Here is a 69,200-nt window from a genome sequence, read left to right as displayed (position 1 = left end):
ATGATGTTGATGTTGACAGTGTGCTCTGTGGCGAGCAGTGAGGTAGACACAAATGAAACAGTAGGAGGCGCTCACTGCTCGGCTAGCAACACACAGCACGCCCCATACCGCTGCTTTAAAGGTTACAGAAACTACTTCCTACAAAAAGTGCTGTGAACACAATTGGACAAACTTCCTGTTTTATCGGAAGTGAAGTCAAACTGATTTAGAAGGGGATTACAGATTAATTGACTGCATCTCCTTACTTTGAATAGTAGGCTGGTGCTATTGGATGTCAATCAGAATGACATCCAACCAAGGGGAACACAATCCCCTTTTAGTCAGAACATCAACCCAGGCGATAGTGATGTCAACCTCACAACTGCAAGCTACAACCTCTCAACAACTCTCCTCAAACATAACCGAAACTAAACGTGAGCACTTTGATGACTATTTTTGACAATCTTTTCCCGATTCGGGAGGGTGACCATACGTGGACCAGCCCTTTCCACAATGATATGTGACGGGCTTGTTGTTGCAAACTAGGGGCTTGTGTAAGGACGTTAGAGCAACAAGTCTTAGAAGGCAGACAAACGGTGTAATATCACCCAGCAAATGACCAATATTATTCTTCTTCTTCTTCTTCATGACGGTAACATCTATGGCACAGGTGTTGTTATGTACCTCCTGGTGGACAGGAGAATTACTCCGGTCAGCCTCCTCCAATCTATTATTGTCCACAACAACTCTACTTCTAAATGACACAGTGAGTTAAGTACTGGTATGAACGGTCCACTGTTTCAGTAACACACTGTGTTGTGGAACAGTGTTTGAAATGACCTTTCATTAAGACCAGCTGTGTAAAACAGGTGGCTGTCCAGTGAAGAGTCCTGAGTCCTTGTGGAGTTGGCTGTTGGTTGCTTTGTCCCGAGTTCAACAGTCCCACATTGTGCCAAAACATATCCAGCCTTGAGGGTAGACTGGGAGCTGGGTATCCTGAACCACAGGGTGTGTGACACATTAATGGCTGACACTAAAGGGCTGACTCAAACCGTACCGCGTTGGCTGGGATTTTCTGTTCACATTGTTCTGTTTAGCATGGTTCAGCATCATGGCGTAACCAGGCCAGGCTATACGGTTAGGCATGGTTTGGTCCTACGGTGTGAATCAGGCTTTACTGCTACGTACAGCTGGGCTGGTCACAGAACACAGCCACACTACAAACCGCCTCACTTCACTTTTCCAAGGAAGTGGGGTTAATTCACAGACTTGAGAACAATTGACTTATGTTAGAATCCGTATGGTTGGATTGATGCATTCAACATGCACTTATACCCGTACACACCAATGTCTTTGTTACGTTTTACAAAACATGGAACTGCCAACTTGTACTTGTGGCTCTCTGGAAACATTCTCTTTCTCTTTCCATCTTCACTACCTTGGTTTTCCTTTCATTTACGCTCAGGCTTGAAACGGACACCTTTATCTGTGGACTAGGGTCCTTCCATAAGCTGGCGTCGCAGAGATATGATGTATGTAGAATGTTGAGTGAACCATGTTATGTGGGTATAGGAGGGGAGGTGAGAGGAGAAGAGGACAGGTGAAAGGAGCATCTCAACACAAGAAACATTTTCCTGAAGAGCCAAATACCCCTCCCCCTCTACTCTCTCTCTCTCCATCTTTCTTTAAAGGTCTTACATTTCCATTTTCCATGACGGTATGTCCATACTTTATTTTCCATACGGTATGTCCATACTTTATTTTCCATACGGTATGTCCATACTTTATTTTCCATACGGTATGTCCATACTTTATTTTCCATACGGTATGTCCATACTTTATTTTCCATGACGGTATGTCCATACTTTATTTTCCATACAGTATGTCCATACTTTATTTTACTTTATTTTCCATACGGTATGTCCATACTTTATTTTCCATGACGGTATGTCCATCGTTTTGAGAATAATTACAGTTATGGTAGTTTTTGTTAGTCATTTGTTTGTTCTGTTGTCATTGATGTTCAGACGAGACATTTTGTGATGTTGAAGTTTTTTGTTTTATATTTCTTGTGATGGCTGCTCTGTAAGTCAGCTTTCTCCCTGGGCTGGCCTGGGATATGGAGGAGCTGTAGGGATGATGGTCCTTCCTGTCCTGAACAGGGTTGTGTTCATTAGGACAAGCAACAGAAAACATAAAAACATGTTTTGCAATGGAAAAGTAGTGTTTCTGAGCATAGATTGTCCCTTAGTTTTTCATTCCGTTTGGTGCCTAATGAATACGACCCAGGTGAGTGGGGTCAGGGGATGGCCAATTTATTATAATAATCCTTACTGACAATCACCGTTATAAGAAGAGGCCCTGTACAGATCCTCACTCTGTGGAGAGAGAGAGTCCATCTATTGGCAGGGTTTACCTCCAGACCCACACACTCTCCTCATCTCTGACCCACACTCTCTCCGAGTCCATCTATTGAGTTTTACCTCCAGACCCACTCTCTCTGAGTCCATCTATTGACAGGGTTTACCTCCAGACCCACACATGATGTTTATGGTGCTGTCAAAGTGACCATGTGGTCCAGTAGATGGAGTGGTTGTGGTGGTATCAGGCCCATAGCACACAGACTGGACACATTTATCAGTGTCCAATTTACACAGCACCATCCAGAGGAGAGGATGGGTTCTGAACTTCTGAATGCAAACATAGGGCATCTGTTCGGGATTGGGTTTAACAGACCTAGGGCTAGGCTCGAAGGGTTTAACAGACCTAGGGCTAGGCTAGACGAAGGGTTTAACAGACCTAGGGCTAGGCTAGGCGAAGGGTTTAACAGACCTAGGGCTAGGCCAGAGAAGAGTTTAACAGACCTAGGGCTAGGCTAGACCGAAGAAGGTTTAACAGACCTAGGGCTAGGCTGAGACGAAGGGTTTAACAGACCTAGGGCTAGGCTAGACGAAGGGTTTAACAGACCTAGGGCTAGGCTAGACGAAGGTTTAACAGACCTAGGGCTAGGCTAGACGAAGGGTTTAACAGACCTAGGGCTAGGAGAGACGAAGGGTTTAACAGACCTAGGGCTAGGCTAGACGAAGGGTTTAACAGACCTAGGGCTAGGCTAGACGAAGGTTTAACAGACCTAGGGCTAGGCTAGACGAAGGGTTTAACAGACCTAGGGCTAGGAAGGGTTTAGGGCTAGGCTGAAGCGAAGTTTAACAGACCTAGGGCTAGGCGAAGGGTTTAACAGACCTAGGGCTAGGCTAGACGAAGGGTTTAACAGACCTAGGGCTAGGTGAGACGAAGGGTTTAACAGACCTAGGGCTAGGCTAGACGAAGGGTTTTTAACAGACCTAGGGCTATGACAAAGAGTTTAACAGACCTAGGGCTAGGCTAGACGAAGGGTTTAACAGACCTAGGGCTAGGCTAGACGAAGGGTTTAACAGACCTAGGGCTAGGCTAGACAAAGGGTTTAACAGACCTAGGACTAGGCTAGACGAAGGTTTAACAGACCTAGGGCTAGGCGAGACGAAGGGTTTAACAGACCTAGGGCTAGGTGAGACGAAGGTTTTAACAGACCTAGGGCTAGGCTAGACTAAGGGATTAACAGACCTAGGGCTAGGCTAGACTAAGGGTTTACCAGACCTAGGGCTAGGCTAGACTAAGGGTTTAACAGACCTAGGGCTAGGCTAGACGAAGGGTTTAACAGACCTAGCTAGGGCTAGGCTAGATGAAGGGTTTACCAGACCTAGGGCTAGGCGAGACGAAGGGTTTAACACCTAGGGCTAGGCTAGACTAAGGGTTTAACAGACCTAGGTTTAGAGGAAGGGATCCCCATGACAACATCAACTGAATTACAATATGAACATCTAAAATGGTGGGTAGCCTGGAGAGGAGGGGGGGGTGTGAATGGAGAAATGAATGAACAGGGTAGAGAGAGCCCATCCCACCCTCACCAGGGCCTCTCGTCCCTGAAGTCAGTGCCCACACCGTTTCTCTCTCTCTCCTCTCCCTGCCTGATGCTGCCAGCCAGCAGGAAAACTAGGTCACTGAACTCTGTCTGCTCTCTGTTTTTTTGTATATAAATTAAAGCCAAAAGGCTGAACTCTCCCACTCCCTCTCTAGCCAGTCAGCGGTCGCCACAAAGCTGTTCACCAGAGGGATAGAGTAAAACACACACACACACACAACAAACACACACACACACACACACAAACACAGGCACACAAACACACACAGGCACACACACACACACACACACACACACACACACACACACACACACACACACACACACACACACACACACACACACACACACACACACACACACACACACACAAACAAACAGGCAGGCGCACACACAAACAGGCAGGCACACACACAAACAGGCACGCATGCAGACAGACAGGGTAAAACACTAAAACATGCATGCGCGCACTCACACACACACAGTAAACAAACCCAGATATCCAGTATAATCCTCTCTGGCTAAATATGTTTGGGGTTTGTAAGGAGAGGGTTAAAATAAGTCATGTTGTGCAGGAGGCTGCAGTGCAGGAGGCTGCAGTGCTGTCTCTGACAAGACAAGGGAGGATTTGTGCTGTGCAGATTCACTGCACATTTCTATTTCTGCCTCGGCCACTCTTAATCACTGTGGTCACACACACATGGAGACTGCTCCACACATGGACACACTCTCTAGCCTCCTCTTTGGTGGCCAGTATTTCTATCTCCCTCCAGGCAGGCATGGTAGAAGAAAACCACCTCCATGTCGGTGGACCAACCTCCAGTGTGATTTCAGAGTCAGATGATGTCACCGGTAACAGGTGTTAATAAGTAGGCTAGGTTTCCCTGGCAACAGTGGAATCCTCAGACATGACTGTTCTCTCCAGTCCAATCCCTCTGTCCTTTCATCCCTTCATCTCTCTCTCCTCCTCTGTCTCTCTTGCTCATTGAAGCCAGAGAGAGAGAGAGGAGTGTTCTGGTAAGCGTGGTCCCAGATCTGTTTGTTGAGTCTGGCAAATTCATGACAATGACAATAGGAGTTGGCAAGACAGCACAAACGGATCTGGGATCAGGCTAGGGTTCTAGGCTGCTGGGTGGAGAAAGCTGAAATTGACACGGATCCTATTCCAGGTTCTACATATTTCAATATAAAATAAGCTGTTTGAATCATTAACCCTTTGGGCACGTTCTGTCATGTAATGTTCTGCACTTTGACCTTCCCCAGGAGTCTTTATATTATAGGGGATGTGCCAATTGCCAACAGTTGAAAATGTCAAATGTATAAGTCAATTGGTTCTCAGTGGGTTGATATGGTTCTGTAATTTGCTGGTTTTGAGGATCAATAGCAATAACTTTTATGTTGGATTTATGTTTTCTTTTTTAGAATGAACCCCTATCTGTCATAGTTGAAAAGAAGCGGTACTTTTTACCCGAAAGGGTTAAAAACCAGAAGCTAATTGACGCCAATGAATAATTAAGCTATAACGAGAGTCACAGTATGTGCTTAACACAGGAACATTTGGGGCACTAAATTGTGATAGCTAGCAATATTAGTGCCACTTACAAGGGATGCCATTCATTGACTGAAGTGCCACAGCAGTGCGCAAAGGGTTAATTCAAGACTAAGGCCACGAGAGGCCTGTATCCAAGTTATTTTTTGCACATTTTTTGAGATATTTTAAATGTCAGTATTTTAAAACATATTCCAAGTGCCTTTTATTATAAGTGGAAATATAGAAGATATAAAAGTATATGAAAAATGAAATATATATATATGAATATATATTTTTTCCTGGGATCGTGTTCTCGAGGTTCTTGAACATGCTTCATTTTAGAGTTGTAAAAGTCTCCCATTGGTACAACATAGCTTGTGTGCTTCTGTTTTAGAGGAATTTTATTACGATAATGTCAATGGAAAGAAAATGTTTAATAAAGTCGCATTTGATACAATTTATTTGTCATTTTTCAGTTACTACATCCGGAGTGCTGCATCACACACACCACACCATATATTGTTTTTAAATCACATCTCAACTATATTTTAAGTGTTAAAAATGATTCCATGACAACTCAAGTTTATAACTGGCTTTTTAAAAGTGACCAGCTGTTGCCTCTGATGACATGCCCTCCAATGCTGAAGAGATGCTCCACAACTGAAAAGGATGCTTGAACATGTAGGTACGAGGCAGCAATTCTGCTCAGTGTTAGACAGGAACTGCTGTGTCTTCCGGAATTACAGAGAATCAGCCATTGGGATCAGCAGCAGATGTCAGATGTGGGTTGATGAGGTACTACAATTTCTGGTCTTGTGGCAAGTGCACCCTCTATCCATCACTATGGGTACTCCAAAATCTCTGTTGATTGGCTAAAGGGCAAAGATGGTGGATAAATTAAGATAGTTCACTCAAGCCGTTTACCATTTTACATGGTAATTTCCAGTCAAATTAAGTGGGTGTGTCTCCCATAGAAACCAATGCAAGAGCAACTGGGTCTGGTCAACAGGTCTGGTCAACAAGCGTTTCCCAAACTCGGTCCTGCCCCCCATAGCACTACACAGCTGATTCAAATAATCAACACATCATCAAGCTTGTATTATTTGAATAAGCTGTGTCGTGCTATGGAGAAAAAAAAACATGCAGCTCTTGGGGTCCTGGGGACAGATTTTGGTTAACACTCTTATAGTTCATTGACTTTCATTAAACCATCAAATAAAATACAAAAACCCTGAGTGGGGTGTCTGGCTTCCTCTTCCATCTCTCCTATTGGGTACAGCGTCTTCTGTTTGTTGAGTTCTGCTCAGGCACTTGTCAATTGATTTCTTTAGGCTTTTGTCAAGCTTGCCGCTGTACTCAGTGGTGGATCAATGTAAGCCAATGCTTACACCATTATGGAGAAAGTTTGGAGAATTGGGACAAACCGTCAGATGGTTGGAGAGTCCTCTGATTCATGGAATGATGCAGTTGGCTTTGACAATGTCAGATCCTTGAACACATCAGTGGCAACATTGACCTGCGTTAGGATGATCACAACATCAGCAAGGACTCACTTATTAGGGATTATTTCCCAGACAAGCGAGGGTCAAAACTAGGCTTGAATGGCGAAAACCCGGATACCGATATTTACCACCCAAAACCACTCAATTTTCAAGGGATAATTATTTATTAGTTATATGAACAGCATGACGTGAAATGGAACTGTTAAATTATATGTGATGTCTAAACATGGCTTTTCTCTGGCCTTCTCTCTGGCCTTCTCTCTGGCCTTTTCTCTGGGCTTCACTCTGGCCTTTTCTCTGGCCTTCACTCTGGCCTTTTCTCTGGCCTTCTCTACGGCCTTCTCTCAGGCCTTCTCTACGGCCTTCTCTCTGGCCTTTTCTCTGGCCTTTTCTCTGGCTTTTTCTCTGGCCTTTTCTCTGGCCTTCTCTCTGGCCTTCTCTCTGGCCTTTTTCTCTCTCTCTGGCCTTTCTCTGGCCTTCTCTCTGGCCTTTTCTCTGGCCTTCTCTCTGGCCTTTTCTCTGGTCTTCTCTCTGGCCTTTTCTCTGGCCTTTTCTCTGGCCTTTTCTCTCTTCTCTACGGCCTTCTCTCTCTTCTACGGCTTTTCTCTGGCCTCTCGGCCTTCTTCTCTCTGGCCTTCTCTCTGGCCTTCTCTTTTCTCTGGCCTTCTCTTTTCTCTGGCTCTCTTTCTCTGGCCTTTCTCTGGCCTTTCTACGGCCTTCTCTCTGGCCTTCTCTTTCTCTGGCCTTCTCTCTGGCCTTCTCTATGCCTTTCTCTTCTACGGCCTTTTCTCTGGCCTTTCTACGGCCTTCTCTCTGGATCAGTCATTCTTCTCTGGCCTTTTCTCTGGACCTATCATCCTGTAGACCTTCTCTGTAGACCTATCTCATGTAGACCAATCATCATCTGGCCTTCATCCTCTCTGTAGACCTTTTCTCTGTAGCCTATCATTAGACCTTCATCTCTAGACCTTTTCTCTCTGGCCTTCTCTCTGGCCTTTTCTCTGTAGACCTTCTCTCTGGACCTATCTCATCTCTCTGTAGACCTTCTCTCTGGCCTTTCTCTGGCCTTCTCTCTGGCCTTTTCTCTGGCCTTCTCTGGCCTTTCTATGTAGACCTATCTCTATTGACCTTCATCATTTCTGGCCTTCTCTCTGGAGCCTTCCTGGCCTTCTCTCTGGCCTTCATGTAGACCTTCCTACATGACCATCTTTTCTCTGGCCTTCTCTACGGCCTTCTCTCTGGCCTATCTCTATGGCCTTCTATTCTCTGGCCTCTCATTCTATGGCCTTCATCTATGTGACCTATCATCCTGGATGTAGACCAATATCTCCTAGCCTTCTCTACATGTAGACCTTTTGTATGTAGCCATTCTCTATCATAATGGCTATCTTCTCTGGCCTTCTGTATGTAGACCTATCATCCAGCCTATCATCATGTAGACCTATCATCATGGACCCTTCTATCTCATGGCCTTCATGTATGTAGACCTCATCTGGCCTATCACCTGTAGACCTATTCTAGACCTCTGGCCTTTATCTCTGGCCTTCATCTAGACTATTATAATTCTCTCCTGGACCTTCCTGTAGACTCACGGCCTTTTCTCATGTATGTAGCCTCATCTCTCACTGTAGACCTTCATCTCTACATGGATCAGTCATCAATGTCTTCATCCTGTAGACCTATCAGGCAGACCCCACCTCATGTATGTAGACTATGTAGACCTATCATCATGTAGACCTATCATCCTGTAGACCTATCATCATGTAGACCTACAATGTGACCTATCATGTAGACCTATCATCCAGGTAGACCTATCATCCTGTAGACCTATCATCCTGTAGACCTATCATCCTGTAGACCTATCATCATGTAGACCAATCATCATCCTGTAGACCAATCATCATCCTGTAGACCTATTATCATGTAGACCTATCATCATGTAGACCAATCATCATGTAGACCTATCATCCTGTAGACCTATCATCCTGTAGACCTATCATCATGTAGACCAATCATCATCCTGTAGACCTATCATCATGTAGACCTATCATCATGTAGACCAATCATCATCCTGTAGACCTATCATCCTGTAGACCTATCATCATGTAGACCTATCATCCTGTAGACCTATCATGTATGTAGACCTATCATCATGTAGACCTATCATGTATGTAGACCTATCATCCTGTAGACCTATCATCATGTAGACCTATCATGTATGTAGACCTATCATCATGTAGACCTATCATGTATGTAGACCTATCATCCTGTAGACCTATCATCCTGTAGACCTATCATCATGTAGACCTATCATCATGTAGACCTATCATGTATGTAGACCTATCATCATGTAGACCTATCATGTATGTAGACCTATCATCCTGTAGACCTATCATCCTGTAGACCTATCATCATGTAGACCTATCATGTATGTAGACCTATCATCCTGTAGACCTATCATCCTGTAGACCTATCATCATGTAGACCTATCATGTATGTAGACCTATCATCCTGTAGACCTATCATCATGTAGACCTATCATGTATGTAGACCTATCATCCTGTAGACCTATCATCCTGTAGACCTATCATCCTGTAGACCTATCATCCTGTAGACCTATCATCCTGTAGACCTATCATGTATGTAGACCTATCATCCTGTAGACCTATCATCCTGTAGACCTATCACCTATCATGTATGTAGACCTATCATCATCTATCTGACCTATCATCCTGTAGACCTATCATCCTGTAGACCTATCATCATGTAGACCTATCATCCTGTAGACCCATCATGTATGTAGACCCATCATGGTCACTTGTTTTCTGGTGACAGGTAGGAGGACTACATTGCTGCAGCATAGCCTATGATACAGGCTAATATACGGACCGGGGTCACCTTATTTGTTTTGTTGTAAAGATATATCTTTTAATTGTAGCTGCAGAGTTTTAAAACAGCCTATCACTTGAACATCGTTGCTTTATATCAGTGCACACGCAAGCACTCTCTTGCAGTCTCTCAATTCCATTCAAATTGCATCCAAAATAGATAATATAGGTGGTGATATAGATGTCCTAGCCTACCTTTTTCAGGTAGTACATTCAATGCAGTATATGTGTTATATTTAAGTAATGAATGATGGGTGATGCATAATAACTTCAAATGTATAGCCTCTGTCTCTTGCGCTAAACGCACGCACCTGTGTTCCGCTGGCCTCTCTACTTAAAAAAAAAAACACTGCTTAGCACTTGGAGTCTCATGTAGGAAAAGCTAGACTAGAATAGCTTGCTGGACTTTTTGTTGTTGTTGCATTTCTTATACCAATAAACTATTCAAAGAGGGATGCAAGCTCTTGTTTGCTGAATGTTAAATACAGCAGCCAATAGAACTCACGGGGAGTTAGCAAGAAGAGCGAACGTGTGATGGTGGAAGTCTATAGCAGATATTTATTCAGACCCATAACCAGTCAATCTTCGTGAAGAGAATTAAAAGCCGTCTGCATCTAATTCTAGACCACTATTATGCAAACATGTCATTAGAATGATAAAGATACGGACAACTTAACGTATTTCAATTACTGTTGAAAGCAAGGAAGGAAGCAACAATAGAGAGAAAGAAGTAGGAAATAACATTCTGGGATTATTATTTTTTTTAAATTCAAATTCGCTAGCCTACACATGTCACTGTGTAGGCAGCATGTGCTGCACCAGAATTGGATGTTCTCTCCCAACTTTATCACGAATTTACGAACACACCCGAAGTCGTAAAATGTCCAGCAAAGTAATCTCTTATTCTAGCAAGATGTTGCATAGCAACAGCATCAACTTCCGGGAGACAGCGTTAGTCTAAGCGCTAGTACGCTCAACTGAAAGAATACCATTTGATTACACTTACAGTATACTAGAATGAACTCATTCTCATTAAGTATGTAGTATACATGTTGTTACTATGGGTACTTGAACACTGCTCTTATTTGTATGCGGCTTTAGTAACTCAATGATTAAAAAATATATTACATTGTTTGCAAACTGCTATGTAAACAGGTGGTGATCAAAACAGATGGGGAACCCTGAATGACAGGTCAACACAGACGATCATATACGTATTGGATAATGGCACAGGATGGCTCTACTCCTAGTAACAAAAACTGCTAAATTCTTCCATTATGGAGGCTTACACTGCTGTGACCAACCACACAGTGGCAGCATTGTGAAATAGATGTTACCCAGGTCTAATTCACAGGTTGTGTTCATTAGAGCACAATGCGGAAAATGAAAATAAGTGTTTCTTATTGGCCAATTCCAGGTATAGAACCTCCGTGATTCAGTCCGGTTTCTTCCGTTTGGCGCATAATTAACACGACCCTGATCTCGTAAAGAGTCAGACACACAGAGACACGGGTTGAGAAAAGGATAAGGCTTTTATTGAGGGTATAATTTACAGTGGGTGGGGTAGGGAGGGGGACGGTTCATGTTTCTGGAGTCTGTTGCTTCTGCTCTGGTGGGGGTTTGGGTTGACTGTCCTGTGTCTGAATAGAGAGCTCCTCATCTAGACGCTCCTTCGCTCTCACCACCTTCAAATACACAGAGGGACGGACATGGACACACACACAAGCAGACAGGACACACACACACACACACACACACACACAGGACACACACACACACAAGCAGACAGGACAAACACACACAAGCAGACAGGACACACACAAGCAGACAGGACACACACAATTAATTGATCCAAATCCTTAGCAGTGCACCTCAATACATGGCAAGTCATATTTGTCTACTGTTCTGTTATCATAATGATACATTGACATTGTAAATATTCATTTAGGTACCACTGGATCTGGCATGTGGTGTGTCCTAATTAGAGGTCGACTGATTAATCGGAATGGCCGATTCAAAGTTTTGTTTTTTTACACCTTTATTGAATCTTTATTTAACTAGGCAAGACAGTTAAGAACACATTCTTATTTTCATAAGCATTCATTCAAACAGCACTTTCGTGCATTTTGCCAGCAGCTCTTCGTTGTGCGTCAAGCATTGCACTGTTTATGACTTCAAGCCTATCAACTCTTGAGATTAGCCTGGTTAGCAGGGTGCGCGCTAATAGCGTTTCAAACGTCACTTGGGGTAGTTCTTCCCCTTGCTCTGCATGGATAACGCTGCTTTGAGGGTGGCTGTTGTCGTTGTGTTCCTGGTTCGAGCCCAAGTAGGGGCGAGGAGAGGGACGGAAGCTATACTGTTACACTGGCAATACTAAAGGGCCTATAAGAACATCCAATAGTCAAAGGTATAAGAAATACAAATGGTATAGAGAGAAATAGTCCTATACTTCCTATAATAACTACAATCTAAAACTTCTTACCTGGGAATATTGAAGACTCATGTTAAAAGGAACCACCAGCTTTCATATGTTCTCATGTTCTGAGCAAGGAACTTAAACGTTAGCTTTCTTACGTGGCAAATATTGCACTTTTACGTTCTTCTCCAACACTTTGTTTTTGCATTATTTAAACCACGTTTCATTATTTATTTGAGGCTAAATTGATTTTATTGATGTATTATATTAAGTTCAAATAAGTGTTCATTCAGTATTGTTGTAATTGTCACTATCACAAATATTAATCTGTATCGTCTTTTTTTGGTCCTCCAATAATCGATATCGGAGTTGAAAAATCATAATCGGCCGACCTCTAGTCCTAATATAAGGCATGATCATGATAGTGACTACAGGTCTAAGAATGTGCGCTATCATCAAGACAGCTCTGTGCAAGGCTCTGTACAAGCACCAAAGAGGTATGAAACCCAAGAGACTCAACTTGCCATTACGCCTTATGAATACCTCAAGGAGGTGGTCTGAGTCTCCATGGATACAAGGAAGCAATTGCTTGTTGAGTCACATGGTTTCAAGCCTCTCTGGCACTAATAATCACTGACTCGCACAGAGATGGCTCGATTCTGGAAATTGAACAATGAACCTCACCTTGGACTGTAGATAGAAAGATCCGCCCACCTCCTTGTCGTTGACTTTAAAAAGGTGCTCATAGTTCTGTTGACAAAGTACAACAGGTCAGTCATGAACAGGTTGGCCCCACCAATGGCCTAATATGGAAATACATTTACAACCACATACACACACTTGTCTGTCTTGTATGTAGGCCACATGAAGGAACTTCCTGTTTTCTAAATTTGTATTTGTATGACCCTGTCCAGAAAACCCTCTAGCCTGCACCCTACCCCATAGACACTTGTGTAAATATGACTGGACAGGGATTAACGACATGCAACATCTCCTCCTAACCTGTTAGGGGACAAGATGGACGACATGCCACATCTCCTCCTAACCTGTTAGGGGACAAGATGGACGACATGCCACATCTCCTCCTAACCTGTTAGGGGACAAGATGGACGACATGCCACATCTCCTCCTAACCTGTTAGGGGACAAGATGGACGACATGCCACATCTCCTCCTAACCTGTTAGGGGACTAGATGGACGACATGCAACATCTCCTCCTAACCTGTTAGGGGACAAGATGGACGACATGCCACATCTCCTCCTAACCTGTTAGGGGACAAGATGGACGACATGCCACATCTCCTCCTAACCTGTTAGGGGACAAGATGGACGACATGCCACATCTCCTCCTAACCTGTTAGGGGACAAGATGGACGACATGCAACATCTCCTCCTAACCTGTTAGGGGACTAGATGGACGACATGCAACATCTCCTCCTAACCTGTTAGGGGACAAGATGGAGGTACCGGTACATTGTTAATAATCATCCAATCATCCGTGTCGTGTGAAGTTCCTAGGGGAAGGGGCGAGGCAGGGACAGGGCCTGTGTTCTCTGGGTGTTGTCTTCAATGTACTTTAAAGTGTGAGTACCTTCTGGAGCGCCTCAGGGGTGAGCGTGGCGATATTGAGGATCTGCTGGGCCTCCTGTAAGGTCATCCCAGTGAGACTAGAGGCTGCTGCTGACTGCTGTCCGGCACGCCCCCTGGCCTCCGCTGCAGCTTGACTGGCTGCAGACAGAGACAGATGAGACCGGGTTGGTCACTTTCTCAGGTAAGGAACGTTTATGTAACAGTTTGTTTCTCTCTCAGAGACAGGTAGAGAGACAGAAAGACAGATTTAATTGCCCTAAATGAGACACGTTTTCACAGTCCATTTTACATTGAAATACCATACAAAAGCATCGTTGAGTGAGGAACATACCTGCATATTCTTGCCGCAATGCACGCGCAAACGCCCGTCCTACTACCTGCGCCCCCATGACAATGATCTGCGCAAGATATTTTGCCTACACAAAGACAAGAGAGATTGTTAGTTCCACTTTATGTCAACAGAAAGCAACAGTCTGGTTTGGCTCAAGAAGGCCTAGTCTCGCGACAGCGACAGATTACAGCTCATAATGAATGAAGGGCGACCGCAATATAAACCAAAACCACTTCTCCCCCTCAGAGAGCATTAGACCTGATTAGTTTCAGGAACATTGTGTTGACAGGCAACATTGTGAACCAGCCATAGTCATACTGTTACAGAAGTATTAGATCAGACAGAGCGGGCAAAGGTAGAGCAGGTCTGAAGCACAGTGACTGTGCTGTATGTGCAGTGCTGATTGAGAGCATCATTAACTACCCTGAACAAACACATAACGCAACATGCAATAGTTTCTACAATTTTACTCAGTTACAATTCATATAAAGATATGTCAATTGAAATAAATTCATTAGGCCCTAATCTATGGATTTCACATAACTGTTGGTCACAGATACCTTAAGAAAAGGTAGGGGTGTGGATCAGAAAACCAGTCAGTATCTGATGTGACCAGCATTTGTCTCATGCAGCGCATGTTGTCCAACTCCTCTTCAATGGCTGTGTGAAGTTTCTGGGTATTGGCTGGAACTGGAACACGCTGTCGTACACGTCGAGCCAGAGCATCCCAAACATGCTCAATGGGTGACACGTCTGGTGAGTATGCAGGCCAAGGGGCCGTGCACCCGTCTGGTGAGTATGCAGGCCAAGGGGCCGTGCATTGTCATGCTAAAACACGAGGTGAATGACACGACAATGTGCCTCAGGATTTTGTCACGATATCTAGGTGCATTTAAATTGCCATCAATAAAATTCAATAGTATTCGTTGTCTGTAGCTTGTCTGCCCATACCATAACCCCACCGCCACCATGTGGCACTCAGCAAACCGCTCGCCCACACAATGCCATACACGTGTTCTGAGGTTGTAAGGCCGGTTGGATGTAAACTGCCAAATTCTCTAAAATGACGAAGGTGGCTTATGGTAGAGAAATGAACACTCAATTCTTTGGCAACAGCTCTGGACATTCCTGCAGTCAGCATGACAAATTCACATCTCCTCAAACCTTCAGACATCTGTGGCATTGCGTTGTGACAAAACTGTACATTTTAGAGTGGTAATTTATTTTCCCCAGCACAAGGTGCACCTATATATATTGAACATGCTGTTTAAACAGCTTAATGATATGCAACACCGGTCATGTAGATGGATGATCTTGGCAAAGGAGAAATGCTCACTGACAGGGTTGCAAAACATTAGCACACAACATTGAGAAATAAGCTTTCTGTTCATATGGAATATTTCTGGGATCTTTTATTTCATCTCATGAAACATGGGACCAACACTTTACATTTTGCGTTTATATGCGTGTAGTTAGCTCGCTTATTAAAGCAACAATATGAGCCAGCTACCGAACGTTAGCTACAAAGATAGAAGACAGATCAAGGATACATTATGGTTGCATAAGCTAAATTAGATAGCCAAGATTGGCAAGGTGTGCGGGCTATAGCAAGAGAAGCAAGCAGCGTTTCTCCTTCACAGTTTCCCTAATCATGACACAGCTATTCATAGCGTTTCAAAATACAAAGATATCTCACCATTGCGTTTATCCGATTATTTACAGTACAGTACACAATAAGACCGTGGAGGAGCACGGCGTTTTCACATGTACCCCCATCAAGGTCGCAGTAGGTTCAAAGTTCAAGGGCCAAACTCGGAACAAAGATATTCGAGTTTGGTGAAAATCCACAAACCGGTGCTCTCTCTGTATAAAAATACTGCTCTCTAGTGGATGGCTGTTTAAATTGCACCAATTTTCATTGCACAGCCTTCATCATCACGTCTTGCCAGCAGACCAGACTTGTGTGCTAACAGCTAGCGGCACTAGGCTCGGACAGCATGACCTTAATCCAGGGATGAGGAATACATTGCACTACGAATTGTCCCACCGGAAAGATTGAACGACTGCTATTTTTTTCCGGAGAGCTGCCCTTTTCATCCTCATGCTAGATAGAAAGTGCTTTGAACAACAATGGACAGTCAGCCAATCAGGCTCAGTGCGGGCTGTCATTGCGCTGTGGAAATGTCAGTGACGAATTGATAACATTGCTTGTTTTTGCAGTAAGCAGGTCCCCTGTACAGTACCTGCGCGGTGAGGGGAGTAGGTTAAATCAAGGTGCCGGAGGTGAGCTGAGGGCCCTAAAGTTATTATAAGTGATTTTAGTTGAGATTTCCAATTGAAATACACCGTACCACGTATCCTCCAAGGATATGTTTTATTGTTTCATGTGCAAGAGATTATTACTATGTTACTTTGTTTCAAAAAGTCCCTTGTATCCTCTAAGGAGATGTTTGATTTAAACCATTAGCTTCTGAGTACTCAGATGGTATTAATGTGTCACTAATCACAGTGGCTGCAGTCCACCGTGCCATGATATACACCGACCTAACACCAGGCTTGCCATGCAGTCATTCATCTGTCCTGTTCGGCAATAGCTAAACATCATTTCATTCACTTTATTGTTCCTTTCCCATTGTTTTCATTCAAGTGAAAAAAATGTTTCTATTATCTTTCTCCGGATATCCTAATGTGGCCTGAGTTGGAAACAGTATTACCGTTGACATTATATTCTAAAACGATACTAACCACCAGTGGGACATCTGTTATTGCTTTGTACATGATTTTCATGAATTAGAGATATACTTAAGTGTTTTTCTCTCGTCTCCGTCAAGACAATAGGATTAATAATAGCTATATTAGCTTACATTAGAATGTACTCTGGAACTAGTGGGAGGGAATTCTAATGCCACTGAATCAATGAATAGAGGCCAGGGCCCTCAGCAGTGGTCAGCCCATGCACCTTGACTTAAACTACTCCCCTCATGGGCTCAGGTACAGGAGACCTACTTACTGCCAAAACAGGACTCAGTCAGGTCTTCATACTGTGCCGTATAGCAATGTTATGAATTTGTCATTGTGAATTCATTTAATATTTTTTTTTTTTTACTAGGCAAGTCAGGTTAATGCACCCATGACAACAATGACATGGATTACCAATGAATTACTGTACTTCAAACGAGCATCCATAGTTCGGGGAAAGTTTGTCATACTAAGCCATTCCCCACAAGGGACGACGTTGTTCAACACAAGTTCTAGTGCCATTAGCATGAAGACGAAAAGGGCAGCTTTTCGGAAAAACTACAGTCGTTCAATCTTCCCGGTGTAACAGTTGAGATAATGGGACAATTGGGAGTACAACACATCCTGGATTGAGGTACTTTTTCCAGGCCTTATCTCACGCCGGCTCTGCGGTGTCTTGATCTACAGTCATGCTCTCCGACCCCAGTGCAGCTCAGTGTAAACAAGCGTAACGGTAGTGTACGAGCCACTTTGGCCTGTTTATGAGTTGTGTGTCTGGTATCTGTCAAGGGTCATTTATACTTGTTTTGTACACTAGAGGGCACTATATGTTGGGGTCATGGGTCACGTGTGTATATAATTAGCACAGGTGACCAGGAAGGGTTATCAGGTGAGAAGAGAGCACATACAGTTATTACCGTATCACAGATACAGCTTATAGAGTCCATCTCTCTGTACCCTTTTCTACAGGAATATGTGTTTTGGAGCCATTTATATATGCAATAAATGGAACTTCACCCCAAAAGAGTAATGTTTGGAGGGCTGATTCTTGTGGACGTGTGACGGACAGCTCTCTCCTGTGCCAGTGGCAGTTTATAGGGGAGCGCCACTACAGGTCGAGTCGGAATCCCTGGCAACATCATGAGTACATTCACTAGTTCACCCTTTCTCTTTGAGATTAACAAACATTCCCCTGTAAACATACTTTTGTTTTAAGCAACACATTGAAAGACAAGGAAATGGCAGGTGTACAAGGTTCAAACAGTTGTTTATTGCAAGGCAACATGAACATTCCCACAAAACCATTATTCATAAGACGGACAGAGAAATAATGCTTTATTCAAAGTATAAAAGAGATGTTTCTTTTTGTTAATTTCCCAAAGAACAATGTAAGACATCTGAGAGATTGCAGGCACAAAACACATGACAAACACACAATCACTGGCACCAACAATATCTAGGCCCTACAGTCAATGCATTGGTGTCTGTTCACTTTTCAAGTACTCCACAATGGCTGCGTTTACACAGGCAGCCCAATTCTGATATTTTGCCCAAGTACTGGCAAAAAGCTCTTATCTGATTGGTTTAAAGACCAATTAAAGAAACACGACAGAATTGGACTGCCTGTGTAAACTCAGTGAGTCTGACTACTATTCAAGAATGCTTGGTTGGTTCCAGTCTTTCTGTCATTGTAAACAACATGATTGGTTCGATCAGACTTGGATCAGCCTATTAAAAGTATTGCCGTGTGCTGTACTAGTCTTGATCATGGCTTCTGTGATTGCATCATATAGCAATAATACTGTAAGTTATTAAGAAAAGGTAACAACAGTATAATAAAAGAATGAGCTCCTTTAGTGAGGAATACTTCAATAACAGTCTTAAGACGAAGTGTTAACATATGAGGTACAGGAATTCCAGTTCTACAGTCTATCAATGTAGAAAGAAAGGTACAGCTACTTCCCACCACATTACAACCCCAGAGATCCACAGACACACTCCTGTACAACTCCCACAGGGGGGGGTTGGCTTGTCAATACATGACACCCACATGGAAGAACGTCACACACATTTTAAGAGTAACCCCAAAACAGAGCGCAGCCCCGATGCTATAAATTATCTCCCAAGATCTGCTGGCTGAACTAAGATATGCACCTGGGTCACGTTCATTACGGCACGCAACGGAAAACGTTTTGAAATGCTTTGCAACGGAAAACGAAAATCCAGGTAATCCCTCCCTGTTTGAGGTTGTTTTTGCCCATTTGGTGATTAATGAACACGACCCTGGAGTGGTACAGGACTGTTAGTAGGTCTTTATCACTGGCCAGAGAATGAAGCTACCTAAACAACAAAACAATATTCTCTTCCTATCAATAGAAGCCAGCCATGCTTTAACCTGAAGGCTGTTTACCCTGTTGTACCCTGTCTGTGTGTGTTTGCTGTGTGCTTGTTGAGGCCGTATGGGGATACCAGATGGGATATCCAGGTGGAGTGTGAGTCTTTGTGTGTGTGTGTGTGTGTGTGTTAATGTATAGTGATGCATAGGAGGTGGTAAATCTGGAAGACCATAGATACTGTATTCAGGAACATGCGTTTGACTTTTTCATAGTTACTGAAGATTATGGACTATGGTTCATATTGGCCCATAAAAAATCAAGCAGTGGTCTAGTCATTATTATTATGACACAGGTGTAAGGTTAGGAGTGGTGACAGACACACAGGTGTAAGGTTAGGTGTGGTGACAGACACACAGGTGTAAGGTTAGGAGTGGTGACAGACACACAGGTGTAAGGTTAGGAGTGGTGACAGACACACAGGTGTAAGGTTAGGAGTGGTGACAGACACACAGGTGTAAGGTTAGGAGTGGTGACAGACACACAGGTGTAAGGTTAGGAGTGGTGACAGACACACAGGTGTCCATCCAGTATGGCGGTAAGGGCTGGGTTGTAAGGGAGTGTTGGGAGTCATTTAACTATCTAGCCTGGTAGGAATGTTAGCTATTTACAGTACAAGGCAGCTGCAAGTCAAAGGTCAAATTGGGGTGAGGTTGCCTTTAACAACAGACCTAGGATCAGATTCCCAAACCCCAGTCCTACCTTTAAACATTATGGGGAGGAAAACATATCTGATCCTGATTCAGTCAATGGTTAGAGGCAACATCTACGTACTCAGAGTATTAGAGGATGATACGAGGATATGGGAGGTAAGGCTGCAAAAGTCTGGTAACTTTCCCTAAAATTCCCAGGAAAACAAGCAGGAAATCCAAGAATTCTCCAATTGGTATTTCTGGAAAACCTAGACATTTTGTTGACAGAATTTTACAACCCTCATGACAGGTTAATGTTATGCGTTTGAGAGATGTTCTTTTGACATAGGACACATCAGTGGCACACAGGAATGACACGTTTCAGTCCAACAGGCCCTTGGCTACTGCTGGACCCTGATTGGTCCGCAAGGCAACACACACTAGTCACCCTGAAAGACACAAGAGCATGGGTAAATGTGTGTGTGTGTGTGTGTGTACATTTGTGTTTGTGTGTGTGTGTCACTCACCCACTCATCGTCTTCTACTCCCTGGAAGGACTCCTGTGGTAGAGGGTTGTCGTCCATGTTCCCCAGCTTGCCTATCATGGCACTCAACAGCTGTAGTACAGACAGATGGTTGACACACTATAGTCCCACTACTGACTAGTGGTGAGTACCAAGACAGATGGATGGTAGTGGTTAACACACTATAGTCCCACTACTGACTAGTGGTGGTGACTACCAAGTACCAAGACAGGTGGTTAACACACTATAGTCCCACTACTGACTAGTGGTTAACACACTATAGTCCCACTACTGACTAGTGGTGAGTACACTATAGTCCCACTACTGACTAGTGGTTAGTCCCACACACTATAGTCCCACTACTGACTAGTGGTGAGTACCAAGACAGATGGTTAACACACTATAGTCCCACTACTGACTAGTGGTTAACACACTATAGTCCCACTACTGACTAGTGGTTAACACACTATAGTCCCACTACTGACTAGTGGTGAGTACCAAGACAGGTGGTTAACACACTATAGTCCCACTACTGACTAGTGGTTAACACACTATAGTCCCACTACTGACTAGTGGTGAGTACCAAGACAGATGGTTAACACACTATAGTCCCACTACTGACTAGTGGTTAACACACTATAGTCCCACTACTGACTAGTGCTGAGTACCAAGACAGATGGTTAACACACTATAGTCCCACTACTGACTAGTGGTGAGTACCAAGACAGATGGTTAACACACTATAGTCCCACTACTGACTAGTGGTTAACACACTATAGTCCCACTACTGACTAGTGGTGAGTACCAAGACAGATGGTTAACACACTATAGTCCCACTACTGACTAGTGGTTAACACACTATAGTCCCACTACTGACTAGTGCAGAGTACCAAGACAGATGGTTAACACACTATAGTTCCACTACTGACTAGTGGTGAGTACCAAGACAGATGGTTGACACACTATAGTCCCACTACTGACTAGTGGTTAACACACTATAGTCCCACTACTGACTAGTGCTGAGTACCAAGACAGATGGTTAACACACTATAGTCCCACTACTGACTAGTGGTGAGTACCAAGACAGATGGTTAACACACTATAGTCCCACTACTGACTAGTGCTGAGTACCAAGACAGATGGTTAAAACATTATAGTCCCACTACTGACTAGTGGTTAACACACTATAGTCTCACTACTGACTAGTGGTGAGTACCAAGACAGATGGTTAAAACATTATAGTCCCACTACTGACTAGTGGTGAGTACCAAGACAGATGGTCCCACTACTGACTAGTGGTGAGTCCCACTACTGACTAGTGGTTAACACACTATAGTCCCACTACTGACTAGTGCTGAGTACCAAGACAGATGGTTAACACACTATAGTCCCACTACTGACTAGTGGTGAGTACCAAGACAGATACCAAGACAGGTTAACACACTATAGTCCCACTACTGACTAGTGGTGAGTACCAAGACAGATGGTTAACACACTATAGTCCCACTACTGACTAGTGCTGAGTACCAAGACAGATGGTTAAAACATTATAGTCCCACTACTGACTAGTGGTTAACACACTATAGTCTCACTACTGACTAGTGGTGAGTACCAAGACAGATGGTTAAAACATTATAGTCCCACTACTGACTAGTGGTTAACACACTATAGTCTCACTACTGACTAGTGGTGAGTACCAAGACAGATGGTTAACACACTATAGTCTCACTACTGACTAGTGCTGAGTACCAAGACAGATGGTTGACACACTATAGTCCCACTACTGACTAGTGGTTAACACACTATAGTCCCACTACTGACTAGTGGTGAGTACCAAGACAGATACCAAGTGGTGAGTACAAGACAGATGGTTAACACACTATAGTCCCACTACTGACTAGTGGTGAGTACCAAGACAGATGGTTAACACACTATAGTCCCACTACTGACTAGTGGTGAGTACCAAGACAGATGGTTAACACACTGTAGTCCCACTACTGACTAGTGGTGAGTACCAAGACAGATGGTTAACACACTATAGTCCCACTACTGACTAGTGCTGAGTACCAAGACATATGGTTAACAGTCCCACTGTGATATAGTCATATGGTTAACCACTATAGTCCCACTGACTAGTGCTGAGTACCAAGACAGATGGTTAAAACATTATAGTCCCACTACTGACTAGTGGTTAACACACTATAGTCCCACTACTGACTAGTGGTGAGTACCCATATCCCTCATTTAACATGATATCAACATGATATCACACACACACACACCTCATCTTTCTTCTGTGTCAGTCTTCTCCTCCAGGTAGTGAGAGGATGGAAGGTACTTTCTCACTTGGACCTCCTTGGGGGCCTCACTCACTGAGAGGACAGACAGACAGATGGACAGACAGTATACACAGTTAGAATGGCAGTGGGCCACTGTGCAGGGTTGTGTTAGAATGGCAGTGGGCCACTGTGTATATACTGTGTATATACAGGGTTGTGTTAGAATGGCAGTGGGCCACTGTGTATATACAGGGTTGTGTTAGAATGGCAGTGGGCCACTGTGTATATACGGGGTTGTGTTAGAATGGCAGTGGGCCACTGTGTATATACAGGGTTGTGTTAGAATGGCAGTGGGCCACTGTGTATATACAGGGTTGTGTTAGAATGGCAGTGGGCCACTGTGTATATACAGGGTTGTGTTAGAATGGCAGTGGGCCACTGTGTATACAGGGTTGTGTTAGAATGGCAGTGGGGGTTGTGTTAGAATGGCAGTGGGCCACTGTGTATATACGGGGTTGTGTTAGAATGGCAGGGTTGTGTTAGAATGGCAGTGGGCCACTGTGTATATACAGGGTTGTGTTAGAATGGCAGTGGGCCACTGTGTATATACAGGGTTGTGTTAGAATGGCAAGTATGTGAACCCTTGGATTTAATAACTGGTTGACCCTCCTTTGGCAGCAATAACCTCAACCAAATGTTTTCTGTAGTTGCGGATCAGACCTGCACAATGGTCAAGAGGAATTTTGGACCATTCATCTTTACCAAACTGTTTCAGTTCAGAATGGCAATATTCTTGGGATGTCTGGTGTGAACTGCTCTCTGTGAGGTCATGGGCCACAGCATCTCCAATTGGGTTGAGGTCAGGACTCTGACTGGGCCACTCCAGAAGGTGTATTTTCTTCTGTTGAAGCCATTCTGCTGTTGATTTACTTCTGTGCTTTGGGTCGTTGCCCTGTTGCATCACCCAACTTTAGTTGACGTTCAATTGGCAGACAGAGAGCCTTACATTCTCCTGCAAAATGTCTTGAATTCTTGGGAATTCATTTTTCCATCAATGATAGCAAGCTGTCCAGGCCCTGAGGCAGCAAAGCAGCCCCAAACCATGATGCTCCCTCCACCATACTTTACAGTTAGAATGAGGTTTTGACATTGGTGTTTCTTTTTTTCCACACATAGTGAGTGTTGTGTGTTCCTTCCAAACAACTCAACTGTAGTTCATCTGTCCACAGAATATGTTGCCAGTAGCACTGTGGAACATCCAGGTGCACTTTTGCAAACTTCAGACATTCAGCAATGTTTTTTAGACAGCAGTGGCTTCTTCTGTGGTGTCCTCCCATGAACACCATTCTTGTTTAGTGTTTTACATATCGTAGACTCGTCAACAGAGATGTAAGCATGTTCCAGAGATTTCTATAAGTCTTTAGCTGACACTCTAGGATTCTTCTTAACCTCATTGAGCATTCTGCTCTGTGCTCTTGCAGTTATCTTTGCAGGACTGCCACTCCTAGGGAGAGTAGCAACAGTGCTGAATTTCTCCATTTTTGACAATATGTCTTTCCATGGATTGATGAACATCAAGGCTTTTAGAGATACTTTTGTGACCCTTTCCAGCTTAATGCAAGTCAACAATTCTTCATCTTAGGTCTTCTGAGATCTCTTTTGTTCGAGGCATGGTTCACATCAGGCAATGCTTCTTGTGAATAGCAAACTCACATTTTATAGGGAGTGCTCTTTTTACATCTCCAATCTTGTCTCACTGATTGGACTCCAGGTTAGTTGACTCCTGACTCCAATTAGCTTTTGGAGAAGTCATTAGCCTAAGGGTTCACATACTTTTTCTAACCTACATTGTGAATGTTTAAATTATGTATTCAATATAGACAAGAAAAATACAAAAATGTGTGTGTTATTAGTTTAAGCGCACTGTGTTTGTCTATTGTTGTGACTTAGATGAAGATCAGATCACATTTGATGACCAATTTCTGCAGAAATGCAGGTAATTCCAAAGGGTTCACATACTTTCTCTTGCCACTATACATGTGTGTCATTCCAGGTACACCGATCCACAAGACTTTGCTCAAAGCCTGTATCAGTAATTCTACGTTATAGAAGATCTCTGCCTCACATTGAGTTGATTGACGATTGGCTGTCAGAATAGATTTAGCTCGTGTCACCATCATGTCAAAGCTCAAGGCAGATAATCCTGTCAAACCCAGGACTTGGCCCATGAAATAGTGGATAGGTTGCCCCTTATAAACTGTATCTGCTCGGCTTCTCATCTGACATTCAAAAGGTGGATCTAACAGTAATGCTGTTGACTTCAGTCCACTGTTTGTACTATATGTGCCTGGGCGGAGCAGAGCTGAGGTTAGCCCCTACCTGGGGTCATGTCTTTGGGCTTGAGGCTGATGGAGTGGTGCTTCCCATCAGAACCAGCCAGCCAGGCTGAGGCTGTCAGAGAAGACTCCCACCACACTGCTGTGTCTGGGTACACATCATCCTGAAAGAACTCTTTCTGTGGACGGTCAGAGCGAAGGAAGGAGGGAGACGAGACACGACAGGATTAGTTCAGAACTCAAACAGCTCAAACTCCACAGACTAAGTACAAACAGGGGTTCACATAGCAGACCCTTTTTACTGGTAGTCCTTTGAGGCCCTGGTCTGAAAAGTCATCAAATAACTGCAGGTTTTTCCTATTTCCCCCATATATACACTAGATGGCAGCGTTGAGCCATAACTCACTCTGACGCGGGGGACTCTGAAGGCCACTGGCTCTATGGAGGTCTTACTGAGCCGCAGACCCCTGGCCACCTCGACCTCTTGCACCACACACTCAGTCTTCGGCAGGAAGGCCAAGCCCTAAACACAGGAAACAGGAAGTTCATGCAGAGAGATTCTACAGCTCTACAGGTGCCTGCGTAATTGATTGACAGATCTTCAGTCAGTCAGTCAGTCAGTCAATCAATTCAAAGACATTTTATACAAGTCACAAATTCAGGGAATTTTTTAAAATCTATTGACTACAAAACATGTAATAAGAAGGAGCGGGATATAGGAAATGAGAAAAGAAAGAGGGAAAAGCAGGGATGTAATGCTGTTATCATAAAGTCTATACCTTGTGGGGCTCTGAGGAGTTGAAGCTGGCACATTCCAGGAAATAGGGAGCTTCTGGCACTATCTCAAAGATGTACACTCGCGTGTCACCCTGGTAAATGTAAACAACAACAACAACAACAATGGCGGTATAGGTTTACTCGTGTCAAAGTCTGGGTATGGGGAGTCAGTATGGATCTACCAATCCACCACCACCAACATTAGCCCGGTCCCAGATAGTTTTTTGTTGTCTACTAGACATAGGAGTTGGCAAGACAGCACAAACAGATCGGGAACCAGGCTAGGCAGACATTATTATCATGAAGCACAAGAGTCTGTAACAGACTTTCAACACAACATAAAGTCAATATGGGCTCTGTTTTCTTTTATCCAAAAGAAATGCTCTGTTTATTTGTTTGTTTGTTGTTGTTTACCTTTCCGGTGAGGATGACGACGCTGGTGTCGGGGTCGTAGAAGGGAATGAGGGTGGAGGGTGAGACGTCGGTGGGGGCGCTGGCGATGGCCCCGGAGGACAGGGACTCAACGGAGTGCAGGTACAGGGTTCTCTCACTGCGACTGCAGAAGCGGGAAAACACATCGGGGGTCAAAGGTGAGGTGAACTGTGGTGACATCATCAATGAAGTCTCGGGTCAGAGGGGTTGTTTTCCTCTTGTTCACCAGGACCATAAAGCCATTGGTGCAGTTTTTTGTGTGAACCACGATTATGGGTGAACTACATGTCAGACTGAATGGTCATACACACACGATGAACTGAATGAATTAAATGAAGGTAAATGGATTGTTAAGCACAAATTGAAGCTCAACTACCAAACAGAAATACAGAGAAATATTCACCTGTCGAATCCTGACACCATCAGGTATTTGCCGTCACACACCCACACCACACGAGCCCCTCTGTGGCCCTCAGGACCTGCACCCTCCTGCAGAGAGAGAGAGAAGGAGAAAGAGAGATATATGGAAATACTCCAGACAAAAAGGTCAACAACTCCTCAGGTCTCCTGTACACACACCTGTACTGGGTCAGCAGACTTGCGAGGGTCGTAGATGCGCAGTTTCCCATCCTTACACACCGTGGCCAGGAGTTTACCATCCGGACTCCACGCCATCCCAAATATCTATAGGAGAGGGAACAGAGAAAGGAACGAGTGAAAAGTTGAAATGAAGCGAAGGAGACAAGCAAAATGCACGTTCCTTGTCCATACTGTAGGTAGGATCAATCAATCAATATCCATCATTATTATTATCCCAGATCTATTTTACCACGTCCCCATTCTCTAACAAAACCAGTGGCTCCACCCCCTGCCAATACCAATATTCCTTATGTCCCGCCCCTTTCCCTCCTCCTCCGTCACCTGATCCTGGTGTCCCCGGAGCGCTTTGACCTCGTCCCCAGACTCCAGGTTCCACAGGCGCACCGTCTGGTCGTAGGAGGAGGATGCCAGCAGGCCCGACGCCAGGGGGTGGAACTTGACTGAGTAGATCTTCTCAGTGTGGCCTGTGATTGGTCAAAACCCCTGTCACTCACTCACATTCTATCAAGATATGATTTATTTCTATTGATAGATTCAGTAGTCACACAGTATAAGGCTTTATATAAGGATAATAAGACGCACTGTAGCAAATTGCATACCGGTATCCTGTTCATTTCATTTCTGTCACTCATTGAATGAAGGATAGAGTACTGATACAGATGTGACTACATTCACTCACACATCTACATATCAGATATTTCACATTGGACCCCAAAAGCCCCAGCTCTGAGTCGAACTTCATTCAATTGAATTCTACTTTACTTGAACTTAACTGGTCTCCAGGCCCCTGTGGAGTGTGTCTTACCCTGCAGGATGGTCTCTGGCTCAGTCAGGGTCTCTGTCAGACCCCCCTCAGGCACCTGCCACACACGGAGCTTAGCATCGTCGCCCGCCACCACCAGCCTGTGACTGTTGAAGGGGTCCCAGGAGAAGTCAGCCACGTTGACAGAGTTCTGGATGGTGGGCAGGCCTGTGTCCGCTAGCTTCCCAGCCTGAGACAACTGAGGAGGGGGGCAGTGAGATACATCCCTCTTTCTTTAATCTAATATGGTGGGCAGGCCCGTGTCCGCTAGCTTCCCAGCCTGAGACAACTGAGGAGGGGGGCAGTGAGATACATCCCTCTTTCTTTAATCTAATATGGTGGGCAGGCCCGTGTCCGCTAGCTTCCCAGCCTGAGACAACTGAGGAGGGGGCAGTGAGATACATCCCTCTTTCTTTAATCTAATATGGTGGGCAGGCCCGTGTCCGCTAGCTTCCCAGCCTGAGACAACTGAGGAGGGGGCAATGAGATACATCCCTCTTTCTTTAATCTAATATGGTGGGCAGGCCCGTGTCCGCTAGCTTCCCAGCCTGAGACAACTGAGGAGGGGGGCAGTGAGATACATCCCTCTTTCTTTAATCTAATATGGTGGGCAGGCCCGTGTCCGCTAGCTTCCCAGCCTGAGACAACTGAGGAGGGGGGCAGTGAGATACATCCCTCTTTCTTTAATCTAATATGGTGGGCAGGCCCGTGTCCGCTAGCTTCCCAGCCTGAGACAACTGAGGAGGGGGGCAGTGAGATACATCCCTCTTTCTTTAATCTAATATGGTGGGCAGAGCTTCCCAGCCTGAGACAACTGAGGAGGGGGCAGTGAGATACATCCCTCTTTCTTTAATCTAATATGGTGGGCAGGCCCGTGTCCGCTAGCTTCCCAGCCTGAGACAACTGAGGAGGGGGCAGTGAGATACATCCCTCTTTCTTTAATCTAATATGGTGGGCAGGCCCGTGTCCGCTAGCTTCCCAGCCTGAGACAACTGAGGAGGGGGGGGGCTGCATATTCTTTCTTTAATCTAATATGGTGGGCAGGTGTGTCCGCTTAGCTTCCCAGCCTGAGACAACTGAGGAGGGGGCAGTGAGATACATCCCTCTTTCTTTAATCTAATATGGTGGCAGAATTCTGCTTTCCCAGCCTGACCAGTGAGGCTGGGCAGGCCTGTGTCCGCTAGCTTCCCAGCCTGAGAAACTGAGGAGGGGGCAGTGAGATACATCCCTCTTTCTTTAATCTAATATGGTTGTCCGCTAGCTTCCCAGCCTGAACAACTGAGGAGGGGGCATGAGATACATCCCTCTTAAGGACAAATGACTGAGGAGGGGGCAAATAACTAAATGGGAATACATTTTTGGATAAAAGTACCTCTGAAAGATAATCTGACTAGCTTCCCAGCCTGAGACAACTGAGGAGGGGGCAGTGAATAGATGGCGGTGGGCACAGAATCCGCTAGCTTCCCAGCCTGAGACAACTGAGGAGGGGGCAGTGAGATACATCCCTCTTTCTTTAATCTAATATGGTGGGCAGGCCTGTGTCCCTTAGCTTCCCAGCCTGAGACAACTGAGGAGGGGGCAGTGAGATACATCCCTCTTTCTTTAATCTAATATGGTGGGCAGGCCCGTGTCCGCTAGCTTCCCAGCCTGAGACAACTGAGGAGGGGGCAGTGAGATACATCCCTCTTTCTTTAATTAATTCTATTAGGTGAGATACATCCCTCTTTCTTTAATCTAATATGGTGGGCAGGCCCGTGTCCAGCTTCCCAGCCTGAGACAACTGAGGAGGGGGCAGTGAGATACATCCCTCTTTCTTTAATCTAATACCTGGTGGGCAGGCCCGGTCCCTAGCTTCCCAGCCTGAGACAACTGAGGGGGCAGGAGATACATCCCTCTTTCTTTAATCTGGGCAGGCCCGGGAGCTTCCCAGCCTGAGGAGGAGGGGGGAGATACATCCCTCTTTCTTTAATCTAATATGGTGGGAGAGCTTCCCAGGAGACAACTGAGGGAGGGGGCAGTGAGATACATCCCTCTTTCTTTAATCTAATATGGTGGGCAGGCCCGTGTCCGCTAGCTTCCCAGCCTGAGACAACTGAGGAGGGGGCAGTGAGATACATCCCTCTTTCTTTAATCTAATAGTGAGGAGGGGGAGAACATCCTAAATGACTATGTACACTATTCATTCCTATTATTTGATGACATTCTACTGTATATGTAATACTCCCCTCCAACTAATAAGATGACACAGCCATAAAACACCCTCACTTTAGCAGAATTCTGCTTTCCTGACCAGGGCTCACTTAAAAAAGATAAAGGGACAAATGAAAATAACTAAAAGAATACTACAATATTTTGGATAAAGACACATTATCTTCCATTTTCTAAGTGTGGAAGTACCTCAAAGAGATCTGACCCCCGGAGGGAGAGGAGGGAGAGGGAGGAGAAGCCAGCGTGGTGAGGGAGGAGGTTGGTGAAGTGGGGAGGAGGCAGGTGACGAGACTTACTGCTGGGACCTGGGGGAGGGAGGAGAGGGAGGGAGGAGGGAGGAGGAGGGGAGGGAGGGAGGAGAGGGAGGAGGAGGGAGGGGAGAGGAGAGAGAGAGGGAGGAGGACGGAGAGAGAGGGAGGAGGAGAGGGAGGAGGAGGAGGAGAGGGAGAGGGAGAGAGAGGGAGGGAGGGAGGGAGAGGAGGGAGGGAGGAGGAGAGAGGGAGGGAGAGAGAGGGAGGGAGGAGGAGGGAGGGAGGAGGAGGGAGAGGGAGAGAGGGGGAGGAGGAGGGAGAGGGGAGAGGGAGGAGGAGGAGAGGGAGGAGGGAGGAGGAGAGGGAGGGAGGGAGAGAGGAGAGAGAGGGAGGAGGAGGAGGGAGGGAGGGAGGGAGGAGGAGAGGGAGGGAGGGAGGAGGGAGAGGGTGGAGAGGAGAGGGAGGGGAGGGAGAGAGGGAGGAGGGAGGAAGGGAGGGAGGGAGAGAGAGAGGGAGGAGGAGGAGAGGGGAGGGGGAGGAGAAGAGAGGGAGGAGGAGGAGAGGGAGGGAGGAGGGAGGAGGAGGAGGAGGAGGAGGAGGGGAGGGAGAGAGAGGGAGGAGAGGAGAGGGAGGAGGAGAGGGGGAGGAGGGAGGAGGAGGAGGAGAGGGAGGGAAGAGGGAGAGAGAGTAGAGGAGGAGAGGGAGATAGAGGGAGGTGGAGGAGAGGGAGAGAGAGGGAGGTGGAGGAGAGGGAGAGGAGAGAGAGAGGAGGAGAGGGAGAGAGAGGGAGGAGGAGAAGAGGGAGGGAGAGGGGGAGAGAGAGGGAGGAGAGGGAGGGAGGGAGGGAGAGGGAGAGAGAGGGAGGAGGAGGAGAGCAGGGTGATTTTAGACCTAAGCTACAGTAACCTGGGTCTTGTTCATTAGGCACCAACCTGAAGAAATTATTTACAATGATGTACCTGGTCCAATAAGAAATGCTTGTTTTAGTTTTCTGTTGCGAAACATTTTGTTACGTAGTACCCAATGAACACAACCCAGGTATATTATTAGTAACCTAGTCTCATACTATATGTGCTGTGGGAAGCTCTTGTATGGTTAACAAACAAGTTGGTTCCAGCACATTTAGAATGGTAACAGGCTACATCAGACAGGGGATACTGGCAGGGTGCCTGGTCCCAGATCTGTTTGTGCTGTCTTGATATGCTAGCAGTGTGTAGGATATGATCGTCAGACAGGTTCAGATCAATCCAAACCACCAACTCTCTCTCTCTCACACAGTTCAGTTGTAAATACAGCTCAAACCAACAGTCAGCAGGACATTATAATAAGATAATGACAAGGTAGGGAAATGAGATGAGAGATAAGAGAGACAGCCTTACCTAGCATTGAGACTGACACTGTCAAATCTTACATAACGTACTTCCTAATACCATAACCGGATATGTAACACAGAGTATTGTGGGTAATGTAGTACCACTACAGATTCCCAAAACAGCTTTACTCAACATGTTGCTGATGGGTAAGGATGTGTGTATGGTGTGTGTATGTGTGTGGTGTGTGTATGTGTGGTGTGTGTGTGTGTATTCACGTATATGTGTGTTTGTGTGTGTGTGAGATGGAGCACTGCTACTGTTTCCCAAACAGCCTTACCCAACATGCTGCTGATGGCTTTGGCACTCTGGCTGGGGCTGGGGAGGAAGCCTGAGGAGAGGCCAGAGGTGGAGGAGGGGAGCAGGACGGGGCAGCACTGCTGCTGGGGAGCTCAGGGAACTGCTGGAGGTGGAGCAGCCTCGGACTGGAGCCTCCTGGAGAGGAAGAACAACAGTAATACATATACAATATACAATCATATAATTAAACAATTAGGCACGAGGGGGGTTTGTGGTATGTGGCCAATATATTACTGCTCAGGGCTGTTCTGATGCACAACACAACGCGGAGTGCCTGGATACAGCCCTTAGGTATATTGGCAACATATCACAAACCCCCCGAGGTGCCTTATTGCTATTGGTTACCAACGTAATTAGAGCAGTAAAAACAATTGTTTTGTCATACCAGTGGTATATGGTCTGATATACCACGGCTTTCAGCCAATCAGCAACAGATACATTAGATACTCACAGGTTAATCCAAGATATTCAATCAATACTCTATGTGTGGCCCGATGCAATAATATGAAAACAATTTGAGAGAAAATAAACAAAATCCAAATTCCATTTTTATTAAAAATATAATAAAAAGGTAGTTGCTAGCAGAGGGAACGGAGGGAATGAGGGAACGGAGGGATCGGAGGGAATGAGGGATCGGAGGGAATGAGGGAACGGAGGGAGTGGAGAGAACGGAAGGAATGAGGGAACGGAGGGAGTGGAGAGAACGGAGGGAATGAGGGAACGGAAGGATCGGAGGGAATGAGGGAACGGAAGAACGGAGGGAATGAGGGAACGAGGGAACGGAAGGAACAGAGGGAATGAGGGAGCAGAGAGAACAGAAGGAATGAGGGAACGGAAGGATCGGAGGGAATGAGGGATCGGAGGGAATGAGGGAACAGAGGGAAGGATCGGAGGGAATGAGGGGGATCGGAAGAGAGGGAATGAGGGATCGGAAGGATCAGAGGGAATGAGGGATCAGAGAGGGAATGAGGGATCGGAAGGATCGGAGGGAATGAGGGAACGGATGAGGATCGGAGGGAATGAGGGATCGGAGGGAATGAGGGATCGGAGGGAATGGGGAACTGAGGGAATGGAGGGAATGAGGGAACGGAGGGAATGGAAGAACGGAGGGAATGAGGGAACGGAGGGAATGAGGGATCAGAGGGAATGAGGGAACGGAGGGAGTGGAGAGAACAGAGGGAATGAGGGAACGGAAGGATCGGAGGGAATGAGGGAACAGAAGGATCGGAGGGAATGAGGGGAACAGAAAGAACGGAGGGAACGGAGGGAATGAGGGAACGGAGGGAATGAGGGAACGGAAGGAACGGAGGGAATGAGGAAGCGGAGAGAACAGAAGGAATGAGGGAACAGAGGGAGCCAAAAGAGAAATGAAAGCGACCCATAGAGGAGGAGGAGAACAGATGATGCTGAACTCTCACCTCTTTGCTCCTCCCACTGGGCAGCTCTTTCTTAGCAGCCGTCTGATTGGCTGGCTTAGCGTTGTTAGGCTTCTGACGATTGGATGGGTTGACACTGACCTTCTCAACCTGAGAAGACGCCCATGATTGGATGTTTAAAGAACAGCAGGCTATTGCTTGGTCCTGAAGTACAAACCGCGCCAAAAACCAAGCACTTCTATTGGTACTGTATCCAAGTTAGAAGACAGATTACAGTTATATTGTGTAGAGTGATGGTGGTACATCCAAGTTAGAATACAGATTACAGTTATATTGTGTAGTGATGGTGGTACATCCAAGTTAGAATACAGATTACAGTTATATTGTGTAGTGATGGTGGTACATCCAAGTTAGAAGACAGATTACAGTTATATTGTGTAGTGATGGTGGTACATCCAAGTTAGAATACAGATTACAGTTATATTGTGTAGTGATGGTGGTACATCCAAGTTAGAATACAGATTACAGTTATATTGTGTAGAGTGATGGTGGTACATCCAAGTTAGAATACAGATTACAGTTATATTGTGTAGTGATGGTGGTACATCCAAGTTAGAATACAGATTACAGTTATATTGTGTAGAGTGATGGTGGTACATCCAAGTTAGAATACAGATTACAGTTATATTGTGTAGTGATGGTGGTACATCCAAGTTAGAATACAGATTACAGTTATATTGTGTAGTGATGGTGGTACATCCAAGTTAGAAGACAGATTACAGTTATATTGTGTAGAGTGATGGTGGTACATCCAAGTTAGAATACAGATTACAGTTATATTGTGTAGTGATGGTGGTACATCCAAGTTAGAAGACAGATTACAGTTATATTGTGTAGAGTGATGGTGGTACATCCAAGTTAGAATACAGATTACAGTTATATTGTGTAGTGATGGTGGTACATCCAAGTTAGAAGACAGATTACAGTTATATTGTGTAGAGTGATGGTGGTACATCCAAGTTAGAATACAGATTACAGTTATATTGTGTAGTGATGGTGGTACATCCAAGTTAGAAGACAGATTACAGTTATATTGTGTAGAGTGATGGTGGTACATCCAAGTTAGAATACAGATTACAGTTATATTGTGTAGTGATGGTGGTACATCCAAGTTAGAAGACAGATTACAGTTATATTGTGTAGAGTGATGGTGGTACATCCAAGTTAGAATACAGATTACAGTTATATTGTGTAGTGATGGTGGTACATCCAAGTTAGAAGACAGATTACAGTTATATTGTGTAGAGTGATGGTGGTACATCCAAGTTAGAATACAGATTACAGTTATATTGTGTAGTGATGGTGGTACATCCAAGTTAGAATTACAGATTAGTTATATTGTGTAGAGTGATGGTGGTACATCCAAGTTAGAATACAGATTACAGTTATATTGTGTAGTGATGGTGGTACATCCAAGTTAGAATACAGATTACAGTTATATTGTGTAGAGTGATGGTGGTACATCCAAGTTAGAATACAGATTACAGTTATATTGTGTAGTGATGGTGGTACATCCAAGTTAGAAGACAGATTACAGTTATATTGTGTAGAGTGATGGTGGTACATCCAAGTTAGAATACAGATTACAGTTATATTGTGTAGTGATGGTGGTACATCCAAGTTAGAAGACAGATTACAGTTATATTGTGTAGAGTGATGGTGGTACATCCAAGTTAGAATACAGATTACAGTTATATTGTGTAGTGATGGTGGTACATCCAAGTTAGAAGACAGATTACAGTTATATTGTGTAGAGTGATGGTGGTACATCCAAGTTAGAATACAGATTACAGTTATATTGTGTAGTGATGGTGGTACATCCAAGTTAGAATACAGATTACAGTTATATTGTGTAGTGATGGTGGTACATCCAAGTTAGAATACAGATTACAGTTATATTGTGTAGTGATGGTGGTACATCCAAGTTAGAATACAGATTACAGTTATATTGTGTAGAGTGATGGTGGTACATCCAAGTTAGAATACAGATTACAGTTATATTGTGTAGTGATGGTGGTACATCCAAGTTAGAATACAGATTACAGTTATATTGTGTAGTGATGGTGGTACATCCAAGTTAGAATACAGATTACAGTTATATTGTGTAGTGATGGTGGTACATCCAAGTTAGAAGACAGATTACAGTTATATTGTGTAGAGTGATGGTGGTACATCCAAGTTAGAATACAGATTACAGTTATATTGTGTAGAGTGATGGTGGTACATCCAAGTTAGAATACAGATTACAGTTATATTGTGTAGTGATGGTGGTACATCCAAGTTAGAATACAGATTACAGTTATATTGTGTAGTGATGGTGGTACATCCAAGTTAGAAGACAGATTACAGTTATATTGTGTAGTGATGGTGGTACATCCAAGTTAGAATACAGATTACAGTTATATTGTGTAGTGATGGTGGTACATCCAAGTTAGAATACAGATTACAGTTATATTGTGTAGTGATGGTGGTACATCCAAGTTAGAATACAGATTACAGTTATATTGTGTAGTGATGGTGGTACATCCAAGTTAGAATACAGATTACAGTTATATTGTGTAGAGTGATGGTGGTACATCCAAGTTAGAATACAGATTACAGTTATATTGTGTAGTGATGGTGGTACATCCAAGTTAGAAGACAGATTACAGTTATATTGTGTAGAGTGATGGTGGTACATCCAAGTTAGAATACAGATTACAGTTATATTGTGTAGTGATGGTGGTACATCCAAGTTAGAATACAGATTAGAGTCATATTGTGTAGAGTGATGGTGGTACATCCAAGTTAGAATACAGATTAGAGTCATATTGTGTAGTGATGGTGGTACATCCAAGTTAGAATACAGATTAGAGTCATATTGTGTAGTGATGGTGGTACCTGTTTCTCGCCACCTTTCCACCACTCTGCAGCTGACATGGCTGCCGTCCGGCCCAAGGTGTCTGGGTACAGGTCTGCATGGAACTCCTGTCCTGACTGAATTAGATACACACAAAAGCAGACATACTCTAAAATGGAAGACATAAAGGCTTGTTGAATGGTTGCTCATTCCATAACTTTATTTTCCTCAGTGACTACAAAGACACTATTGCCAAGCCCCCCCCCCATCAGTTTAGAAACAAGTACAGGGAAAGAACTGTTGCCATGACATCAAAATGACAGATGGATCTGCTGTTACAGTAGCCTGAGAGATACTGGACCTTGGAGGGTACGTGGTAGTTGATTGGGAGATGAAGCTGGATGTGTCAGCTGCAGGACCCGCATGACCTCACAGGACAGGACATCCAATGCCAACTTGGGTACCATGGCAACGCCTCGCGTTGGGGCGTCCGTCAGACAGTGGCTCACTGGAGAGAAAGAGATGAGGAGAGAATAAGAGGGAGAAAGAAGTAGAGATTAGAGGACAGATCTGGGTGTGTGAGAGAGGGAGTGGGAGAGGTAGCAGGACAGACCTGGGTGTGTGAGAGAGGGAGTGGGAGAGGTAGGAGGACAGACCTGGGTGTGTGAGAGAGGGAGTGGGAGAGGTAGGAGGACAGACCTGGGTGTGTGAGAGAGGGAGTGGGAGAGGTAGCAGGACAGACCTGGGTGTGTGAGAGAGGGAGTGGGAGAGGTAGGAGGACAGACCTGGGTGTGTGAGAGAGGGAGTGGGAGAGGTAGGAGGACAGACCTGGGTGTGTGAGAGAGGGAGTGGGAGAGGTAGGAGGACAGACCTGGTGTGTGAGAGAGGGAGTGGGAGAGGTAGGAGGACAGACCTGGGTGTGTGAGAGAGGGAGTGGGAGAGGTAGGAGGACAGACCTGGGGTGTGAGAGAGGGAGTGGAGAGGTAGGAGGACAGACCTGGGTGTGTGAGAGAGAGGGAGTGGGAGAGGTAGGAGGACAGACCTGGGTGTGTGAGAGAGGGAGTGGGAGAGGCAGGAGGACAGACCTGGGTGTGTGAGAGAGGGAGTGGGAGAGGTAGGAGGACAGACCTGGGTGTGTGAGAGAGGGAGTGGGAGAGGTAGGAGGACAGACCTGGGTGTGTGAGAGAGGGAGTGGGAGAGGTAGGAGGACAGACCTGGGTGTGTGAGAGAAGGAGTGGGAGAGGTAGGAGGACAGACCTGGGTGTGTGAGAAAGGGAGTGGGAGAGGTAGGAGGACAGACCTGGGTGTGTGAGAGAGGGAGTGGGAGAGGTAGCAGGACAGACCTGGGTGTGTGAGAGAGGGAGTGGGAGAGGTAGGAGGACAGACCTGGGTGTGTGAGAGAGGGAGTGGGAGAGGTAGGAGGACAGACCTGGGTGTGTGAGAGGGAGTGGGAGAGGTAGGAGGACAGACCTGGTGTGTGAGAGAGGGAGTGGGAGAGGTAGGAGGACAGACCTGGGTGTGTGAGAGAGGGAGTGGGAGAGGTAGGAGGACAGACCTGGGTGTGTGAGAGAGGGAGTGGGAGAGGTAGGAGGACAGACCTGGGTGTGTGAGAGAGGGAGTGGGGGAGAGGTAGGAGGACAGACCTGGGTGTGTGAGAGAGGGAGTGGGAGAGGTAGGAGGACAGACCTGGGTGTGTGAGAGAGGGAGTGGGAGAGGTAGGAGGACAGACCTGGGTGTGTGAGAGAGGGAGTGGGAGAGGTAGGAGGACAGACCTGGGTGTGTGAGAGAGGGAGTGGGAGAGGTAGGAGGACAGACCTGGGTGTGTGAGAGAGGGAGTGGGAGAGGTAGGAGGACAGACCTGGGTGTGTGAGAGAGGGAGTGGGAGAGGTAGGAGGACAGACCTGGGTGTGTGAGAGAGGGAGTGGGAGAGGTAGGAGGACAGACCTGGGTGTGTGAGAGAGGGAGTGGGAGAGGTAGGAGGACAGACCTGGGTGTGTGAGAGAGGGAGTGGGAGAGGTAGGAGGACAGACCTGGGTGTGTGAGAGAGGGAGTGGGAGAGGTAGGAGGACAGACCTGGGGTGTGAGAGAGGGAGTGGGAGAGGTAGGAGGACAGACCTGGGTGTGTGAGAGAGGGAGTGGGAGAGGTAGGAGGACAGACCTGGGTGTGTGAGAGAGGGAGTGGGAGAGGTAGGAGGACAGACCTGGGTGTGTGAGAGAGGGAGTGGGAGAGGTAGGAGGACAGACCTGGGTGTGTGAGAGAGGGAGTGGGAGAGGTAGGAGGACAGACCTGGGTGTGTGAGAGAGGGAGTGGGAGAGGTAGCAGGACAGACCTGGGTGTGTGAGAGAGGGAGTGGGAGAGGTAGGAGGACAGACCTGGGTGTGTGAGAGAGGGAGTGGGAGAGGTAGGAGGACAGACCTGGGTGTGTGAGAGAGGGAGTGGGAGAGGTAGGAGGACAGACCTGGGTGTGTGAGAGAGGGAGTGGGAGAGGTAGGAGGACAGACCTGGGTGTGTGAGAGAGGGAGTGGGAGAGGTAGGAGGACAGACCTGGGTGTGTGAGAGAGGGAGTGGGAGAGGTAGGAGGACAGACCTGGGTGTGTGAGAGAGGGAGTGGGAGAGGTAGGAGGACAGACTGGGTGTGTGAGAGAGGGAGTGGGAGAGGTAGGAGGACAGACCTGGGTGTGTGAGAGAGGGAGTGGGAGAGGTAGGAGGACAGACCTGGGTGTGTGAGAGAGGGAGTGGGAGAGGTAGGAGGACAGACCTGGGTGTGTGAGAGAGGGAGTGGGAGAGGTAGGAGGACAGACCTGGGTGTGTGAGAGAGGGAGTGGGAGAGGTAGGAGGACAGACCTGGGTGTGTGAGAGAGGGAGTGGGAGAGGTAGGAGGACAGACCTGGGTGTGTGAGAGAGGGAGTGGGAGAGGTAGGAGCACAGTATTGGAAAATGAACAACCACTGAAGATCTGTCCTTACCTTGGGAAAGGAATGGTTCAGTGGCAGACACCTCGAAGCAGTCAATGACACTATCTCCCTATGGAAGAGAGAACAAAGCAGACATGTATTTACTGAGGAAGATAATAGTAAAAGATGAAATGAGGCCAGCTGCCTTCATACTGTCTGTTAAGGGAGACAACAAACTACATCTTACCATCCCAGATACTGTGAGGAGGCCTGAGTCAGGGTCAAACAAAGGCATCAGTGTCCTGAGAATGGAGAAGAGGGGGGGAAGTAGAGGGAGAAGAGAGAGAGGGAGTAGAGGGAGAAGAGAGAGAGGGAGTAGAGGGGAGAGAGAGGGAGTAGAGGGAGAAGAGAGAGAGCAGGGAGAAGAGAGAGAGTAGAAGGATGAGAGAATGAGGAAAGAGAGAGTATAGAAGGAGGAGAGAGAGAGTAGAGGGAAGAGGGAGTAGAGGAGAGAGAGAGTAGAGGGGAGAGAGAGAGGAGGGGGAAGAGAGAGAGAGAGTAGAGGGGAGAGAGAGAGTAGAGGGAGTAGAGGAGAGATTAGAGGGGGGAGAGTGTGTAGAGAGGAGAGAGAGTAGAGGGAAGAGGGAGTAGAGGAGAGAGAGAGAGTAGAGGTGAGAGAGCGAGAGAGTGAGGGGGAAGAGAGAGAGTGAGAGAGGAGGGGGAGGAGAGAGAGAAGAGGGAAAAGATACAAAGAGAGAGAAGATTTTCAACAAGTTGCAAAACAAGTTGAATCAATCACAAAAATCAACAGGCCTGTTTACTGTAGTTTCAATCACCAACCACTAGATGGGAAACACACCACTCACAGGAGAAATGCTCCATGTCGTAGTTCAGTACGATGAACCTTAACTTGCACTGCAGATATCCATCCTCAGCAATATGTTACTATATTTTTATTAATTAGCTGGTCATTATAAAGAATAACAACATATTAATCAAAGCAAGCACAAAAACATTTCTGGCATTAAACTACAAATTGAGCACAAAAATTCTACACACACACACACACACGCACACGCACACGCACACGCACATTCAGAGTAGTGTCCAGGGGACTTCCTGTAATAGAGTCAGAAGGGAAGTGGTGTGTGAGGTCACAGCTTCACATCACAGTCCCTCCATGAGAATGACAGAGCAAGGCATCATGGTCAGAGAGAGAGGAGGACAGACAGACCGTGATAGAGGGAGGGATGGTTGTTGATAGTGAGGAAGATGTAGAGGTGGAGGGTCGGATAAAAACGCAGACCTTTCAGAATATCTGTTCTATGTTATATATCTATATTTATCTGAACGTTCCACAACGCTGTGCCCCACTGAACACAACTGGCTGGTCAATTAGGCCCATTCTGTGGCTGAATGTCACACACCAACACACGCACACACAAACCAACCACAGTGAGTGGTGATGTCATGATGTATCAATATGAATCTAACGACACACTGGAGTAGACTGACTGTTCTCCCTGATACCGCTGACTATAGGGACACGGAACTGTCTGTGTCTGTGTGTGTGTCTGTCTGTGTGTCTGTCTGTGTGTCTGTCTGTGTGTGTGTCTGTGTGTCTGTCTGTCTGTCTGTCTGTCTGTCTGTGTGTGTGTGTGTCTGTGTGTCTGTCTGTGTGTCTGTGTGTCTGTCTGTGTGTGTGTAACCCAAAGCACACAGCAAATAGACATCCAGAGTTGAACTCTGAGAAGCTGAATGAGAACAAGGACATGTTGTACATACTGACTTCTGGAAAAGTGCTGTGATTGGTCCCTTGTTCAAACCAAGGTGTTTTGGTTGTTTCTGATGTAAGTGGAACTGAATAGGGGCCCTGCTACCCCCTATTTCCATCTCCCTCTCTCACACACACACACCTCTCTTTCTCTCACAGTCCTGCAGATTGGACTGAACCCCTCCATCCCTCTCTCTACCCACCCCAGCCCTGTGAAGTCAGTGAGGGGCGGCCACGCTTCGTTAGTGCCTCTCTGTGTTCCCATGTCCAAGTCAGTCCACAGGGAGCCCCTCCATTCCCACACCCCCTTGTTCCATCCACCTCTCTCTCCCTCCCTCCCCCTCCTCCATGTCTCCAATAGGTGCAATACCAGTTATGTCTGCAAATGGCCCTTTCTCTCATTCTCTTATCTCTGTATGTTTATCTTGTGTTTTCTCACACTATCCCATAGGAGAAACTTACACCAATCACACAGCTGAATAATGGAGTTCTGGCCTTATCACAGATCATCCATACTGTTTTCTACAGTGGTCACGCTCCACAGCACTGGGACTGGAATGCATTTTCCCACACACACACACACACACACGCACACACACACACAAACACACAGGTCCACCCGGACCTATGACTGTATATGTGATTGAACAAAGCCATCGATCCCGTCATTCATATATAAGTAGGAATAAAGTGACTAGGCCACAGGATAGATAATAAACAGTAGCAGCAGTGTATGTGATGAGTCCAAAGAGTTTAAAAAGGGTCAATGCAGATATTCTGGGAAGCTATTTGGTTCATTATTTAACAGTCTTATGAACTTTGAGATGTGACACCTTACACCTGACTGGGTGTTACGTTCATGTTGAGCTCACAGTGCTTTGAGATGTGGCACCTTACACCTGACTGGGTGTTACGTTCATGTTGAGCTCACAGTGCTTTGAGACGTGGCACCTTACACCTGACTGGGTGTTACGTTCATGTTGAGCTCACAGTGCTTTGAGACGTGGCACCTTACACCTGACTGGGTGTTACGTTCATGTTGAGCTCACAGTGCTTTGAGATGTGACACCTTACACCTGACTGGGTGTTACGTTCATGTTGAGCTCACAGTGCTTTGAGATGTGGCACCTTACACCTGACTGGGTGTTACGTTCATGTTGAGCTCACAGTGCTTTGAGATGTGGCACCTTACACCTGACTGGGTGTTACGTTCATGTTGAGCTCACAGTGCTTTGAGATGTGGCACCTTACACCTGACTGGGTGTTACGTTCATGTTGAGCTCACAGTGCTATGAGACGTGACACCTTACACCTGACTGGGTGTTACGTTCATGTTGAGCTCACAGTGCTATGAGACGTGGCACCTTACACCTGACTGGGTGTTATGTTCATGTTGAGCTCACAGTGCTTTGAGATGTGGCACCTTACACCTGACTGGGTGTTATGTTCATGTTGAGCTCACAGTGCTTTGAGACGTGGCACCTTACACCTGACTGGGTGTTACGTTCATGTTGAGCTCACAGTGCTTTGAGATGTGGCACCTTACACCTGACTGGGTGTTACGTTCATGTTGAGCTCACAGTGCTTTGAGATGTGGCACCTTACACCTGACTGGGTGTTATGTTCATGTTGAGCTCACAGTGCTATGAGATGTGGCACCTTACACCTGACTGGGTGTTATGTTCATGTTGAGCTCACAGTGCTTTGAGATGTGGCACCTTACACCTGACTGGGTGTTACGTTCATGTTGAGCTCACAGTGCTTTGAGATGTGGCACCTTACACCTGACTGGGTGTTACGTTCATGTTGAGCTCACAGTGCTTTGAGATGTGGCACCTTACACCTGACTGGGTGTTACGTTCATGTTGAGCTCACAGTGCTTTGAGATGTGACACCTTACACCTGACTGGGTGTTACGTTCATGTTGAGCTCACAGTGCTTTGAGATGTGGCACCTTACACCTGACTGGGTGTTACGTTCATGTTGAGCTCACAGTGCTTTGAGATGTGGCATACAGTGCATTCAGAAAGTATTCAGACCCCTTGACGTTTTCCACATTTTGTTATGTTACAGCCTTATTCTAAAATGGATGACATTTTTTGGTTCCCTCATCAATATACACACAATACCCCATAACGACAAAGAAAAAACAGATTAAAGATTTTTTTTAATGTATTCTAAATAAAAAACAGAAATATCACATTTACATAAGTACTCAGACCCTTTACTCAGTACTTTGTTGAAGCACCTTTGGCATTGATTACAGCCTCAAGTCTTCTTCCTTCTTTCTGACATTCAGAGACTTGTCCTGAAGCCACTCCTGCTTTGTCTTGGCTGTGTGCTTAGGGTCTTTGTCCTATTGGAAAGGGGAACCTTCGCCCCAGTCTGAGGTCCTGAGCGTTCTGGAGCAGGTTTTCATCAAGGATCTCTCTGTACTTTTCTCCGTTCATCTTTACCTCGAGCTTGACTGGTCTCCCAGTCCCTGCCGCTGAAAAACATCCCCACAGCATGATGCTGCCACCACCATGCTTCACCGTAGGGATGGTGCCAGGTTTCCTCAAGACAAGACGCTTGGCATTCAGGCCAAAGAGTTCAATCTTGGTTTCATCAGACCAGAGAATCCTGTTTCTCATAGTCTGAGAGTCCTTAAGGTGCCTTTTGGCAAACTCCAAGCGGGCTGTCGTGCCTTTTACTGAGGAGTGGCTTCCATCTGGCCACTCTACCATAAAGGCCTGATGGGAGAACATTCCAGAAAAACAACCATCTCCACAGAGGAACTCTGGAGCTCTGTCAGAATGGTTCTTGGTCACCTCCCTGAACCAAGGTTTTTGCTCTTACATGCACTGTCAACCATGGGACCTTATATAGACAGGTGTGTGCCTTTCCAAATCATGTCCAATCAACTGAATTTACCACAGGTGGACTCCAATCAAGTTGTAGAAACATCTCAAGGATGATCAATGGAAACAGGATGCACCTGGCCTCAATTTCGAGTCTCATAGTAAAGGGTCTGAATATTTATGGTATTCTGGTTTTGCTAAAAAAAAAAAATATTTTTAAAGAAGAAAAAAATATGTTTTTGCTTTGTCATTATGGGGTATTGTGTGTAGATTGATGATGTAAAAAAATATATTTCATACGTTTTCAAATAAGGCTGTAATGTAACAAAATGTGGAAAAAGCGAAGGGGTCTGAATACTTTCTGGATTCACTGCACTTCAACCTAACCGGATAACATTAGAACATTAGGGAGAAAACTATGATTCACAAATGGATCTGTGATTCCAACTCAACGGCCAAATAATTCCCCCACAGGAAAGAATGAGAGGGCTCACCAAGACAAATAAAGGGAGAGAGAGATGGTTTAGCAGGTGCTGGGCAAAGAGCCACGGAGCACATTTTCACCTCAACATTAAGACCCATTCTGAGGCACAAGGCATCTGCTTCCATCATGGGTCTAACGTTTATCTTTCTGCACTACAATCACCCCCCCCCCCCAAAGACGAACCACACACACACTCCACCCCCCACCCCAAAGACGAACCACACACACACACTCCACCCACCTCCCCCCAAAGACGATCCACACACACATCACACACTCCACCCCTCCCACACAAGTTCAACAGATCCCCTGGTGTTAGAGAAGGATCCCCATGGCTTCAGTCTGTCAGCTTCCAGTTTATTAGAGAGAAAACAGAGGGAGAAAGGAGGAGAAACCCCTCTTCAGCTGAGCCATCACCTCATCACTCCTCCAGAGAGCTACAACAACTTACAGCCCTTCAGATGACCGTCCACACATGACAGGAACCTTCAGCACCGCTAGATGGGACTTCATTATGTGGAGAGAGACAGCGTTGGTGTGACTGTGTGTACTGCAAGTATGTGTGTGTTCATCTAGATAGGACTACATTATGTGTGGAGAGAGAGACAGCGTTGGTGTGACTGTGTGTACTGCAAGTATGTGTGTGTTCATCTAGATAGGACTACATTATGTGTGGAGAGAGAGACAGCGTTGGTGTGACTGTGTGTACTGCAAGTATGTGTGTGTTCATCTAGATAGGACTACATTATGTGTGGAGAGAGACAGCGTTGGTGTGACTGTGTGTACTGCAAGTATGTGTGTGTTCATCTAGATAGGACTACATTATGTGTGGAGAGAGACAGCGTTGGTGTGACTGTGTGTACTGCAAGTATGTGTGTGTTCATCTAGATAGGACTACATTATGTGTGGGAGAGAGACAGCGTTGGTGTGACTGTGTGTACTGCAAGTATGTGTGTGTTCATCTAGATGGGACTTCATTATGTGTGGAGAGAGACAGCGTTGGTGTGACTGTGTGTACTGCAAGTATGTGTGTGTTCATCTAGATGGGACTTCATTATGTGTGGAGAGAGACAGCGTTGGTGTGACTGTGTGTACTGCAAGTATGTGTGTGTTCATCTAGATAGGACTACATTATGTGTGGAGAGAGAGACAGCGTTGGTGTGACTGTGTGTACTGCAAGTATGTGTGTGTTCATCTAGATGGGACTTCATTATGTGTGGAGAGAGACAGCGTTGGTGTGACTGTGTGTACTGCAAGTATGTGTGTGTTCATCTAGATGGGACTTCATTATGTGTGGAGAGAGACAGCGTTGGTGTGACTGTGTGTACTGCAATTATGTGTGTGTTCATCTAGATAGGACTACATTATGTGTGGAGAGAGAGACAGCGTTGGTGTGACTGTGTGTACTGCAAGTATGTGTGTGTTCATCTAGATGGGACTTCATTATGTGTGGAGAGAGACAGCGTTGGTGTGACTGTGTGTACTGCAAGTATGTGTGTGTTCATCTAGATAGGACTACATTATGTGTGGAGAGAGACAGCGTTGGTGTGACTGTGTGTACTGCAAGTATGTGTGTGTTCATCTAGATAGGACTACATTATGTGTGGAGAGAGACAGCGTTGGTGTGACTGTGTGTACTGCAAGTATGTGTGTGTTCATCTAGATGGGACTTCATTATGTGTGGAGAGAGACAGCGTTGGTGTGACTGTGTGTACTGCAAGTATGTGTGTGTTCATCTAGATGGGACTACATTATGTGTGGGAGAGAGACAGCGTTGGTGTGACTGTGTGTACTGCAAGTATGTGTGTGTTCATCTAGATAGGACTACATTATGTGTGGAGAGAGACAGCGTTGGTGTGACTGTGTGTACTGCAAGTATGTGTGTGTTCATCTAGATAGGACTACATTATGTGTGGAGAGAGACAGCGTTGGTGTGACTGTGTGTACTGCAAGTATGTGTGTGTTCATCTAGATGGGACTACATTATGTGTGGAGAGAGAGACAGCGTTGGTGTGACTGTGTGTACTGCAAGTATGTGTGTGTTCATCTAGATGGGACTACATTATGTGTGGAGAGAGAGACAGCGTTGGTGTGACTGTGTGTACTGCAAGTATGTGTGTGTTCATCTAGATAGGACTACATTATGTGTGGAGAGAGACAGCGTTGGTGTGACTGTGTGTACTGCAAGTATGTGTGTGTTCATCTAGATAGGACTACATTATGTGTGGAGAGAGAGACAGCGTTGGTGTGACTGTGTGTACTGCAAGTATGTGTGTGTTCATCTAGATAGGACTACATTATGTGTGGGAGAGAGACAGCGTTGGTGTGACTGTGTGTACTGCAAGTATGTGTGTGTTCATCTAGATGGGACTACATTATGTGTGGAGAGAGAGAGCGTTGGTGTGACTGTGTGTACTGCAAGTATGTGTGTGTTCATCTAGATGGGACTACATTATGTGTGGAGAGAGAGAGCGTTGGTGTGACTGTGTGTACTGCAAGTATGTGTGTGTTCATCTAGATAGGACTACATTATGTGTGGAGAGAGACAGCGTTGGTGTGACTGTGTGTACTGCAAGTATGTGTGTGTTCATCTAGATAGGACTACATTATGTGTGGAGAGAGAGACAGCGTTGGTGTGACTGTGTGTACTGCAAGTATGTGTGTGTTCATCTAGATAGGACTACATTATGTGTGGAGAGAGACAGCGTTGGTGTGACTGTGTGTACTGCAAGTATGTGTGTGTTCATCTAGATAGGACTTCATTATGTGTGGAGAGAGACAGCGTTGGTGTGACTGTGTGTACTGCAAGTATGTGTGTGTTCATCTAGATAGGACTACATTATGTGTGGAGAGACAGCGTTGGTGTGACTGTGTGTACTGCAAGTATGTGTGTGTTCATCTAGATAGGACTACATTATGTGTGGAGAGAGACAGCGTTGGTGTGACTGTGTGTACTGCAAGTATGTGTGTGTTCATCTAGATAGGACTACATTATGTGTGGAGAGAGACAGCGTTGGTGTGACTGTGTGTACTGCAAGTATGTGTGTGTTCATCTAGATAGGACTACATTATGTGTGGAGAGAGAGACAGCGTTGGTGTGACTGTGTGTACTGCAAGTATGTGTGTGTTCATCTAGATAGGACTACATTATGTGTGGAGAGAGACAGCGTTGGTGTGACTGTGTGTACTGCAAGTATGTGTGTGTTCATCTAGATGGGACTACATTATGTGGAGAGAGAGACAGCGTTGGTGTGACTGTGTGTACTGCAAGTATGTGTGTGTTCATCTAGATAGGACTACATTATGTGTGGAGAGAGACAGCGTTGGTGTGACTGTGTGTACTGCAAGTATGTGTGTGTTCATCTAGATAGGACTACATTATGTGTGGAGAGAGACAGCGTTGGTGTGACTGTGTGTACTGCAAGTATGTGTGTGTTCATCTAGATGGGACTACATTATGTGTGGAGAGAGACAGCGTTGGTGTGACTGTGTGTACTGCAAGTATGTGTGTGTTCATCTAGATGGGACTTCATTATGTGTGGAGAGAGACAGCGTTGGTGTGACTGTGTGTACTGCAAGTATGTGTGTGTTCATCTAGATAGGACTACATTATGTGTGGAGAGAGAGACAGCGTTGGTGTGACTGTGTGTACTGCAAGTATGTGTGTGTTCATCTAGATGGGACTACATTATGTGTGGAGAGAGACAGCGTTGGTGTGACTGTGTGTACTGCAAGTATGTGTGTGTTCATCTAGATGGGACTTCATTATGTGTGGAGAGAGAGACAGCGTTGGTGTGACTGTGTGTACTGCAAGTATGTGTGTGTTCATCTAGATAGGACTACATTATGTGTGGAGAGAGAGACAGCGTTGGTGTGACTGTGTGTACTGCAAGTATGTGTGTGTTCATCTAGATAGGACTACATTATGTGTGGGAGAGAGAGAGCGTTGGTGTGACTGTGTGTACTGCAAGTATGTGTGTGTTCATCTAGATAGGACTACATTATGTGTGAGAGAGAGACAGCGTTGGTGTGACTGTGTGTACTGCAAGTATGTGTGTGTTCATCTAGATAGGACTACATACTGCAAGTATGTGTGTTCATCTAGATAGGAGAGAGACAGCGTTTGTGTGACTGTGTGTACTGCAAGTATGTGTGTGTTCATCTAGATAGGACTACATTATGTGTGGAGAGAGAGACAGCGTTTGTGTGACTGTGTGTACTGCAAGTATGTGTGTGTTCATCTAGATAGGACTACATTATGTGTGGAGAGAGACAGCGTTGGTGTGACTGTGTGTACTGCAAGTATGTGTGTGTTCATCTAGATAGGACTACATTATGTGTGGAGAGAGAGACAGCGTTGGTGTGACTGTGTGTACTGCAAGTATGTGTGTGTTCATCTAGATAGGACTACATTATGTGGAGAGAGACACTGCGTTGTGTAGTGACATTATGTGTGGAGAGAGACAGCGTGTGTACTGCAAGTATGTGTGTGTTCATCTAGATAGGACTACATTATGTGTGGAGAGAGACAGCGTTGGTGTGACTGTGTGTACTGCAAGTATGTGTGTGTTCATCTAGATAGGACTACATTATGTGTGGAGAGAGACAGCGTTGGTGTGACTGTGTGTACTGCAAGTATGTGTGTGTTCATCTAGATAGGACTACATTATGTGTGGAGAGAGACAGCGTTTGTGTGACTGTGTGTACTGCAAGTATGTGTGTGTTCATCTAGATAGGACTACATTATGTGTGGAGAGAGAGACAGCGTTGGTGTGACTGTGTGTACTGCAAGTATGTGTGTGTTCATCTAGATAGGACTACATTATGTGTGGAGAGAGAGACAGCGTTTGTGTGACTGTGTGTACTGCAAGTATGTGTGTGTTCATCTAGATAGGACTACATTATGTGTGGAGAGAGACAGCGTTGGTGTGACTGTGTGTACTGCAAGTATGTGTGTGTTCATCTAGATAGGACTACATTATGTGTGGAGAGAGACAGCGTTGGTGTGACTGTGTGTACTGCAAGTATGTGTGTGTTCATCTAGATAGGACTACATTATGTGTGGAGAGAGACAGCGTTGGTGTGACTGTGTGTACTGCAAGTATGTGTGTGTTCATCTAGATAGGACTACATTATGTGTGGAGAGAGAGACAGCGTTGGTGTGACTGTGTGTACTGCAAGTATGTGTGTGTTCATCTAGATAGGACTACATTATGTGTGGGAGAGACAGCGTTGGTGTGACTGTGTGTACTGCAAGTATGTGTGTGTTCATCTAGATAGGACTACATTATGTGTGGAGAGAGAGACAGCGTTTGTGTGACTGTGTGTACTGCAAGTATGTGTGTGTTCATCTAGATAGGACTACATTATGTGTGGAGAGAGAGACAGCGTTTGTGTGACTGTGTGTACTGCAAGTATGTGTGTGTTCATCTAGATAGGACTACATTATGTGTGGAGAGAGAGAGACAGCGTTTGTGTGACTGTGTGTACTGCAAGTATGTGTGTGTTCATCTAGATAGGACTACATTATGTGTGGAGAGAGACAGCGTTTGTGTGACTGTGTGTACTGCAAGTATGTGTGTGTTCATCTAGATAGGACTACATTATGTGTGGAGAGAGAGACAGCGTTTGTGTGACTGTGTGTACTGCAAGTATGTGTGTGTTCATCTAGATAGGACTACATTATGTGTGGAGAGAGACAGCGTTTGTGTGACTGTGTGTACTGCAAGTATGTGTGTGTTCATCTAGATAGGACTACATTATGTGTGGAGAGAGACAGCGTTTGTGTGACTGTGTGTACTGCAAGTATGTGTGTGTTCATCTAGATAGGACTACATTATGTGGGAGAGAGAGACAGCGTTTGTGTGACTGTGTGTACTGCAAGTATGTGTGTGTTCATCTAGATAGGACTACATTATGTGTGGAGAGAGAGACAGCGTTTGTGTGACTGTGTGTACTGCAAGTATGTGTGTGTTCATCTAGATAGGACTACATTATGTGTGGAGAGAGAGACAGCGTTTGTGTGACTGTGTGTACTGCAAGTATGTGTGTGTTCATCTAGATAGGACTACATTATGTGTGGGAGAGAGACAGCGTTGGTGTGACTGTGTGTACTGCAAGTATGTGTGTGTTCATCTAGATAGGACTACATTATGTGTGGAGAGAGAGACAGCGTTTGTGTGACTGTGTGTACTGCAAGTATGTGTGTGTTCATCTAGATAGGACTACATTATGTGTGGAGAGAGAGACAGCGTTGGTGTGACTGTGTGTACTGCAAGTATGTGTGTGTTCATCTAGATAGGACTACATTATGTGTGGAGAGAGACAGCGTTGGTGTGACTGTGTGTACTGCAAGTATGTGTGTGTTCATCTAGATAGGACTACATTATGTGTGGAGAGAGAGACAGCGTTGGTGTGACTGTGTGTACTGCAAGTATGTGTGTGTTCATCTAGATAGGACTACATTATGTGTGGAGAGAGAGACAGCGTTGGTGTGACTGTGTGTACTGCAAGTATGTGTGTGTTCATCTAGATAGGACTACATTATGTGTGGAGAGAGAGACAGCGTTTGTGTGACTGTGTGTACTGCAAGTATGTGTGTGTTCATCTAGATAGGACTACATTATGTGTGGAGAGAGAGACAGCGTTGGTGTGACTGTGTGTACTGCAAGTATGTGTGTGTTCATCTAGATAGGACTACATTATGTGTGGAGAGAGAGACAGCGTTGTGTGACTGTGTGTACTGCAAGTATGTGTGTGTTCATCTAGATAGGACTACATTATGTGTGGAGAGAGAGACAGCGTTTGTGTGACTGTGTGTACTGCAAGTATGTGTGTGTTCATCTAGATAGGACTACATTATGTGTGGAGAGAGACAGCGTTTGTGTGACTGTGTGTACTGCAAGTATGTGTGTGTTCATCTAGATAGGACTACATTATGTGTGGAGAGAGAGACAGCGTTGGTGTGACTGTGTGTACTGCAAGTATGTGTGTGTTCATCTAGATAGGACTACATTATGTGTGGGAGAGAGAGCGTTGGTGTGACTGTGTGTAGCAAGTATGTTTGTGTGACTGTGTGTGACTGCAAGTATGTGTGTGTTCATCTAGATAGGACTACATTATGTGTGGGAGAGAGACAGCGTTGGTGTGACTGTGTGTACTGCAAGTATGTGTGTGTTCATCTAGATAGGACTACATTATGTGTGGAGAGAGAGACAGCGTTTGTGTGACTGTGTGTACTGCAAGTATGTGTGTGTTCATCTAGATGGGACTACATTATGCGTTTGTGTGACTGTGTGTACTGCAAGTATGTGTGTGTAGATAGGAGAGAGAGACAGCGTTGGTGTGACTGTGTGTACTGCAAGTATGTGTGTGTTCATCTAGATAGGACTACATTATGTGTGGAGAGAGACAGCGTTGGTGTGACTGTGTGTACTGCAAGTATGTGTGTGTTCATCTAGATAGGACTACATTATGTGTGGAGAGAGACAGCGTTGGTGTGACTGTGTGTACTGCAAGTATGTGTGTGTTCATCTAGATAGGACTACATTATGTGTGGAGAGAGACAGCGTTGGTGTGACTGTGTGTACTGCAAGTATGTGTGTGTTCATCTAGATAGGACTACATTATGTGTGGAGAGAGAGACAGCGTTGGTGTGACTGTGTGTACTGCAAGTATGTGTGTGTTCATCTAGATAGGACTACATTATGTGTGGAGAGAGAGACAGCGTTGGTGTGACTGTGTGTACTGCAAGTATGTGTGTGTTCATCTAGATAGGACTACATTATGTGTGGAGAGAGAGACAGCGTTGTGTGACTGTGTGTACTGCAAGTATGTGTGTGTTCATCTAGATAGGACTACATTATGTGTGAGAGAGAGAGCGTTGGTGTGACTGTGTGTACTGCAAGTATGTGTGTGTTCATCTAGATAGGACTACATTATGTGTGGAGAGAGACAGCGTTTGTGTGACTGTGTGTACTGCAAGTATGTGTGTGTTCATCTAGATAGGACTACATTATGTGTGGAGAGAGAGACAGCGTTTGTGTGACTGTGTGTACTGCAAGTATGTGTGTGTTCATCTAGATAGGACTACATTATGTGTGGAGAGAGAGAGCGTTGGTGTGACTGTGTGTACTGCAAGTATGTGTGTGTTCATCTAGATAGGACTACATTATGTGTGGAGAGAGAGACAGCGTTTGTGTGACTGTGTGTACTGCAAGTATGTGTGTGTTCATCTAGATAGGACTACATTATGTGTGGGAGAGAGACAGCGTTGGTGTGACTGTGTGTACTGCAAGTATGTGTGTGTTCATCTAGATAGGACTACATTATGTGTGGAGAGAGAGACAGCGTTTGTGTGACTGTGTGTACTGCAAGTATGTGTGTGTTCATCTAGATAGGACTACATTATGTGTGGAGAGAGAGACAGCGTTGGTGTGACTGTGTGTACTGCAAGTATGTGTGTGTTCATCTAGATAGGACTACATTATGTGTGGAGAGAGAGACAGCGTTTGTGTGACTGTGTGTACTGCAAGTATGTGTGTGTTCATCTAGATAGGACTACATTATGTGTGGAGAGAGAGACAGCGTTTGTGTGACTGTGTGTACTGCAAGTATGTGTGTGTTCATCTAGATAGGACTACATTATGTGTGGAGAGAGAGACAGCGTTTGTGTGACTGTGTGTACTGCAAGTATGTGTGTGTTCATCTAGATAGGACTACATTATGTGTGGAGAGAGAGACAGCGTTTGTGTGACTGTGTGTACTGCAAGTATGTGTGTGTTCATCTAGATAGGACTACATTATGTGTGGAGAGAGAGACAGCGTTGGTGTGACTGTGTGTACTGCAAGTATGTGTGTGTTCATCTAGATAGGACTACATTATGTGTGGAGAGAGAGACAGCGTTTGTGTGACTGTGTGTACTGCAAGTATGTGTGTGTTCATCTAGATAGGACTACATTATGTGTGGGAGAGAGACAGCGTTTGTGTGACTGTGTGTACTGCAAGTATGTGTGTGTTCATCTAGATAGGACTACATTATGTGTGGAGAGAGAGAGAGCGTTTGTGTGACTGTGTGTACTGCAAGTATGTGTGTGTTCATCTAGATAGGACTACATTATGTGTGGAGAGAGAGAGCGTTTGTGTGACTGTGTGTACTGCAAGTATGTGTGTGTTCATACTGTCAGTGAGTGTGTGTTTAACCTCAGCTCAGAAAGATGATGAAATGAGTCTGGATGAGGAGAGTACAGTAGATAGAGTCTGGATGAGGAGAGTACAGTAGATAGAGTCTGGATGAGGAGAGTACAGTAGATAGAGTCTGGATGAGGAGAGTACAGTAGATAGAGTCTGAATGAGGAGAGTACAGTAGATAGAGTCTGGATGAGGAGAGTACAGTAGATAGAGTCTGAATGAGGAGAGTACAGTAGATAGAGTCTGAATGAGGAGAGTACAGTAGATAGAGTCTGGATGAGGAGAGTACAGTAGATAGAGTCTGAATGAGGAGAGTACAGTAGATAGAGTCTGGATGAGGAGAGTACAGTAGATAGAGTCTGAATGAGGAGAGTACAGTAGATAGAGTCTGGATGAGGAGAGTACAGTAGAGTCTGAATGAGGAGAGTACAGTAGATAGAGTCTGGATGAGAGAGTACAGTAGATAGAGTCTGAGAGTACAGTAGATAGAGTCTGGATGAGGAGAGTACAGTAGATAGAGTCTGAATAGAGTACAGTAGATAGAGTCTGGATGAGGAGAGTACAGTAGATAGAGTCTGAATGAGGAGAGTACAGTAGATAGAGTCTGAATGAGGAGAGTACAGTAGATAGAGGGAAGAGGAAAAAGAGGGGACAGTCAGACAGAGGGACAGGTAGATAAAATACATGGGGTGGAGGTGGAGATGGGGAGAGGTGGAGAGGGGGAGAGGTAGATAAAATACATGGGGTGGAGGTAGAGGTAGAGATGGAGAGTTGGAGAAGTGGAAAGGGGGAAAGGGGTAGAGGGGGAGAGAGAGAGGTAGAGAGGGGTAGAGAGAGAGGTAGAGAGGGGGCGAGAGAGAGGTAGAGAGGGGTAGAGAGAGAGGTAGAGAGAGGTAGAGAGGGAGAGAGTTAGAGAGGGGGAGAGAGGTGGAGAGGGTGAGAGAGGTGGAGGGAGAGAGGTGGAGGGGGAGAGGTAGAGAGGTGGAGAGAGAGAGGGGAAAGGTGGAGAGAGAGAGGGGAAAGGTGGAGAGAAAGAGAGAGAGAGGGGGAGAGATGGAGAGGGAGAGAGAGGTGGAGAGGTAGAGAGAGAGAGAGGGAGAGAGAGAGGTGGAGAGGTAGAGAGGGGAGAGGTAGAGCGGTGGAGAGAGAGAGGGGAGAGAGGTAGAGGGGTACAGGTAGAGAAAGGTAGAGAGCAACACAGGTGAGGGCCATCAGCAGCTGTGATCTGAGACAGATTTGGAGGGAAAAATAGTCTGAGACTGAACAGAAACTGGAGCGAACCCAACCGAGAGTACGCAATCATGAACACACACAGCTATACGGAAAACACACACACACACACATACTCTCTGACGTTTAGGCAAAAATACTCAGCTGTGGATATAAGCTGAGAGGTGAGGTACACTGTGTGTGTGTGTGTGTGTGTGTGTGTGTGTGTGTGTGTGTGTGTGTGTGTGTGTGTGTGTGTTTGTGTGCACGCTACAGCCTTGCCCTTGCATATCAAGCCTCACACAGTACAGCATTATGTCTAGTTAATTAACTTCAGAGATCCAGGATATAGGGCAGGCAGACAAACAGGCAGAGAGGCAGACAGGCAGACCGACAGATGGGCAGGCCGAAAGGCAGGCAGGCAGACAGATAGCGTTGACTGTAGTAGCCTGATAGATCAGTATCACTGAAAGGCACCTGTCACTACAGTTTGAGTCCTGCCCTGCACCAGCCCCCAGACACAGGCCTCTTATCTGGAGCCACTGGGGCAAAGCCAGGCAGGCTGGGTTAGTGTGTAGTGAGTAGTGTGTAGTGAGTACTCACTGGGCCTGTCCAATGGCCCATACAGTACAGCAGTAGGCCAGAGGACACTAGTCATTCAGTACACAGAGTACCAGTGAATATAGACAGATCATATACAAAGGTCATACAGGCCAGTCATAGAGTCATACAGAAAGTCAAGCCCTAAGATCTATCTATACTGAACACAAATATAAATGCAACATGTTTACTAAATATAGATCATATAAGGAAATCAGTCTTAAAAAAATAAATAGGCCCTAATCTAAGGATTTCACATGACTGGGCATGTGAAATCCCATGGCACAGCCATAGGTGGGCCTGAGAGGCATAGGCCCACCCACTGGGGAGTCAGGCCCATCCACTGGGGAGCCAGGCCCACCCACTGGGGAGCCAGACCCACCCACTGGGGAGCCAGACCCACCCACTGGGGAGCCAGACCCACCCACTGGGGAGCCAGACCCACCCACTGGGGAGCCAGACCCACCCACTGGGAAGCCAGGCCCACCCACTGGGGAGCCAGGCCCACCCACTGGGGAGCCAGGCCCACCCACTGGGGAGCCAGGCCCACCCACTGGGGAGCCAGGCCCACCCACTGGGGAGCCAGACCCACCCACTGGGGAGCCAGACCCACCCACTGGGGAGCCAGACCCACCCACTGGGGAGCCAGACAATAGAGTTAGGGTTGTGCAATAGAGTTAGGGTTGTGGGAGCCACTGCAATAGAGTTAGAGTTGTGGGAGCCACTGCAATAGAGTTAGAGTTGTGGGAGCCACTGCAATAGAGTTAGGGTTGTGGGAGCCACTGCAATAGAGTTAGGGTTGTGGGAGCCACTGCAATAGAGTTAGGGTTGTGGGAGCCACTGCAATAGAGTTAGGGTTGTGGGAGCCACTGCAATAGAGTTAGGGTTGTGGGAGCCAATAGGGGGGAAAAGTCAACTATGACTGGAGTAAACCAGAGGAATCTAGCCATATCAAACTTCCCTCTCTAACAGGAGCATGATAGGAGCATGAAAGGAGCATGATAGGAGCATGACAGGAGCATGATAGGAGCATGACAGGTGCATGACAGGAGCATGATAGGTGGAGGACTATGATCAGGTGGAGGATGGCTTTATGAGTGTTATGAGGAATAGAGACATATCTAACAGTTTCCCCTTAGGACATTGAGGATACAAATGTAGTCAGGTTGGCATTAAGAGTGAGCGTGTCAGAGATGCCCATGTCTGTGTGTGTGGCTGGTTGATAGTGGTAATCACAAAACAAACACTTGACATGATGAATAGTATCACTATGAACACATACGTTACTCCCATAAATGTGTTTATGGATGGGCAGACTTGACCTCCCTAGGTCTGAATTAGGACCAGTGTTATCCCATGACCCACCATGTTAACCCGGTTTCTCCAGTCCCACGGACGAGCTATCAGAGTTATGACAGGTTATCTATTAGCTGGCTTGCCACAATGGAGGGATTTCAGGGAGAAATAATCCACAAGTGATTAAACAGGATTTTAAGATTTTAGACCGGAACAGCGATGGACCTGGCAACCCCAGTCGGTTCCGGAATCTCAGGGTATGGCTTCCATTGTTCTGTGGTTACGGTTCAATTCTGCTCAAGTTCTGCTCCATGGAGTCGGGCCGAGTGAAGTACAGTTTAATACATTGGCAGGCATTTAGAAAAAAGCCCACTCTGTGGTGTGATGAGGATTTATGTAAAATAAGTGCTTCTAATTAGCCTATACGATGATGTCATGAAGCCAAACATTCTAAACAGTTCAGCTTTGGGTTTGGCAGTGTTGGAGAGTTATGGTTCAAGAGATGTGAAAACATGAAACAGAATGGTCTGGAATGTTAAAAAGAGCTGTGAAAACATGAATCGGACTAGTCTAGAATGTTATAAACACTAGATAATATTGAGCTACTTCTTCCACCATTCTGAACGGGTTGTGGGCTTGTCGCTTAGGCTGTGGGGCAGCACGGACTCAGGGTCGTGATCATTGGGAAGAAAACGGACTGGAACATGTTAAAAAGAGCTGTGAAAACATGAACATGACCCCCTTTTTTTGTTTCCTGTTGAAAAACAAAAAAATGATCATAGTTGCGTGCACTAATGAACACAGCCCAGTTCTCCTGGTTGTTGTTGTTGTAGTGAGAGGAATACAGTTCTCATTGAAACATCCATTCACCGGCTTGTTAACGTTTCAGTGGTGGGGGTATAATATTACTGTTTTATTACATTCCACCACAAATCCCTAAACCCTGGGTCACACACGGGCTAGCCAGGGCCTGACACCAAGGACACCGCTATCCCAACCCAACAACTTCAACTAACACCAGGCTGGAGTTAACTACCGCTATTTACACAAGGAAACAACATAGTTCTCTAACACAGAAACAGTCCGCTGCCCAGGCTTGTATATCAGTAGGAACATATCCTGGTAGCTGCCTAGCTGGACAGGAATACTCAGCCTTGCTAAGACTCCCACTGAAGTGTGTGTGTGTGTGTGTATCTCTGTGGGTGTGTGTATGTAATAAGTCTGCCGCAAGTCTCCTTCTACTCTGTAGCCAGTTCATTAGAAGGGAATTAGCAGTGATGCGTCACGTTCCTGAGCAGGGGAAGAAAGACCAGGATTGTTGGCCTGGTGGAGGTGGAGAGGCCAGCTGTGGCAGCGTCTGAGCCCGGCTGACGAGGCCCTCAGATGGGCTGCCAAGCGACCCGTCTCCCCCTCTCCTCTCCATGCTCCACCAGGCCCTGTTGGCCCTGTCGTCTGGCTCCTCAGACAGCAACAGCACACGCAGGCTTTAATTAGACCGAGCACACGTTCCCATGTCAACAGGTTGGTGTGTGATGCGGCCCCTGTGCAGACACACACACCGATGCCGCACACACACACCGATGCCGCACACACACACCGATGCCGCACACACACATAGATGCCGCACACACACATTGATGCCGCACACACACATAGATGACGCACACGCACATAGATGACGCACACGCACAGACTCGCCAACCGATGGTCACACACACACTCGCTGACTGATATACACAACCACTGACGGCCACAGACAAAGGCATGGCAGCACACACACCACAACCTCAGACCCAGACGCCGACCCAGTGTTCTGTCCTGTTTCAACATGTTTCTCCCTCTTCTTCTTCTGATGTTTCCCTCAGGACCGGCTCCTCCTGGTAAACCTGTCATCACTACCCCCGTCCTCAGACTGACACCACTACACTACAAACCCCTCCCACTGACGTCTAGCGCCCAGAGAAGCTGTGTACACCACATATCAACTCATCACCACCAAGACAAACATGATTACAACATGATTGTTTATAGTATAATGACAACTCAAAGTGAAGCTGTATGACATCACAACACTCATCCTACCTCTGCCCGGCGGTGTGGCCGCATCAGATGACACAGGGTCTGTTTTAAATAACGTTGACAGATCAATTAAATAGCAACTCTGTATTTAACTACTAGACCCCAGAAAAGAAACTGGGGCCTCTGCCAGCCTGACTCAAAATGACACACAGACAGACAATACACAATAACACACACACAGAAGATATTGGGTAGCACACATAGGGACATAGGGTAGAAGACAGGGTAGAAGACATAGTGACATAGGGAAGAAGACATAGGGACAAAGGGTAGAAGACATAGGGACAAAGGGTAGAAGACAGGGTAGAAGACACAGTGACATAGGGTAGAAGACATAGGGACAAAGGGTAGAAGACATAGGGACAAAGGGTAGAAGACAGGGTAGAAGACACAGTGACATAGGGTAGAGGACATAGGGTAGAAGACACAGTAACATAGGGTAGAATACATAGGGACATAGGGTAAATGTCATAGGGACATAGGGTAGAAGACATAGGGCAAAAGTCAGGGACATAGGGTAGAAGACATAGGGTAGAAGTCATAGGGACATAGGGTAGAACACAAACGCATACATAGGAACACACTGGAGACTTATATTTACCTTTGAGAAAAAGAGACATTAAAAAAATAATATCTATTGAAACATACACAAACTTCTCCAGTTCTTAACCATTCTTCCCCGCTTGTATCACTTTTCATCCCCTCCCTTCTATCTCCCTGTCCTACCCTCACCAATCCATCCCTCTTCCCTCTCTCTCTCCTAGACACGCACACACACAGGGCAGACCTATAAATGTCTGGTTATCTGTCCCAGACTGCCTCGTAATAGTAAAGCCATGTCACTGGCCATAAACAAGCAGGGAGGATTATTCTCACCCCCTCAGCACTGAGCTGGCCTGCAGTAGGGTAGAGTGGACTGGGGAACACCAGGGCCTGCAGTAGGGTAGAGTGGACTGGAGAGCACCAGGGCCTGTAGTAGGGTAGAGTGGACTGGAGAGCACCAGGGCCTGCAGTAGGGTAGAGTGGACTGGGGAGCACCAGGGCCTGCAGTAGGGTAGAGTGGACTGGGGAGCACCAGGGCCTGCAGTAGGGTGGAGTGGACTGGGGAGCACTAGGGCCTGCAGTAGGGTAGAATGGACTGGGGAGCACCAGGGCCTGCAGTAGGGTAGAGTGGACTGGGGAACACCAGGGCCTGCAGTAGGGTAGAGTGGACTGGGGAGCACCAGGGCCTGCAGTAGGGTAGAGTGGACTGGGGAACACCAGGGCCTGCAGTAGGGTAGAGTGGACTGGGGAGCACCAGGGCCTGCAGTAGGGTAGAGTGGACTGGGGAACACCAGGGCCTGCAGTAGGGTAGAATGGACTGGGGAACACCAGGGCCTGCAGTAGGGTAGAATGGACTGGAGAGCACCAGGGCCTGCAGTAGGGTAGAGTGGACTGGGGAGCACCAGGGCCTGCAGTAGGGTAGAGTGGACTGGGGAGCACCAGGGCCTGCAGTAGGGTGGAGTGGACTGGGGAGCACTAGGGCCTGCAGTAGGGTAGAATGGACTGGGGAGCACCAGGGCCTGCAGTAGGGTAGAGTGGACTGGGGAACACCAGGGCCTGCAGTAGGGTAGAGTGGACTGGGGAGCACCAGGGCCTGCAGTAGGGTAGAGTGGACTGGGGAACACCAGGGCCTGCAGTAGGGTAGAGTGGACTGGGAGCACCAGGGCCTGCAGTAGGGTAGAGTGGACTGGGGAACACCAGGGCCTGCAGTAGGGTAGAATGGACTGGGGAACACCAGGGCCTGCAGTAGGGTAGAATGGACTGGGGAACACCAGGGCCTGCAGTAGGGTAGAGTGGACTGGGGAGCACCAGGGCCTGCAGTAGGGTAGAATGGACTGGGGAGCACCAGGGCCTGCAGTAGGGTAGAATGGACTGGGGAGCACCAGGGCCTGCAGTAGGGTAGAGTGGACTGGAGAGCACCAGGGCCTGTAGTAGGGTAGAATGGACTGGGGAGCACCAGGGCCTGCAGTAGGGTAGAGTGGACTGGGGAGCACCAGGGCCTGCAGTAGGGTAGAGTGGACTGGGGAACACCAGGGCCTGCAGTAGGGTAGAGTGGACTGGGGAGCACCAGGGCCTGCAGTAGGGTAGAGTGGACTGGGGAGCACCAGGGCCTGCAGTAGGGTAGAGTGGACTGGGGAACACTAGGGCCTGCAGTAGGGTAGAGTGGACTGGGGAGCACCAGGGCCTGCAGTAGGGTAGAGTGGACTGGGGAACACCAGGGCCTGCAGTAGGGAGTGGACTGGGGAGCACCAGGGCCTGCAGTAGGGTAGAGTGGACTGGGGAACACCAGGGCCTGCAGTAGGGTAGAGTGGACTGGGGAACACCAGGGCCTGCAGTAGGATGGACTGGAGAGCACCAGGGCCTGCAGTAGGGTAGAGTGGACTGGAGAGCACCAGGGCCTGCAGTAGGGTAGAGTGGACTGGGGAGCACCAGGGCCTGCAGTAGGGTAGAGTGGACTGGAGAGCACCAGGGTCTGCAGTAGGGTAGAGTGGACTGGGGAGCACCAGGGCCTGCAGTAGGGTAGAGTGGACTGGGGAACACCAGGGCCTGCAGTAGGGTAGGGTGGACTGGGGAACACCAGGGCCTGCAGTAGGGTAGAGTGGACTGGAGAGCACCAGGGCCTGCAGTAGGGTAGGGTGGTGTTAAAGGACCTGTCACCAGAGCCTGGGAACCACAGGACCAACAGACCAGAGAGGAGGAGAGACAAGAGAGGGATGGATGGACGGGAGGAGATGGTGGGGGTTGAGACCGGACCTGACAGATCACGGGAGGTCACAGAGAGCCGACCTATCGTCATGGCTACAAACACATACGCACACGGCTACACGCACACGCACACACACACACACACACACACACACACACACACACACACACACACACACACACACAGTTAGAGGTAGTAGAGGTAGTACCGGGGCTGGGGGTTAGAGGTAGTACTAGGGCTGGGGTTAGAGGTAGTACTGGGGCTGGGGTTAGAGGTAGTACTGGGGGTTAGAGGTAGTATTGGGGCTGGGCTTAGAGGTAGTACTGGGGCTGGGGTTAGAGGTAGTGCTGGGGCTGGGGTTAGAGGTAGTGCTGGGGCTGGGGTGAGAGGTAGTACTGGGGTTAGAGGTAGTACTGGGGTTAGAGGTAGTACTGGGGCTGGGGTTAGAGGTAGTACTGGGGTTAGAGGTAGTGCTGGGGCTGGGGTTAGATGTAGTACTGGGGCTGGGGTTAGAGGTAGTGCTGGGGCTGGGGTTAGAGGTAGTACTGGGGCTGGGGTTAGAGGTAGTACTGGGGCTGGGGTTAGAGGTAGTACTGGGGTTAGAGGTAGTACTGGGGCTGGGGGTTAGAGGTAGTACTGGGGCTGGGGTGAGAGGTAGTACTGGGGCTGGGGTTAGAGGTAGTGCTGGGGCTGGGGTTAGAGGTAGTACTGGGGCTGGGGTTAGAGGTAGTGCTGGGGGTTAGAGGAAGTACTGGGGTTAGAGGTAGTGCTGGGGCTGGGGTTAGAGGTAGTACTGGGGCTGGGGTTAGAGGTAGTACTGGGGCTGGGGTGATAGGTAGTACTGGGGCTGGGGTTAGAGGTAGTGCTGGGGTTAGAGGAAGTACTGGGGTTAGAGGTAGTGCTGGGGCTGGGGTTAGAGGTAGTACTGGGGCTGGGGTGAGAGGTAGTACTGGGGCTGGGGTTAGAGGTAGTACTGGGGCTGGGGTTAGAGGTAGTACTGGGGCTGGGGTTAGAGGTAGTACTGGGGCTGGGGTGAGAGGTAGTACTGGGGCTGGGGTTAGAGGTAGTGCTGGGGCTGGGGTTAGAGGTAGTACTGGGGCTGGGGTTAGAGGTAGTGCTGGGGCTGGGGTGAGAGGTAGTGCTGGGGTTAGAGGTAGTGCTGGGGCTGGGGTTAGAGGTAGTGCTGGAGCTGGGGTGAGAGGTAGTACTGGGGCTGGGGTTAGAGGTAGTGCTGGGGCTGGGGTTAGAGGTAGTGCTGGGGCTGGGGTTAGAGGTACTGGGGCTGGGGTTAGAGGTAGTACTGGGGCTGGGGTTAGAGGTAGTGCTGGGGCTGGGGTTAGAGGTAGTGCTGGGGCTGGGGTGAGAGGTAGTGCTGGGGCTGGGGTTAGAGGTAGTACTGGGGCTGGGGTTAGAGGTAGTACTGGGGCTGGGGTGAGAGGTAGTGCTGGGGCTGGGGTTAGAGGTAGTGCTGGGGCTGGGGTGAGAGGTAGTGCTGGGGCTGGGGTTAGAGGTAGTGCTGGGGCTGGGGTTAGAGGTAGTACTGGGGTTAGAGGTAGTACTGGGGCTGGGGTTAGAGGTAGTACTGGGGCTGGGGTTAGAGGTAGTACTGGGGCTGGGGTTAGAGGTAGTGCTGGGGCTGGGGTTAGAGGTAGTACTGGGGCTGGGGTTAGAGGTAGTACTGGGGGTTAGAGGTAGTGCTGGGGTTAGAGGTAGTGCTGGGGCTGGGGTTAGAGGTAGTACTGGGGCTGGGGTTAGAGGTAGTACTGGGGCTGGGGTTAGAGGTAGTACTGGGGCTGGGGTTAGAGGTAGTACTGGGGCTGGGGTGAGAGGTAGTACTGGGGTTAGAGGTAGTACTGGGGCTGGGGTTAGAGGTAGTGCTGGGGCTGGGGTTAGAGGTAGTGCTGGGGCTGGGGTTAGAGGTAGTGCAGGGGCTGGGGTTAGAGGTAGTACTGGGGCTGGGGTTAGAGGTAGTGCTGGGGCTGGGGTTAGAGGTAGTACTGGGGCTGGGGTTAAAGGTAGTGCTGGGGCTGGGGTTAGAGGTAGTACTGGGGTTAGAGGTAGTACTGGGGTTAGAGGTAGTACTGGGGGTTAGAGGTAGTGCTGGGGCTGGGGTGAGAGGTAGTATTGGGGCTGGGGGTTAGATGTAGTACTGGGGTTAGAGGTAGTGCTGGGGCTGGGGTGAGAGGAAGTACTGGGGTTAGAGGTAGTACTGGGGTTAGAGGAAGTACTGGGGGTAAGAGGTAGTATTGGGGCTGGGGTTAGAGGTAGTACTGGGGCTGGGGTTAGAGGTAGTACTGGGGCTGGGGTTAGAGGTAGTACTGGGGCTGGGGTTAGAGGTAGTACTGGGGCTGGGGTTAGAGGTAGTACTGGGGCTGGGGTTAGAGGTAGTGTTGGGGTTAGAGGTAGTGCTGGGGGTTAGAGGTAGTGTTGGGGTTAGAGGTAGTGCTGGGGGTTAGAGTTAGTACTGGGGCTGGGGTTAGAGGTAGTGCTGGGGCTGGGGTTAGAGGTAGTACTGGGGCTGGGGTTAGAGTTAGTGCTGGGGTTAGAGGTAGTACTGGGGTTAGAAGTAGTGTTGGGGTTAGAGGTAGTGTTGGGGTTAGAGGTAGTGCTGGGGGTTAGAGGTAGTACTGGGGCTGGGGTTAGAGGTAGTGCTGGGGGTTAGAGGTAGTACTGGGGCTGGGGTTAGAGGTAGTACTGGGGCTGGGGTTAGAGGTAGTACTGGGGTTAGAGGTAGTACTGGGGTTAGAGGTAGTACTGGGGTTAGAGGTAGTACTGGGGCTGGGGTTAGAGGTAGTACTGGGGGTTAGAGGTAGTACTGGGGCTGGGGTTAGAGGTAGTACTGGGGGTTAGAGGTAGTGTTGGGGTTAGAGGTAGTGCTGGGGGTTAGAGGTAGTGTTGGGGTTAGAGGTAGTGCTGGGGGTTAGAGGTAGTACTGGGGCTGGGGTTAGAGGTAGTACTGGGGTTAGAGGTAGTACTGGGGTTAGAGGTAGTACTGGGGCTGGGGTTAGAGGTAGTACTGGGGCTGGGGTTAGAGGTCGTACTGGGGCTGGGGTTAGAGGTAGTACTGGGGCTGGGGTGAGAGGTAGTACTGGGGCTGGGGGTTAGAGGTAGTACTGGGGTTAGAGGTAGTACTGGGGCTGGGGTTAGAGGTAGTACTGGGGCTAGAGGTAGTACTGGGGTTAGAGGTAGTACTGGGGCTGGGGTTAGAGGTAGTACTGGGGCTGGGGTTAGAGGTAGTACTGGGGCTGGGGTTAGAGGTCGTACTGGGGCTGGGGTTAGAGGTCGTACTGGGGCTGGGGTTAGAGGTAGTACTGGGGTTAGAGGTAGTACTGGGGTTAGAGGTAGTACTGGGGTTAGAGGTAGTACTGGGGCTGGGGTTAGAGGTAGTGCTGGGGTTAGAGGTAGTACTGGGGCTGGGGTTAGAGGTAGTACTGGGGCTGGGGTTAGAGGTAGTACTGGGGTTAGAGGTAGTACTGGGGCTGGGGTTAGAGGTAGTACTGGGGCTGGGGTGAGAGGTAGTACTGGAGCTGGGGTGAGAGGTAGTACTGGGGCTGGGGTTAGAGGTAGTACTGGGGCTGGGGTTAGAGGTAGTACTGGGGGTTAGAGGTAGTACTGGGGGTTAGAGGTAGTACTGGGGCTGGGGTTAGAGGTAGTGCTGGGGCTGGGATTAGAGGTAGTACTGGGGGTTAGAGGTAGTACTGGGGCTGGGGTTAGAGGTAGTACTGGGGCTGGGGTGAGAGGTAGTGCTGGGGCTGGGGTTAGAGGTAGTACTGGGGCTGGGGTTAGAGGTAGTACTGGGGCTGGGGTTAGAGGTAGTACTGGGGTTAGAGGTAGTACTGGGGCTGGGGTTAGAGGTAGTACTGGGGCTGGGGTTAGAGGTAGTGCTGGGGCTGGGGTTAGAGGTCGTACTGGGGTTAGAGGTCGTACTGGGGTTAGAGGTAGTGCTGGGGCTGGGATTAGAGGTAGTGCTGGGGCTGGGGTTAGAGGTCGTACTGGGGTTAGAGGTCGTACTGGGGTTAGAGATAGTACTGGGGGTTAGAGAGTACTGGGGCTGGGGTTAGTACTGGGGCTGGGGGGGTTAGAGGTAGTGCTGGGGTTAGAGGTAGTACTGGGGCTGGGGTTAGAGGTAGTACTGGGGCTGGGGGTTAGAGGTAGTACTGGGGGTTAGAGGTAGTACTGGGGCTGGGGTTAGAGGTAGTACTGGGGTTAGAGGTAGTACTGGGGCTGGGGTTAGAGGTAGTACTGGTGCTGGGGTTGGGGTTAGAGGTTAGTACTGGGGCTGGGGTTAGAGGTAGTACTGGGGTTAGAGGTAGTACTGGGGCTGGGGTTAGAGGTAGTACTGGGGCTGGGGTTAGAGGTAGTACTGGGGCTGGGGTTAGAGGTAGTACTGGGGCTGGGGGTTAGAGGTAGTACTGGGGCTGGGGTAGAGGTAGTACTGGGGCTGGGGTTAGAGGTAGTACTGGGGCTGGGGTTAGAGGTAGTACTGGGGCTGGGGTTAGAGGTAGTACTGGGGTTAGAGGTAGTACTGGGGCTGGGGTTAGAGGTAGTACTGGGGCTGGGGTTAGAGGTAGTACTGGGGCTGGGGTTAGAGGTAGTACTGGGGTTAGAGGTAGTACTGGGGCTGGGGTTAGAGGTAGTACTGGGGTTAGAGGTAGTACTGGGGCTGGGGTTAGAGGTAGTACTGGGGCTGGGGTTAGAGGTAGTACTGGGGTTAGAGGTAGTACTGGGGCTGGGGTTAGAGGTAGTACTGGGGCTGGGGTTAGAGGTAGTACTGGGGCTGGGGGTTAGAGGTAGTACTGGGGGTTAGAGGTAGTACTGGGGTTAGAGGTAGTACTGGGGCTGGGGTTAGAGGTAGTACTGGGGCTGGGGTTAGAGGTAGTACTGGGGTTAGAGGTAGTACTGGGGCTGGGGTTAGAGGTAGTACTGGGGTTAGAGGTAGTACTGGGGTTAGAGGTAGTACTGGGGCTGGGGTTAGAGGTAGTGCTGGGGTTAGAGGTAGTACTGGGGTTAGAGGTAGTACTGGGGTTAGAGGTAGTGCTGGGGCTGGGGTTAGAGGTAGTACTGGGGGTTAGAGGTAGAGTAGTACTGGGGCTGGGGTTAGAGGTAGTGCTGGGGCTGGGGTTAGAGGTAGTACTGGGGGGGTTAGAGGTAGTACTGGGGCTGGGGTTAGGGTAGTACTGAGGTTAGAGGTAGTGCTGGGGCTGGGGTTAGAGGTAGTACTGGGGCTGGGGTTAGAGGTAGTACTGGGGCTGGGGTTAGAGGTAGTATTGGGGCTGGGGTTAGAGGTAGTACTGGGGTGGGGAGGTAGCTGGGGCTGGGGTTAGAGGTAGTACTGGGGCTGGGGTTAGAGGTAGTACTGGGGCTGGGGTTAGAGGTAGTACTGGGGCTGGGGTTAGAGGTAGTGCTGGGGCTGGGGTTAGAGGTAGTACTGGGGCTGGGGTTAGAGGTAGTACTGGGGCTGGGGTTAGAGGTAGTACTGGGGCTGGGGTTAGAGGTAGTACTGGGGCTGGGGTTAGAGGTAGTACTGGGGCTGGGGTTAGAGGTAGTACTGGGGCTGGGGTTAGAGGTAGTACTGGGGCTGGGGTTAGAGGTAGTATTGGGGCTGGGGTTAGAGGTAGTAGAGGTAGTGCTGGGGCTGGGGTTAGAGGTAGTATTGGGGCTGGGGTTAGAGGTAGTACTGGGGCTGGGGTTAGAGGTAGCTGGGGCTGGGGTTAGAGGTAGTACTGGGGCTGGGGTTAGAGGTAGTACTGGGGCTGGGGTTAGAGGTAGTACTGGGGTTAGAGGTAGTACTGGGGCTGGGGTTAGAGGGTATTGGGGCTGGGGTTAGAGGTAGTGCTGGGGCTGGGGTTAGAGGTAGTACTGGGGCTGGGGTTAGAGAGGTAGTACTGGGGCTGGGGTTAGAGGTAGTACTGGGGTTAGAGGTAGTACTGGGGCTGGGGTTAGAGGTAGTGCTGGGGCTGGGGTTAGAGGTAGTACTGGGGCTGGGGTTAGAGGTAGTACTGGGGCTGGGGTTAGAGGTAGTACTGGGGTTAGAGGTAGTACTGGGGCTGGGGTTAGAGGTAGTATTGGGGCTGGGGTTAGAGGTAGTACTGGGGCTGGGGTTAGAGGTAGTACTGGGGCTGGGGTTAGAGGTAGTATTGGGGCTGGGGTTAGAGGTAGTGCTGGGGCTGGGGTTAGAGGTAGTACTGGGGCTGGGGTTAGAGGTAGTACTGGGGTTAGAGGTAGTGCTGGGGCTGGGGTTAGAGGTAGTACTGGGGCTGGGGTTAGAGGTAGTGCTGGGGCTGGGGTTAGAGGTAGTACTGGGGCTGGGGTTAGAGGTAGTACTGGGGCTGGGGTTAGAGGTAGTACTGGGGCTGGGGTTAGAGGTAGTACTGGGGCTGGGGTTAGGAGGTAGTACTGGGGCTGGGGTTAGAGGTAGTGCTGGGGTTAGAGGTAGTACTGGGGCTGGGGTTAGAGGTAGTACTGGGGTTAGAGGTAGTACTGGGGCTGGGGTTAGAGGTAGTACTGGGACTGGGGTTAGAGGTAGTACTGGGGTTAGAGGTAGTACTGGGGTTAGAGGTAGTACTGGGGTTAGAGTGCTGGGGGTAGTACTGGGGCTGGGGTTAGGAGTGCTGGGGGTAGTGCTGGGGTTAGAGGTAGTAGTACTGGGGTTAGAGGTAGTACTGGGGTTAGAGGTAGTACTGGGGCTGGGGTTAGAGTACTGGGGTAGTGCTGGGGCTGGGGTTAGAGGTAGTACTGGGGTTAGAGGTAGTACTGGGGCTGGGGTTAGAGGTAGTACTGGGGTTAGAGGTAGTACTGGGGGATATAGTACTGGGGTTAGAGGTAGTACTGGGGTTAGAGGTAGTACTGGGGCTGGGGTTAGAGGTAGTGCTGGGGCTGGGGTTAGAGGTAGTACTGGGGTTAGAGGTAGTACTGGGGCTAGGGTAGTACTGGGGCTGGGGTTAGAGGTAGTACTGGGGCTGGGGTTAGAGGTAGTACTGGGGTTAGAGGTAGTACCTGGGGGTTAGAGGTAGTACTGGGGTTAGAGGTAGTACTGGGGCTGGGGTTAGAGGTAGTACTGGGGTTAGAGGTAGTACTGGGGTTAGAGGTAGTACTGGGGCTGGGGTTAGAGGTAGTACTGGGGTTAGAGGTAGTACTGGGGCTGGGGTTAGAGGTAGTACTGGGGTTAGAGGTAGTACTGGGGTTAGAGGTAGTACTGGGGTTAGAGGTAGTACTGGGGTTAGAGGTAGTACTGGGGTTAGAGGTAGTACTGGGGCTGGGGTTAGAGGTAGTGCTGGGGCTGGGGTTAGAGGTAGTACTGGGGCTGGGGTTGGGGCTGGGGTTAGTACTGGGGCTGGGGTTAGATGTAGTACTGGGGCTGGGGTTAGAGGTCGTACTGGGGTTAGAGGTAGTACTGGGGCTGGGGTGAGAGGTAGTACTGGGGTTAGAGGTAGTACTGGGGCTGGGGTTAGAGGTAGTACTGGGGCTGGGGTGAGAGGTAGTACTGGGGCTGGGGTGGGGTTAGAGGTAGTACTGGGGCTGGGGTTAGAGGTAGTACTGGGGCTGGGGTTAGAGGTAGTACTGGGGCTGGGGTTAGAGGTAGTACTGGGGCTGGGGTGAGAGGTAGTGCTGGGGCTGGGGTTAGAGGTAGTACTGGGGCTGGGGTTAGAGGTAGTACTGGGGTTAGAGGTAGTACTGGGGCTGGGGTTAGAGGTAGTACTGGGGCTGGGGTTAGAGGTAGTACTGGGGCTGGGGTTAGAGGTAGTGCTGGGGCTGGGGTTAGAGGAAGTACTGGGGTTAGAGGTAGTGCTGGGGCTGGGGTTAGAGGTCGTACTGGGGTTAGAGGTAGTGCTGGGGCTGGGGGTTAGAGGTAGTACTGGGTGTTAGAGGTAGTACTGGGGTTAGAGGTAGTACTGGGGCTGGGGTTAGAGGTAGTACTGGGGCTGGGGTTAGAGGTAGTACTGGGGTTAGAGGTAGTACTGGGGTGAGAGG

The 69,200-nt window shown here is 47.6% G+C and overlaps 3 protein-coding genes and 2 long non-coding RNA genes across 5 annotated transcripts; all 5 read right to left on the bottom strand.

Annotated features, from left to right (window-relative positions):
• Positions 1-11,371: 11,371 nt before the first annotated feature.
• pam16 (presequence translocase associated motor 16) lies at positions 11,372-16,008 on the bottom strand. Its single transcript, XM_064987086.1, has 5 exons — positions 15,892-16,008; positions 14,196-14,280; positions 13,866-14,002; positions 12,959-13,024; positions 11,372-11,543 (listed from the first exon to the last, which is right to left on the bottom strand). The coding sequence occupies exons 1-5, from the start codon at positions 15,892-15,894 to the stop codon at positions 11,439-11,441; spliced, it is 396 nt and encodes a 131-aa protein (XP_064843158.1). The 5' UTR covers positions 15,895-16,008; the 3' UTR covers positions 11,372-11,438.
• Positions 16,009-18,182: 2,174 nt separating this feature from the next.
• LOC135554671 (uncharacterized) lies at positions 18,183-20,607 on the bottom strand. The gene is made up of 2 exons (XR_010457715.1): positions 20,487-20,607; positions 18,183-20,408 (listed from the first exon to the last, which is right to left on the bottom strand). It is a non-coding gene; the product is annotated as an uncharacterized LOC135554671 (long non-coding RNA).
• A 2,159-nt stretch (positions 20,608-22,766) lies between these two features.
• LOC135553852 (coronin-7-like) lies at positions 22,767-27,944 on the bottom strand (the record flags this gene model as incomplete). The annotated part of the gene is made up of 9 exons (XM_064985784.1): positions 22,767-22,855; positions 25,142-25,277; positions 25,505-25,621; positions 25,878-25,967; positions 26,290-26,431; positions 26,711-26,796; positions 26,887-26,991; positions 27,229-27,371; positions 27,713-27,944. Coding segments are annotated over 9 exons (1,140 nt in total), but the record flags the coding sequence as incomplete, so codon positions are not given.
• Positions 27,945-30,967: 3,023 nt separating this feature from the next.
• LOC135554669 (coronin-7-like) lies at positions 30,968-36,478 on the bottom strand. The gene is made up of 3 exons (XM_064987085.1): positions 36,155-36,478; positions 33,257-33,364; positions 30,968-31,973 (listed from the first exon to the last, which is right to left on the bottom strand). Exons 1-3 carry the CDS (start codon positions 36,296-36,298, stop codon positions 31,815-31,817), a joined length of 411 nt encoding a protein of 136 aa, XP_064843157.1. The 5' UTR covers positions 36,299-36,478; the 3' UTR covers positions 30,968-31,814.
• Positions 36,479-36,524: 46 nt separating this feature from the next.
• On the bottom strand, positions 36,525-39,344 carry LOC135554672 (uncharacterized). The gene is made up of 3 exons (XR_010457716.1): positions 39,256-39,344; positions 39,081-39,138; positions 36,525-36,621 (listed from the first exon to the last, which is right to left on the bottom strand). It is a non-coding gene; the product is annotated as an uncharacterized LOC135554672 (long non-coding RNA).
• Positions 39,345-69,200: the final 29,856 nt, after the last annotated feature.

This window comes from Oncorhynchus masou, chromosome 14 (genome assembly GCF_036934945.1).
Source record: "Oncorhynchus masou masou isolate Uvic2021 chromosome 14, UVic_Omas_1.1, whole genome shotgun sequence".
Taxonomy (NCBI): domain Eukaryota; kingdom Metazoa; phylum Chordata; class Actinopteri; order Salmoniformes; family Salmonidae; genus Oncorhynchus; species Oncorhynchus masou.
This window is presented reverse-complemented; position numbering and strand designations above follow the sequence as displayed.

Excerpts from the sequence above, each read along its gene's own strand:
- pam16 (XM_064987086.1), bottom strand. Across the intron at positions 14,003-14,195 it reads ATTGCGGCAAGAATATGCAG|CCAGTCAAGCTGCAGCGGAG; the intron begins GTATGTTCCTCA and ends CTCTGTCTGCAG. Across the intron at positions 13,025-13,865 it reads CCCCTGAGGCGCTCCAGAAG|AACTATGAGCACCTTTTTAA; the intron begins GTACTCACACTT and ends CTTTGTCAACAG.
- LOC135554669 (XM_064987085.1), bottom strand. The coding sequence starts at position 36,298 with ATGTCTTCCATTTTAGAGTATGTCTGCTTTTGTGTGTATCTAATTCAG. Across the intron at positions 33,365-36,154 it reads GGAAAGGTGGCGAGAAACAG|GTTGAGAAGGTCAGTGTCAA; the intron begins GTACCACCATCA and ends GCGTCTTCTCAG. Across the intron at positions 31,974-33,256 it reads CCAGTGGGAGGAGCAAAGAG|GAGGCTCCAGTCCGAGGCTG; the intron begins GTGAGAGTTCAG and ends CTTCCTCTCCAG.